Genomic DNA, 72,089 nt, shown 5'->3' with positions numbered 1-72,089 from the left:
AGAGATGAAGGGAGTGATATGGCTGGTTTAAGAAGATGAGGGGAGTAGTATGGCTGGTTTTAGATAAAACAAAAAATACGGCTTACCTACGGATCATCTTACATTTTTCATCCCCAATTTTATAATGAAGTTCTATAACGTGATATCAATACTTCTGTAAAGTAGTCCAGGTTAACAGTCAGTGTAACTCCTTTTTTAATGGAAATATCAATCATGTCGCTGTATAAATTATATTAAATACTTAAATACTAATACATATTGAGCGCCATTGACGAGGGGCTTGCTTTGGGCCAGTTTGTGATCTAGCATGAAAATGTTTGTTTTTGGTAGATGGTGTTTCTGTTGGAGCTGGCTCAAAAGCAATTCACGACTGAACCGATGAATTCATTTATCAAAGAAAGTATATTTCACTCATGTATCATGCATGTACATAAAAAAATCATTAGGCCTAAATGCATAGTAACATTATAGTATTTATTAAATAAAAAAGCTATCTTCCCTATATTTTATCAGTTAATAAAATATGGGCAGGAGTTCGGATGCGTAATAATTAAATCACGAGTGCGTAGCCGGTAGGTCGGATATAAAAGAAATCAGAAGTAAATACTTCATTCAATGTTTTTCTATGCAGTTTCTAAAAATAGTACACGTCACCTATGATGACACTGCAACATACACACCAGAACATTGCGGCATATAAACACGTAAACACTTGAGTCTGGATGATTGGAGCATGAATTATTATTTATTTACTGTCAAAGTAGAATCTAGTTGACATTTGTGGTGCCTACAGCGCAGAAATTGTAAAGTACGTACACGACCAGATATAGATTCACTGATGTTGAGGTACTGTCTAGACTGGCTGAAACATTTTCTTACGGTAAAAATATAAACAACCGATACTCTAAACAGTTATTGTGTTCTAAACCTGAAAGCGATCTCTCAACAGTTACTGTGCTCCCCAGCTAAAACCTATCTCGCAATAGTTATTGTGATCCCCAGCTGAAAGCAAACTTGCCTCAGTTATTGTGCCCCCAGCTGAAAGCAACTTTGCCTTAATTTCTGTGACCGATCTCGCAACAGTTATTGTGCTCCACATCTGAAATTAATACCCGTTATTATGCCTTCGCTTAACAGAAGTTATTAGCTTTAACAAAGCCGCATTTATTTTTCAAATAGTCTTTCAATAACGGTGATAGTATAGATTATAAGAAGATTTTATTTATCATTTCACGACACACTGTTCATTTTACCACAGTAACTTACAAATCAGTATGCTACAATGAAACCATCTTCAAAATAAAATAAAACTGCCTTCTATATTGTAACATGAATGAAGAACAAAATGGTCGATAGAATCTACAATGTCATGAAAACCCAAAACAAGGCGTTTCCTACATAACGGATTACTGACTGTCTATCTAAAGATGAATCAATTTCCGTGTCGGATTGCGGTTCTGCCTTCGGCATTCCTTCAGTATTCTTGTCCGTTGGAAGTTCGTCCAAGACTTCTGGGATGTCGGTGTTTCTTATCTTTTGGTAACTGTAGCACAAATGAGTATGCTACAATAAAACCATCGTCAAAATAAAATAAAAACTACCTTCTATATTGTAACATGAATGAAGAACAAAATGGTCGATAGTATGTACAATGTCATAAAAACCCAAAAACAAGGCGTTTCCTACATGACGGATTGTCCGTTGGAATTTCGCCCAAGACTTCTGGGATGTCGGTTTTTCTTATCTTTTGGTAACTGTAGCACATGGCATAGTTTTAAAGCGTGCCTTTGCCTTTGAGTAAGACATGTTCACCAACAAAATGTATAAATTGTGATAACCACGGCCATTCACATACAACTGAAGGTACGATATACGATTAGGTACCCTTGGCATTGATGCACTGTTCAAATTAAGCAACACAACGAAGGTCAGAAGCAAAGCAATACTGTAGCTTAAACATTCTCCACTAGACGCTGGTATCTTAAAACACAAGACCGTCATAAAACCCAAAAGAACCACCGGTAAGAAAACATTTAAAGTGTAGAACAGTGAGTGACGTGTCAGTGTTAATTCAATATCAAGGAACGTAATGTAGCCATAAAGCACTCTGGTCTTTACAACTGACCTTTTCAAATTCCATTCACTGTTTTCTTTGTATATTACAGTTGAAACGTTGTCGTTCGAAGCAGATATTATAACCTCACTATCTGGATCTGTTTTACTTAAAGAGGTCGTATTTTATCATCCGTATTTCCCTCAAGATGTTTGTATAGTACTTTATGTTCCCAAAATGTATTGTTTTTACCATATGCCGACAAAACCAGGACCACTTCAGCGATTGCAACATGCACTGCTCTCATTTTGGTTAAATCCTAATTTAAATGTAAATAATTCCAGGATTGTCCAACAGCATGTATCAATTTGTTTTTACACATAGTAGAAAAAGAACACAATAAGATATCTATAGCCTCCTCTTGAATGTTTTAGACAGTTTGAAGTGCATTGTTAATACTTTTTTTGTTCTGTGTTTAAATGTTATTAAAATGGAATAAATGCGCAATTAACATAGCCATTGGTAGTGATTAAAATCCTGTGTTACATAAAACAGCTTTAAAAGGCGGTCAGCATTTTGAGATAAACGCTATCCTAAATGAATTGTTATGCAGTTTGATTACATAATAAAATCTTACATGAAATTCCAAACAGTTAAGCATCAATCTATATCAAGAAACATTAACGCAAACCAAGTTTGACCACTGACAGCAATATACAAGTTTCAGAGAAGTAAGTATGCACTCATTAGGTAAAAGATACCAAGGTATACAATTACCTTGGTTTAAGCAGAGACGTGTCCTGAAATACAGAAGATATCAAATATAAATACAGAAGATATCAAATATAGCAAAACATATACTTCTATTAACATTTAAACAATATTGGAGTCAAGGATTTGTTGTGTATATGCGCTCTTGTTTCTTCTACTAGGTATTGTAATTGCTCTGATGTATTGTGGTTGTGATTTATTCGTTTAGATATTCCCTTCTTATGTATATCATTCTGAATTTTGTACAATTTGAAAAAAGCTTTGCTGTATAAAATTTCAGGTCTACAATATTTTATCATTCATTTAATATCTTTTGTTGAAATAATAAGAGTGAAATCCATTAAATGCCACTCTCTTTTCATTTGAAATATTAGCCATGTAAAGTACCGATATGATTTTTTTGTTCATGTACTTGAAAGTGAAGTATCGTAATGGGTTTTTATATTCTGTATCAGCATCGGACTATTGTTATAAAATGTTATAATGTATGCATAGTTCGTGTAAACAATGCTTGAAAAAGCTATTTCTTTTTCACTTAATGGAAATAACATTAGTTTACTTCCCGAAAGTGGCTTAACGTGCGTTCATGGATATTTTACTTTAAAATAACGACTATCCAGCTTAAGCGATGGCATTACTAAATGTTTCAAGACAGATTATTTTGTTTCAACACGTAAATCTGTCAATTATCGACAGGTGCTGTGCAAACATTTTTTATTTAATTTAGTCAAACGCTCTAATTCTATTCTTATAAATAAATTAATATTATTCAGTGACGAAACTGAACGATGAGTCTGCTTGTTTTGTAAACTTTAACACTTAAACTGGTTGTTGATTTTTATGATGTACCTTACCTGAATCTTTAAATAATTACATGAACATTCTCTTGATGTTGTCTGCTTTCGTCCTAAATTGAAAAATTTTCGCCAGTCAAATATTGTTTGCTTTTGCCCTCAGTCGAAGAATATGCTGCTAATTGCGTTCCCTTTTGCCGTCAGTCGCATAGAAAAACGTGCTTTAGAGTAATTTCAGAATTGTGTTCGCTTTTCACAGCTACATGTGTTTTGGTTAGTGTATATGAGTACACCTAATACAAAACTTAATATCTCCAAAACGGTATGATTGTTTTCATTAAAGCTTTGCAGGATTATAAAAGAGTTATTCATATATCATCCATGTAAAACACGAGTTTTTTGCATGGAAGCGTGTGATTGTCATTTTATTTAGCATATGTATATATTTTGATATTTATATTTATTCTAACGGAACGGACATTACAATTGTGATACTGTACCGTTACAGTTGTGAAGAACTGTGCCTATTTTCTTAGAACTGCACCAATGTTCTTTAAACGAATAAATAAAATACTATAAATACTTTTTACTTTCACATTTTGGTATAATTTCTTGTGTATGAACTGCCATTAACACATATTAATGCAAGGACTTGAGAAACGCTTGACACTGAGGGAAAATTTAGGTAACGTAAAGTCATCGCTGTCATGACTTCAGTCTCAATCTCAATCTTAAACCTTACAAATACGCGGCAAAATATAGTTTAGACATATTTTTAGAATATGATAGTGATCAAAAGCGGGGTCTATAGAAGCCCGGGGACTACATAGATCATACAAATAATTAAGTGGAACCTGAAACAAATGTCTCCAATACGTGTATGTGACTCTTTCTCTTATAACTGTGTCAGCAACCTATAAATCGACTTTCTTTAAATATCACAGAAAAATGGTTTAAGATAATTGATAAATTGGGCCAATGTTCTAGTTAGGAGTGGTTAAAAGACACGAATAGTTCACTGTGGGAAATTGTAGCTTACTTGTCTTGTTACTACAAAGTAATCTTTCATGCGTAATTGAAAAAGCATATTATGATGATATACTATATATTCATCAAAATACGTATGTTCTGTTCTGTTCTAATGTTAAACAGCTACTATAATATTGTAATACAAAGTAATACAGTTTGTATTTAAAAAAAAAAAAAAATGAAATATTTGAAAATAATTACGGAATTCACATACACGTACAAAGACTGCTATGGAACAAATCAATGCAAATGTTGTTGTTTGTCTTGACCTTTGGTACTGAACAACCACCCACAATAGTCAAGAGCACTATGGCATTAAACTTTGACATACATATTCTGCCCCTACACATTCATCATCATTAACCCAAGACACTTTTGCCTTGAACTTTGACGTACATATTCTGCTCCTATACATTCATCAACAATAACCCAAAACAATTTTGCCTTGAACTTTCACATATAAATTCTGCAAACGAACAATAACACAAAAGTGTTTTATCTCGGACTTGTAAGTTCATTCATTTCTAACATTCATCAATCAAAGTTTCAATCAAACCATACAGTTAATGTAATTACTACAGTTGCACGATGAATAAGCAGGGAAAAAATCATGCAAAACTGTAGCGCGAGTGTTTAACTATAACAATACATTAACAATGCTCTATTTTCTATACAAAAAAATGGGAATAAAGGTTTATTAGGTAGGATGTCGTCAGTTTAGACATGAACACCAAGATCTTTGCCAAGGACAGAAAAATGGCGTACAATTTCATTTACGTTTGGATTCAGATAAGGAAAAAGGCTCTTCCTGTTGTTTTTCAAGTGCATAAACGTAAACAAAAATAACCTACAGTTGTGCATTTTGGCATTAAAACGTACTGTTGTGTATTTTAGTACTTTGCAAAATACATACAGCATGAGCGATCGTTTGACTACAGATGCAGATATAATGATAAAAACACGAGTAGAAAAGTGGCACTAAACTTTGCAAGTTAACATGGAATGGCATTTACAAAACATTTTGCGATTTGTAGGTTGAAACCTTCAGGTTTTGGATTTAAATTTGTATTTCATATGCCTCTCAGTATAAACGTTCTATGAAAACCGAATTCTCTAACTTAGAATCTTTTAGGTCAACTTAACTGTTTCATTTAGTATGAAGCTCATTTCATTTGAATTTAGTAATATGGAATCTACGTAGAAAATTTTATTTAGGGTAAGCCATTCGGCGAATTATATTTTGAATTTGTATGTTGAATATAACCCTTTCACTCATTTTACGGAAAAATCATTACAATTCAATGGTTAGAGCGGATGCAGTGGTTTAGTGGTAACACTGTCTTTACTACGAAACCAGGAGTCGTGACATTGAGCCCCCGCTCCTCCAACTAAAACATAAATTACCAACACTGGGATAAGAGTCCTGTGCATGGGTGCTTTACACCTGGCATGCTAAAGAACCTAGGATGCTTCTTGAACTTGAGAGTATTCTGTATCTTGCACTATCCTCTTACTAATACTAACATTCTTCTGGAAGTGTCTCTCGTATGGATTACTATAGATAAACTCACATACATACAATGGTTCGTAGGGGCCTACGTTGCCGAGTGGTTAGGGTCGCTGACTTCAAGTCACTTGCCCCTCACCGATGTGGGTTCGAGCCTCACTCGGGGCGCTGAATTCTTCATGTGAGAAAGCCATCCAGCTGGCTTACGGAAGGTCGGTGGTTCTACCCAGGTTCCCGCTCGTGATGAAACAATGCACGGAGGGGCATCTGGGGTCTTCCTCCACCATCAAAGCTGGAAGGTTGCCATATGACCTATAATCGTGTCGGTGCGACGTTTAACCCAACAAAAACAATGGTTCGTTGAACGCTTGACTTACATAAATTATATATTCAGCCCTGGGCAATTTCTGAAATAATTCTGAACTGCAATGCTTTGTTGCACACTCGTATGTGGTCAAGAGAAGTTTTTTACATGTTTTGGCATCTGTGATCCTATTATGCAGCGTAACAAAGGAACAAAAAACGGTGTAATTTAATTAAGCAGTTCATCAAACCAACTTTGCATTCCTTATTCTGCTATTTCAGACAATGTGTGATTAACAGATTTGTAAGAGTTCATTAGACTACACTTGCTCAATTTTGCAACTATTTTAGCGGGTTTTGATGAACTGATCCGTGTAATTTTATGCTAGATTTCACTATCAGACTTAATTTGCATTCTTAAGCAACTGTTTAAGAAGGTTTGTAGAACCGATATGTCTAGTTTTGTAAAAGAGTTCATCACACCAAACTGTAGTTCTTCAGTCGGTGTTAACAAAATGTGTTCATCTTCGTTGAACAATGATAGACGGAACTTAACAAAGCTTATGACACTTTTGCACAGGTCTGGTCGGAGGGCATAGTTCTTTGTATAGAGAACGTAATACATCATGGTTATATGGTGTTTACTTTTAAGATCCTTTGAAAGAATAGTACGCAACCAGGCAAATTAATAGTGGACACGGTTCGATATAGTCTATTTAGATAGGTGTGATGGACTGTTCAACACCCTTCATTGCCTCTTACACCATCCTGTTTTATAAAACGTTGAATTATATTCTTGATTCCAGAAGAAATAAATAAAATTCTTGGAACATTTCAGTGATATGCGATAAAAAAGAGCGATCGTTTAGAAGTTTAAAAAAGTAGTGCAACAACAGCCAATAGTTCAAGTTTTCTAAGGCAACGCTCCCATAAATGATAGTTTCAAACAGAATTGTGTCATTGTGTAAAAGTTCTTATGGACATCATGGCGCCATCTGTTATTATGAACGTATTACAAAAATGTAATATCTGACTTGTCTTCAGGAACGATTAGTTGATTTTAACGAAGATCTTATTGTTTATTGTTCTTTTGTATGAAGATACATGTCGATATCTATTTCCGTTGCATTTTTATAACCTTTAGCAAGAGAGGTCAGTTCAAAATTATATCTTAAACAGCTATAGATTACACAACAATTTACTTTCGTTAACGAATGATAGACGTACCGCATTAAGCTTACGAGACTTTTCTGCAAGTTAGGTCGGAAAGCACTGTCCTGTGTAAATGGGAGATCATACGCTCAAGTTATTTAGTCTTCACATTATCTATGATTTGTTGCAAACCATCATTCACAGAGTACAGTATGAAAAGAAAAAAAATTATGAAACTGTTTAAAGGAATGATTCTTCATAGTTCTGTTGAAGAAAACAAGGACAGTAACAGAAAATAAACGTTTCTAAGATAACACTCTCTTGGGCATCTTTCACAAGTGCAAATCTGTCATTGTGTCTGTTTGTTATCAAAGTATTACAAGAAGTATTATGTCTGTCCTGTATTCAGGGACGAGCAATTGTTTTTTACGAGGATTTTACTGTTCTCGTTTAAGATGTTGCATGTCGATATCTACTTTTTTATGTTCGCCATGACCTTACGTAAAGCAAAAACATGGCATAGTTAGTAATTTGAACCTTAAACCAAATTTTCAAATCAGTACTCAGGGGTATTTACTCCAAACTGTAAAATATAGTATGTTTTTAAAATCTTAAATCAACAGCAATAACCCACATAATTATGTATGAGTATACATTTATTGAACAGTTAAACTTATAAGGTCCGAATTAGAAATAAATTTCTTTTTTCCCTCTCATTTTTTACATTAGCTATGCAGACCTGTATTGAACTATTTGCCGGTCAGTAGCACAAACTAAGAAACGACAGTTTATATAAGGAGTCATGTAATATTCATGCAGCTGAATGCCGTTCATGACACATCGCCGTGATTCAAACTGTACCCTTGAAGTATAGAACATTACTGTTTTGTCTTTCAGTAAACTAATAAGCAAGCAAATCTGACACTAAAAACAATCACTGCAATCAACGATTGCACTACTTAATCTAGGAAACTCTGGTAAGGAACAAATCTTAGTATTGTGGAACAGAGGGAACTGACAATTCACCAAAAGATTCGCGGATACTTAATATTATTTCAGGCTGGATGGTTTCCATGCGTGAACGAATTTTACATTCTGAACGAAGTTTTTGGACACAGAGATAAGGGGCAATTGATTCTAAGTCAGCAATCTTTACCAATCGGCCAAGTGTTTTGCCTTAACTATAATTAAAGAGATGTGAACAATATTGAGTAAATAAAGTCGACATTATGTACGTATATGTACATATGTATAATGTCATTTATATAGCACAAAGAAAAAACAAACATTCCTCTCCATAGATGTCACTCGTATAGTAGTGCTGCTGTTTCTTGTCACTGTGCATTTCAGTTAAAAGACTGAATTTGGTACGTCTACAAGCAGCGTTTGATGGTCTGTCTAAGATTGTTACTGTGTTCTACAGTATTTTACATTTTTTCAGTTAAAATATTCAAATCATATTGTTCTGGTACGATAAATGTATGCTAGTACTCATATCTTTCTGCTACGACTTGTATTAATCATCTTGTTCTGGTACGATAAATGTTGGTACTCATATCTTTCTGCTACGACTGCTCATGAACAGACTCAATCAAACCGAGTCTGCAATTTTCACTGTTTGCCTTGTTTTCGGTGCTTCCGAGGGATCTACTTTTCAGATTTTATTTGTATTAATCATCTTGTTCTGGTACGATAAATGTATGCTAGTATTCATATCTTTCTAGGACAGCTGTTTTTTTATTTCAAATACATGCTAGAGCTGATGTTTTCTGGTACGACTGCTGTTTCATTTCAACACAAGCTTAGTTTGATGTCTTTCTGGTAAAACTGTTATTTGTATTTCAAGAACAGGCCAGACGTTATCAGTGTCTGGTACGAACAAGCTAGTATATCGCACAAAAGACTGGTTTTTTTTTTTTTTATATTTCATACAAATAGTACTTGTATCTTTCTAGCACGTAAGACAGAAATTACATTTCAAATTGTATAAAGAGCTATATCAAATTGATATAATAATATAACCGCCGTACTTACAACTAAATCTTTATTTTCATGCACCGATATTACAATAATATTTCAGGTCCGAAAAATTATTGCTATGAAGACATGTCCAGGAACTATCAAGGTCAAATGACGATAACTGAGACTGGAAAAGAATGCCAGCGATAAGACTCGACTGACCCACACAAACACAGCTATGGAAGTATGGCCTCGAAATTTCCCGATAATTTGGTCAGTGATGACGCCAACTACTGCCGAGATCCAAGTTCGTCTGGTAGACCATGGTGTTACACAACAGACGCGGAGAAGACATGGGATTGGTGTGCCGTCTCGAAATGTTAAAGCAGCAGCGACATAAAAAAATGAGAATTATAGACACTCTCTGCAGTTTCTTGTATGAGAGATGGAGCAAAATATTCCCATTAATAGAATTTGTTCAAACGTTGTCTATGTACACAGTTTCATGTTAACAGTGAACATCCTACATCCTCTTATATGGTGTTTGCCTTGTAATAATCAAATCCATAAGATCCTTAAATTTGAAAGCATAGACCGCAACTAGTACACTCGGTTAAGTGTAGTCCATTTAGATAGATGTGATGAACTGTTCAACCAACTTCATGTCCCCTAACATCATACTATTCTATAAGATGTTGTATTAAATCCATGATTTAAAAAAAAAAAACAGAAATAAAAGCCACAGAACAATTCTAACTATTGCGACAAAAAGAGCGATTGTTCAGAAGTTTAAAAAAGTAGTGCAACAACAGCCAATAGTTCAAGTTTTCTAAGGCAACGCTCCCATAAATGACTTTTTTTCAAACAGAATTGTGTGCCATTGGGTAAAATTTCGGACATCGTGGGGTTATCTGTTATTATGATTTTGAACGTATTACAAAAATATAATAGCTGTCTTGCTTTGCGATTTATTGAAACGGAGATTTTATTGTTTTGTTGTATGAAGATACAATAGGGTTATTTTAATAGTAGCTTGATCAGGGATGCTGTATTCGGCTCAAGTGGATTTTGCCAGATCGGATCACATGAGGCGCACAAGCGCCGAATGTAATCCGACCTGGCAAAATCCACGAGAGCCAAATACAAAATCCCAGATCCAGCTACAATAATAATTACCCTTTTATTATACACCTCCACCTTTTTGTTTGTTGTATTGTTATTGAACAAAATCTTCAAAGTTTATAGATGTTAAGATAGAACTGAGTGTAGATTTTGTGCGCGCTATTAGTAGAATGTTGTCAGGTTATGCAAATTAAATGAAAATAGTCCGGCAATATACAAATCAAAATGTACAATACGGATTTTTTTCTGCCTGTTCGTATTTTTGTCAAGTACAAGCTGTATTGTTGACAGAATTTATATAGGTATATGATAAGTGTCGATATCTATTTCATGCAATGATACACGTTGCATTTTTATTACTTTAAACAAGAGATGGTCGATTCGAAGTTGTATTTAAACAATTATAGATGACAAAATACTTCACTTTCCTAAACGGATGGTAGAAGTACCGCATTAAGCTTACGAGACTTTCGTGCAAGTTAGATCGGAAAGCACAGTCCTACATGTATATAAATGGAACATCATACGCTTAAATAATAATATAGTTTTTATAATATCTATGACTTGTTACAAACCATGCTTTACAGAGTACAGTATGAAAAGAATAAGAGGACCCTGAAGGCCCTATATCTGACCTAATTCTAACCCCTGATAAGTTAGAATCTAAGTTGGCCTTGATTTTATAGAGACAAACATTTTGACAAAGTTTTATGAAGATCAAGTAGAAAATGTGACTTCTAGAGTTTTAGATATGGTCATAAATGTTTTCGTTGCTGTAACTTCAAAACAAGAAAGTAGGTCAGTAGGTCACGATTAAGGCTATTCAATATGAGTATTGAAATCCGTACCAAATATTATACATGTAATCCAAATTTTGTTGCTGTAACTTCAAAAAGAAAAAGTAGGTCAGTAAGTCACGATTAAGAATTACATAAATGTGGCCTCTAGAGTGTTAACTAGCGTTTCCTTTGATTTGACCTGGTGACCTAGTTTTTGACCCCACCTGACCCAGATTTGAACTTGACGTAAAGATCATCAAGATTAACATTCTGACCAAGTTTCATTAAGATATGGTTATAAATGTTCTCGTTGCTGTAACTTCAAAACAAGAAAGTAGGACAGTAGGTCATGATAAAGGCTATTCAATGTGAGTACTGAAATCCGTACCAAATATTACTAGTATACACGTAATCCAAATTTCGTTGCTGTAACTTCAAAAACAAAAAAAGTAGGTCAGTAAGTCACGATTAATAAATTCAAGGCTGAATCTTAAAAAACAAGAAAGTAGGTCAGTAGGTCACATTCATGGTCACTGAAAGTCAGTTATAAGATTGGTGTGCAAAATTGTACACGTCATCTAAATTTCAAGCCGAGTGACCTAGTTTTTGACTACAATATGACCAAGATTCAAACATGACGCAGAGATCATCAAGATAAACGTTCTGACCAAGATTCATGAAGATAGGATCATAAATGTGGCTTCTAGGCTGTTAACAAGCTTTTCCTGTGATTTCAGCATATGACCTAGTTTTTTTACCCCAAATTTTAACCCAAATTCGAATTTAACCTAAAGATCATCAAGAATAAATTTTAAACTTAAACTTAGGTCTCTAGAGTGTTAACAAGCTTTACCATTGATTTGATCTGGTGACTTAGTTTTAGACCCCACTTGACCCAGATTCGAACTTGACCTAAAGACCTTCAAGATTAACATTCTGACCAAGTTTCATGAAGATACAGTCATAAATGTGACCTCTAGAGTGTTAAGAAGCTTTTCCTTTGATTTGACCCGGTGACCTAGTTTTTTACCCCACATCACCCAGATTCGAGCTTGACCTAGAGGTCATCAAGACAAATATTCTGATCAATTCTCATGAGTTTCAAGCTTAAAATTAGGTCTCTAGAGTGTTAACAGGCTTTAGCTTTGATTTGACCTGGTTACCTAGTTTTAGACCCCACCTGACCCAGATTGAAACTTGACCTAAAGACCTTCAAGATTAACATTCTGACCAAGTTTCATTAAGATATGATCATAAATGTGGCCTCTAAGTGTTAACTAGCTTTTTCTTTGATTTGACCTGGTGACCTAGTTTTTGACCCCACATGACCCAGATTCAAACTTGACCTTAAGATCATCAAGGTTAAAAATCTGACCAAGTTTCATGAAGATACAATTATAAATATGGCCTCTAGTGTGTTAACAATCTTTTCCTTTGATTTTTGACCTAGTTTTTAACCCCACATGACCCAGGTTTGAACTTAACCTAAATATCATCAAGATTAACATTTTGACCAAGTTTCACAGAAATATTTTTATAAATGTGGCCTCTAGAGTGTTAAATAGCTTTTCCTTTGGGTTGACCTGGTGACCTAGTTTTTGACCCCAGATGACCCAATATTGAATTCGTTCAAGATTTTATTGAGAGTAACATTCTGACCAAGTTACATTAAGATTGGGCCAAAATTGTGACTTCTAGAGTGTTAAAAGTCAAATTGTTGACGACGGACGACGGACGACGACGGACACAGGGCGATTTGAGCACTTCGTGCTCAGGTGAGCTAAATATTTGATGACACTGTTTATATGAATGTTTCTTCATAATTCCGTTGAAGAAAACTAGGACAGCAAAAGACAATAAAAGTTTTAAAGGTAACACTCTCTTAGGCATCTTTTGCCAAGTGCAAATTTGTCATTGTGTCAAAGATCGTGACGTTTTGTTTAACATCAAAGTATTACAAAAGTATTATGTCTGTCCTGTATTCAGGGACGAGCAACTGATTTTACGAGGATTTTATTGTTCTCATCTAAGATGTTGCATGTCGATATCTAATTTTGTTGTATTATACAGATTCCAATTGCATACTTTGATGACAATACTTGTATTAGTTGTCTGAATTTTATGTTCACTTTGACCTTAATTAAAGCAAAACATATTCAGTAAACAAACCAAATGTTCAAAGCAGTACTTACAGGTATTTACTTCAAACTGTAAAATATATATGATGTTTGTTTGTTTCGGCGTTAGATCGAAATATCTTCAACGAGTGATCACCAGATGCAATATTTTCACGAGTGGCATAGCCACGAGAGAAAATGTAAGATATGGTGTTCACGAGCGAAATATATCTAAATTCTTACATGTAAAACAAACAGACATTCATTTTATTTCATGTTTTGACTAAATTTAATTATTTTATAGTTTCTTACCAGTTAAAAAATATATTTGATATATTTTACTACGAAAATACCAGATATATATCACTTTAATATTTCGATAATTCACTGAAAAACGTGTTATAAAGTCTGCTATTAAAATGTGGAACTTTACAACCTATGCCAATAACTTTGTTGTAATTACAAAAGTTTCCAGCAGACAACGATGCTCGCCGCAAAAGTTGAAAAGTTTAAAAAGAGAAAATTCCCGAAGGGATAGGTTGGATATCTTTGAGCATGTACTTACGGGACACTAAGATAATATATAAGGAGTATCAAGAAACTTTTCGGATGCGTGGGGAGGGGGTTAGGGTGTGCAGGCATAGGATAGTAAACAGACAACAGCAAGAATTGAATAGTAAGAAAAAAATCTTTTATTTTCGGAAGGAATGGCACGGAGGCAGTATCAAGAAATCAAACCTATTTTTTAAGCTTTCTGATGGAAGAGTGGGCAGTGACGGAATTCTTAAGACAATATGAAGAAACGCAAGAGACAAGATATTTCTTGTTTGTATGGGTTGGGGTGGGGTTAGAGGGCGGGGGGTTAGGATGAAGGTGAGTATGTTGGTCGGGGCGGATGATGGGATACTAAATTACAATATCAAGAAACCCAAGAAACCAAAATGAAATATGAAATAGAAACAAGAAACCGGTTTGCAATCTTACTTTTATGATAAATGTCTACGTATATAACGGGCGATACTTTTATAAAGCTTACTTAGATCATACTGTTCGAATAATGATGGCAAAGACAAGTCTAAAGTACCATTGACTTCTGATGTGTCATTATACCAGTACCTAGATCTTGGATGTTGCATTCGGCTCTCGTGAATTTTACCACGCCTGTGCGGCTCGAGTGGTCCGGTCCGGCAGAATCCACGAAACCGAATGCATCATTGCAGATCAATGTGCTGTTTTAATGGTCCTTTTGTTATCCCCCGCCGATGAAATCGGGAGGGGGGTATTGAAATGGCGTTGTCTTTTGTTGATTTAATGAAAAATACACGTCTGCAGCCATTTCTCAGTAATAAGTTTGTAGAATTTCATGAAACTTGAAATAAGTATGAACCAACATATTTTGATGATGCCCGTCATTTTCTTGTATGATCGGTCAATTTCATAGAGTTATTGCCCTTTAATTGTTTAAAAATCCACAGATTTGTACATAACAAACCAACCTATTGGAAGAATTTCATTAAACTTCTTTCATTCTTTTCCATGAACATTTATTATAAACACGTGAAGTTGTGTACCCACACCTGGTCGCCACCTTGCCTTGGTCACAACCCCCCCCCCCCCCCCCCTAATTTTGTTTCATTTGTTTTTTTTTTTCAAACCTCATTTATCAACATGCAAAGTTGTACCGTTCTCTCACCTCACTCCTCCACCCAGTCATGCTCACTACCCTGGTCATGTATTCCTCCACCCCCCTCCCACCACCCCCCATTTCTTTTTTTTTATTTTTAATTTTCATTCAATATTTATAGTCAACATATAAAGTTTTGTACCCTCCTCCCTTCACCCCCCCCCCCCCCCCCCCCCCCCCCCCCCCCCAAATAAACATTCATTTTCTGTTAATTTGATTTTGACTAATGAAATTATTTGCTTCTTTGTAACATTCTTAACTTTTTGCCAGATGTATTTTATTGCCGTTCCTCACCACAGATCCTTTCGGCGGGGGATACCAATTCATCGAATTTGCTTGTTACATATATGTTGACTGTTTTTTAGATAAATATGACTGAGGGGGCCTCCGTGGCCGAGTGGTTAAGGTCGCTGACTTCGAATCACTTGCCCCTCATCGATGTGGGTTCGAGCCTCACTCGGGGCGTTGAATTCTTCATGTGAGGAATTCATCCAGCTGGCTTACGGAAGGTCGGTGGTTCTACCCAGGTGCCCGTTCGTGACGAAATATTGCACGGAGGGCACCTGGGGTCTTCCTCCGCCATTAAAGCTGGAAAGTCCCCATATGACCTATCATGTGTCGGTGCGACGTTAAATCCAACAAAAAACAAGAGCTCGTCGAACACGAAATGCCCCCCTTGATGCATTCAGTAATTGCACAAGGAACAGAAATTATATGCTCACTGTAAAAAAAAAATCCACTTAGCCATTTCTGAATGTTCCAAATTTCAAGACTAGCTCAAGGTCAAAATCAAGGTCAAATTTAATTCTGGTACAAAACAATGTGTATGCGGTCCAAATTTGAAAGTTGTGGCTTGAGAAATGTGAAAGCAGGTCACTAGATCAATTTCAAGGTCAAAGTTCATTTTGGTAGACAGAACTATGCATGTGCTTCAGATTTGGAGGTTGTAGCTTGAGAAATGTGAAAGTAGGTAATAGGTAAAAATCAATGTCAAATTTCAATTTAGAACACAAAAATATGCATGCGGTCCAAATTCGAAGCCTGTAGCTTCAGAAATGTGAAAGTAGGTCACTAGGTCAATCGCAAGATCAAAGTTCATTTCAGTACACAAAACTATGAATGTGGTTCAAATTTGAAGGATGTAGCTTGAGAAATGTGAAAGTAGGTCAATAGGTCAAAATCAAGGTCAAATTTTATTTCAGAACACAAAACTATGCAAGTGGTCCAAATTTAAAGCCTGTACCTTCAGAAATGTGAAAGTAGGTCACTAGGTCAATCTCAAGATCAAAGTTCATTTCAGTACACAAAACTATGCTTGTGGTTCAAATTTGAAGGCTGTAGCTTGAGAAATGTGAAAGTAGGTCACTAGGTCAAAATCAAGGTCAAATTTTATTTTTGAACAAAAAACTATGCATGTGGTCCAAATTTGAAGCCTGTACCTTCAAAAATGTGAAAGTAGGTCACTAGGTCAATAACAAGGTCAAAGTTTTTTTCGGTACACAAACCTATGCATGTGGTCCAAATTTGAAGGCTGTAGCTACAGAAATGTGAAAGTAGGTCACTAGGTCAAGATCAAGGTCAACTCATGTCAAGGTTCATCTTGCCATTCAGAACTATACATGTGGTCCAAATTTGAATGATGTAAGTTATGGACATAAAGATTCTAAGTTTTTCCCTATATAAGTCTATATGAACCATATGACCCCTGGGGCGGGGTCATATTTGACCCTACAGGGATAATTTGAACAAACTTGTTAGAGAACCACTAAATGATGCTACATTACAAAATATCAAAGCCATAGTCTTTGTGGTTTGGACAAGAAGATTTTCAAAGTTTTTCCCTATATAAGTCTATATAAACCATGTGACCCCCGGGGTGGGGGGCATATCTGACCCCAGGGAAATAATCTGAACAATCCTAGTAGAGGACCACTAGATTTTGCTACATACCAAATATCAAAGCCCTAGGCCCTATGGTTTTGGACAAGAAGATCAGAAACCGTTTCACTCTTCCTGGCCAATGTGACCTTGACCTTTGACCTTATGACCTCAAAATCAATAGGGATCATCTGCTGGTCATGGCTAACCTAACTATCAATTTTCCTGACACTACACCCAAGCGTTCTTGAGTTATTGCCTGGAAACCATTTTACTGTTCCTGGTCACTGTGACCTTGACCTACTGACCTCAAAATCAATAGGGGTCATCTGCTGGTCATGACCAACCTCCCTATCAACTTTCGTGACCCTAGGCCTAAGCGTTCTTGAGTCATCATCCGGAAACAGTTTTACTATTCAGGGTCACTGTGACCTTGACCTTTAACATACTGACCTCAAAATCAATAGGGGTCATCTGCTGGTCATTACCAACCTTCCTATCAACTTTCATGATCCTAGGCCCAAGTGTTCTTGAGTTATCATCCGGAAACCGTTTTACTATTCAGGGTCACTGTGACCTTGACCTTTAACATACTGACCTCAAAATCAATAGGGGTCATCTACTGGTGATGAACAACCTCTCTATCAACTTTCATGATCCTAGGCCCAAGCGTTCTTGAGTTATCATCCGGAAACGGATTGGTCTACATTCCGACCAACCGACCTACCGACCGACAGACCGACCGACATCTGCAAAACGATATACCCCTCCTTCTTCGAAGGGGGGCATAAAAATATGACTGAAAACTCGTTTGAGACGGTGAACTTTTTGCTGTATTGAATGAACCTTGAGACGCCATCATTAGGTCACTGCTTATTAAATATTTTTCCGTCTCCGATAAGAGTTGAATACAGGATTTTGCATCCGTTCATAAAATACATGCAACAAGGAATTAACACGAAGAGACACCATTATGACCCAAAGGATATTCCTTAGTATAAACATCAGCGTAGGAAGTTTCTTGGCAAAATCGCATGAAATATTTGAAAAAGTTGTTGTTTTTTTTCAACGTTGTTTCTAAGATTTTAGATGGTGTAAGATGGTTGAACACACAATACTCGGATCAGCAAATGCTTCGTGGTGCTGGCAAATGAGTTGAACGTGGCTAGCAACATTTCAGATATGAAGCAGAGCAAAATAAACAGACGAAAAATATAAACTCGTAAAAAAATGCAGAATATGTCAGATACAAAGTGGAACACTGTAAGCTACGGTGGAGACAGAAGATACGGTGATAAGCTGAACGGTAACAAATATCTAAGATTTGGTGTTGTATGATCAGATACGCCGTGGAAGGTACAATACGGAACAGAAAATACAACAACGGTTCAACAGGTTCTTGAATCTCGATTAAAATGCTGACTAGAAATGATTCTATATCAGCATTACTGGGTTTGCATGTGTTTATAAATGTTTCAACACATACACGTAATTTAACTTTAATTTTCACTACTTACAACCTTCAGTCTTCAAAGAATGTTTAACAAGAGCACCGCCGTGCTGGTGCAGACGCTCATCTGATTTTTTTTGTCTCTGCATAATAGAAATATTGTCCTACCCATGATTTTCTATTTATTTATTTGGGTTTTACGGCGCACCAACACAGTATAGGTTATATGGCGCCAAACAGGACTACAAATTTTAGTTCCACATCTCATTTACATCGAAATACAAACATGAGGTATGGAATCAAAATCTACATACCTGCTGGAATCACAGAGTTACAGCAAACCATGTGTTAAGACCCTATTAGTCGTCTCTTACGATGCAGTGGTTCCAATTCTTTTCATACACAGATCGTCCCAGAACCACATGGGGCCCATGATTTTCTAAGTCCAAAGTCCAAAAGGGGCCATAATTCTTGCAAAAACAAATGTAGAGTTATGGTACTTGCTGTGCAGTCAGCTTTTAAGGGCAAATAACTGCTCCAAGTTTAAAAGCAATAGCTTTGACAGTTAAGGAGACGCAAAACTTGACCAAGAAATCTGATATTTTCTAAGTCCAAAAGGGGCCATAATTCTTGCAAAAAGCAGGATGGAGTTATGTTTCTTGCTGTACAGAGTCAGCTAATGATGGTGAACAAGTGTTGCAAGTTTTAAAGCAATAGCATTGATAGTTTAGGAGAAAAGCTGACCTCACACAAAACTTAACTAAGAAATCTGATTTTCTAAGTCCAAAAGGGGCTATAATTCTTGCAAAAAAACAATGTAGAATTATGGTACTTGCTGTGCAGAGTCAGCTTTTAATTGCAAATAACTGCTCCAAGTTTTAAGCAATAGCTTTGACCGTTAAGGAGAAAAGTTAACCTAAACGCAAAACTTAACTAAGGAATCTGATATTTTTTAAGTCCAAAAGGAGCCATAATTCTTGAAAAAAGCAGGATATAGTTATGTTTCTTGCTGTACAGAGTCAGCTAATGATGGTGAACAAGTGTTGCAAATTTTAAAGCAATAGCTTTGATAGTTTAGGAGAAAAGCTGACCTAAACATAAAACTTAGACAGGTAACGCCAACACAGAGGCCGACGCCAATCAAGTGATGACAATCTCCTATTTTTTTTCTCAAAAAATCAGATGAGCTAAAAATCGAAATAAATCAGCAGTTTTCATATCAAATCGTGTAATATGACTTAAAACATTCCAAAGTCTTGCTCTCCTACGCGGATTTTCATATTTTTCTTTACTAGGAGATGCCAATTAATCAACATCAACGCAGAGTTATTTCTTCACGCCCATACAGACAATTAAAAAAAAAAAACTTGATAACATTAACTTTACAAAGACAAACTAGCATGATTACGCTTCTGGTTCAAACCGCTAAATCATTAAGCTCAACTACATTTTGACAGCTATCCAAAGCTTCTGAATCAAATCAGCTAGCAAACTAGAGATGCTTTTGAGAAAAGCGCATGTCTCCCACAACTGCCCCTAAGAAAAATGTCTAGTTTCTCTAGATGGTTTAGACGAGTGGATCCAATTATATGGTCTGGACCAGTGGATCCAATGGGTAATTCAAGGGCCATAATTCAAAAGTGCCTGGGCAGATTTGGCTAGTTATTGAACTTGGCTGAGGTCTTATAGTCAAAGACATTTTTTTCAAATTTGGTGAAGATCGGATGAAAAATGTTCGACTTAGAGTGCGGACAAGAGTAAAAAGGCCGATTTTCTGTATTTCAAGGGCCATAACTCCAAAATCCCTGGACCAGTATGGCTAGTTATCGAACTTGGCCGAGGTCTCATAGTCAAACACATTTTGTTCAAGTTTGGTAAAGATCGCATGAGAAATGTTCAAGTTAAGAGTGCGGACAAGAGTTAAAAGGCAGATTTGTGGTAATTCAAGGGCCGTAACTCCAATATGCATGGACCTATTTGGCTAGTTATCGAACTCGGCCGAGGTCTCATGGTCAAACACATTTTGTTTAAGTTTAATGAAGATCAAATGAGAAATGTTCAACTTAAAAGTGCGGACAAGAGTAAAAAGGCCGATTTTTGGTAATTCAAGGGCCATAACTCCAAAATGCCTAGACCATTTTGGCTAATTATCGAACTTTGTCGAGGTCTCATGGTCAAACACATTTTGTTTAAGTTTGGTGAAGATCGGATGAGAAATGTTCGACTTGAGAGTGCGGACAAGAGTAAAAAGGCAGATTTTTGGTAATTCAAGGGCCATAACTCCAATATGCCTGGACCGATTTGGCTAGTTATCGAACTTGGCCGAGGTGTTATGGTCAAACATATTTTATTTAAGTTTGGTAAATATCGGATGAGAAATGTTCGACTTAAGAGTGCGGACAAGCTTTGTGACAGACAGACACACACACACACACACAGACTGGAGTAAATCAACATGTCTCCCACACCACTGTGTGGTGGGAGACATAATTAAACTTGCTGTTTTACCTTTGGATTTGACAGTAATCAAACTTGCATTCTTTGATTCCAGTGAGTTGTACTGAATATAACTAAACCGTCAATCTGTACTATTGTTTCAATTATATCCTTAATGGTGGGTAAAATACACAAAAACAAAATAATATGCAACAATACTTCAGATTTTGTTTATTTTTATCAGTAACAGATTCAACATCTCATGCCTCCACAAAACTATGGAACAAAGCAAGTTCTAATGAAATATTCCTTGGCTTCAATTTTACTAACCTTTTCCTGTTGTTGTTAAACCAACTCAAAATTTCTGACAAGAATTTCTATTAACCTTTAGCCTTCTGGCAGCTAGTGATTCTGCCTTTGCAATCAGTGCAGACCAAGACATGTGCTTGCTAATCATGGTCTGCACTGTTCACTATTCAGTCAGTCAATTTTCATTGAATACCCCCAATAATAAGTGGAACTGCTCAAAACTGAATGATGAACCAGTCCATTTTGGAAATTTAGCAGGGTAAAGTTTAAAAAACAAATGATACCAATGTCTCTTTTTCTGATTACATAAAACTATAACTACATACCAGTCATAATTGCTGTACAAGTCAAATGGACTTCCAGAACAGATTTTAACCACTAATCTAGTTGAAACTCGATATCTCAAACTTGCTTATCTCAAAATTCTGGCTATCTCCAAACATTTATGTCAAATTTCGGTTATCTCGAAGTAGAATATGTAAAATATTTCCTAGACATTTCGTTTTATTAACAATAAACTTAAATTTAAACAACCTGATTTTCACATGAATTTGTTTTTGGCAATATTTTAATATTAAGTTTACAATCACAAAATGTACGCACTGCCTGAAACAATAATGCAAAACGAACAACTTGGATTTCTAATATAACATAACAAAAACAACAGATAACAAATAAAAATTGCACATTAACCAAAAAAAAAATGCATTGTCTTTCTTATTATTTAACTTGTCCACTATAATATAATCAATAGCAGATTTTTACAAAGTCACAACAAAAGGTATAAAAGCTTTACTGCCCTTAGTAACATTCTTAGACTTCTACCCTGCTGATATTACTGACATTTTTCTGTATATACCTTTTCAATATTTAAATACTGACAACACAGTACAAAAATGCGTAATGACGAAACACTCGAGGCAAGTTCAAGTAATATTCACATTCTCTTCCCATTATTTCAAACATTTTAATTCAAGAAAACAGAATGGACCATCACTATAACCTTGCCCCCTATTTCTAACCCTTACCTATTTCTGACTTTAACAGCACTGCCAATGTTTCCAATATTTATCTTAATAATTCTTGATCACCACTCCTGAATAGTAATCGTTATTATACAAATGCTGATAAAAAATCCCTATTTTCATTAAGAAATATTCCGGCAAATAAAATAAATCATCAAACTACATTAGAAGCATATGTGTAGATATTTGTACAGTAGGAATTCTAGATATACTAATACTTGTAAGAATCAAAGATATTTTACACATATTTTCTATTCAAAGCAAGTTGTTCATAGCAGGGCTGAAAATATGAACTTGAAATAATATCCAGAGTCCCATATGACATAAAGAAATAACAAAGTATGTGAAAACTGGTATTCAAACAATTGTAAAAGCTCATCTAAAGTATTGATTTTTTGTTTTAACTAATTCAAAAGCTTCTAAGACCTTTCACTACTGTCAGAAAAATAACCTGGACACTTTGCAAAATATGACAATGAAGGAAGTTTCTTTAAGGGACAGTAGTGGAATATGCTTTTGCATAATGCTTTAAAAATGAGAAAACATCAGTTTTCCAAACATAAATGGTTTTGGAAATATCAAATGAAAATCTGGCAATAACTAACTAAGAGTCCAAGATTAGAGATACGACTTAATGCTTTTTACATTTTAGACTTTTAATAGCAAACTGATCAAGTAAAGGTCAAAAAAGTGGCATAATTTTGTAAAAATAGTATTTAAAACAAGGTTATGGAACCTTAACATTGAAAGTCAGATCATCACAGTGAATAAGTGCGTGAAATTTCAATCAATTCCCATTATTGGGTTGTAACATACAACTTTACATATAAAAACTTAACCAAAAATTCTGTATTGTAAAGGGACATAAGTTGGTAAAAGATCAAAATAGTTATGTAACCTTTGCAATGTAAGTCAATTCATCACTGTGAATAAGTATGTCAAGTTTCAATCCATTCCCAAAAAATGTTACAGAGATAGCAGCTTAGATATATCTTAACCAAACTGGGATGCCGACACAGATGCCAGCGAATGAATGAGTCCAATAGCTCTACCTATTCTTTAAATACTTGAGCTAAAAATCTTGTTATGATATGTAAACTAACAGCAGATGGAATACTAGGTGAACTTTAACAGCAAACCCAAATGTAAATGGAATGTTATGACTTCAAAACCCGCGGATATAAAATAAAATCTGTATAATATTTAGCTCCCTGTCTGGTCTGCCTGCAGTAGTATTTCTTAAGTCTCTATACAGAATAAAGAATTATTTTTCCATTTCACTAAACATGTACTATATCTTAACATAAAATAATACACTCAAATTCTATCAAAATGTAAGAGCCAAACTAAAAACAATGGTATTTCAAGTAAGTGTCAGTGATATTAAAACAATAAAACAACACATTACTACAAGACTATGATCTAATTTATCTATTCATAATTTCAACATGACATCAGGAATTCAAACTAACCAATCAGAGAGCTGTATTTTTAAGAACCTGCCAGTTCCCACTTAGGTAAAGCAAAGAATTTTACAATGAAACATATAGTGACTTCAGAGTAAATATCACACTATTTCAGAAATAAAGTTCAATTTTTTAATCGCGCATGCCTAGAGGATGCTTGAAATTACAAAACTTCAAAGTTTCTTTTGAATGGATTTAACACTTTGGTTTTAATTCATATTTTGAGATTGTACACAGGGAATCTATGATACAGTCCAAGTAAAATGTAACCATAAGGTGTTATTAGTACCATCTCGCAGTGATTCTGACATGTTTAAATTATGAATCTGCTGTTTCACAGAAATTTCACAATTAACATTGAAATATATAGAAACTTAAATGCAATTTCTGGAATGTGAAAGACAGTAAAGTACACAACATGAAAACAAATAAACAAGAAGATCACAGATCATCACAACAAAGATCATGTATGTATATATAAATTTCTACAAAACGGAATAATTTCAGATCCATATTTCATAAAGGGAGACAACCCAACATCAACAAAATAAATGTGAGATTTAAGAGTTATCAGAACAATGTGTAAAGTTAGCTTTTCCCAATACATCAATATTCTACGTTTAAAAGACCAGATTTTCGGTCTGCTCTCTCAGCACAGATTTTAGTCGAGCCATTGAACAAGTAACATTATAAAGGGATTCTGCCTGGACCCGATGACGAGTTCGAGTGAAGGGTGGTGTTCAAATTATCCGAGTTCAAGCCAATGAAGTTTGACTGTATTTCAATTGTATGAACAAATTATAAATCTTAACATCTAATCAGGGGTAACCTGATCATAAACAATCTATGTTCAGGTTTGCAAAGAAAATTAAATTTGTTCACTGCTTCAAACTGGTAGAACCGTTTTTTCCAGGAAGCGACTCAAGAGTGGTTCAAATAAGTTTGATCATCACAACCAAACTAAAATAAAATATAAATAGTACAAACTTAAACTAAACTAAACTTGCAGAAAACCATATGGCTATTTTATGCTGCAGCTGCTTACAGTGTCGATTAAAAGGATAAATACTGTATAAAAACTTTAACAGTACATCATGAGACAGTTTCATAATATGACTTATTAAAGCATCCAATCATACCTTGCTTCTGATATTGCAATGAACAGCATGTAAGCAACTGAAAACTACTAATAATTAAATAATATAATACTACACAAGTAACTCAGCACAATTTTCATGTTCCGTATTAACTCAATTTCCACATTAAGAATGACTCATAAGAAAACATTCATTCATCCACATTCTCTAAAAGACTTTTCTCTTCTAGTGTATTCTCTGTATGTTGAAATGACCTTTCTTGTAAAACATTTTTTTTTTATTTCAGAATTTCAATTTCACACTGTATCAGCTGGCATGATGAACTCGACACTAAATCACAGTTTTTTGGCATTACTTCTCTTAACTGTGACAACACTTTAGGTTATCAACCTGTGCATAGGAATATTGTCAAACAATTGTCACTGCCACATGACAATAATAAAACCATGTTATTGTACAATGGTGACACGATTGGCAATGCCTGGAGAATAAAACGTTTGCAATAATACACAGACAAATAGTCATTTATGCCACAACCTTTAAGAATCTGATGAAAATATTCAATGTTTTGCTGTGAGCAATTTGTCAATTTCTTTTAACTGTACTGAATATACTTTCAATTTCAGTGTTTACATTTTAATTGGTGTGAATCACAGCACCAGAAAAATAAGAAAATTTAGTATTTCTGAAAAAAAATTTCAGTTTTCTAATACTTAACTACTGAGATATAAAATTCGTACAACAAAATTCAACAAGAGGGCCATGATGGCCCTATATCGCTCACCTGTTATCATTGCACTTGAGGATAAGAAGGTCCTCAGAAAAGATATCTCAGTCCAAAGGACAGGAACAACAAAGGGAAGAAATTTAACCAAAAAGAAAAAACAAATTCTTACAAGGTATCGATATGTCAAAATACACCTAAAAATTGGAGGTATCATCCATGTTGTACCACAGAAAAGTGGTCTCGGTTTTTCCCTACGGCCAATAACAAAAAAGTTACTAAAAATAAGCTATTTATAGTAACGTAAAAGGGAAGTAACAAAAAAAAATATATTGTAAGTGAACAAAAGAAGGATCTGCCAAATAAATCTCTGACATAAATGAAATTTCAGATCAGTATCTTCATTAGTTACGGAGATATACCCATTTTAATTTGAAATAAAGGGAGGTAATTTGACATAAAATCAGTCCATAGTTATCTACCCTGATTGTCTCAGTCCAACTCATAACAATAATGAAATTTCAAATAAGTCCTATAAGTACTTACTGATATAAATCCATTTTGATTACAATCAGGGGAGGTAATCAGATATAAAATAACTCCGGAACCTACGATTGGTTCTGATTTGTCATGGAATCCAAGATTTATTGTTGCTGAAGATATTTTGGACGTTTGTATCAAATAAAACCATAAATGAAGTCTCTATATGGCTGCAAAAGCCAAAATAGCCAATTTTGGACCTTTAAGGGGCCATAACTCTGGAACCCATGATGGAATCTGGACAGTTCAAGAAAGGAAGCAAGATCTTGTGGTGATACAAGTTGTGTGCAAGATTGGTTAAAATCAAATCATAAATGAAGCTGCTATTGTGCAGACAAGGTCAAAATAGCTAATTTTGGCCCTTTCAGGAGCCATAACTCTGGAACCCATAACGGAATCTGGCCAGTTCAAGAAAAGAACCAAGATCTTACGGTGATACAAGTTGTGTGCCAGTTTGGTAAAAATCAAATCATAAATAAAGCTGCTATTGTGCAGACAAGGTCAAAATAGCTAATTTTGGCCCTTTCAGGGGCCATAACTCTAGAACCCATAATGGGATCTGGCCAGTTCAAGAAAGGAACCGTGATCTTATGGTGATACAAGTTGTGTGCAAGTTTGATTAAATTCAAATCATAAATAAAGCTGCTATTGTGCAGACAAGGTCAAAATAGCTAATTTTGGCCCTTTCAGGGGCCATAACTCTGGAACCCATAATGGGATCTGGCCAGTTCAAGAAAGGAACCGAGATCTTATGGTGATACAAGTTGTGTGCAAGTTTGGTTAAAATAAAATCATAAATGAAACCACTATCGTGCAGACAAGAAATTGTTGACGCACGGACGCACCGACTGACGACGGACGTAGGGTGATCACAAAAGCTCACCTTGTCACTATGTGACAGGTGAGCTAAAAATGAAAGAAGATACTAGGGCCTAATTCCAATTTATATATGGTGACAGTGTCTACTGTAGCAGTAAGGGGAAATAATGCTGTCTTGAAGTTTGTAAAGTTATATTTAGTAACAAGAGTACATAAAATTTGTCTTTTTTGCATCACGAGAGTAGATAAAGCTGGTCCCTGATTTTTTTTGCCATTTAAGTTGAAAACAGCAGAAAATATTTACCAGTAATATTTTAAAGGTTGTTCAAAGTGGTTTCATTTATACTTGAACAGTTTTAATAATCTATAACATTTTTACTCTTATGGTCAGTATAGCTATTGGACAGGCTAACAATCTGTCTTGGTTTATGGCAGCCTTTGTCCTGCACTTATGCTGGACACATGCCATCTTAAGCCATTCTAAATACTGCACAGGCAATGTTTTCATTATTTTAGTTAACATTGGAAGTTGCAATGTAGATGGGCGTCTGGGAGCACTCCTACTTAGAACTTTGATTTGCTTTTGGAAAGGTAGCTGGGGCTACATCCCACCATAGCACGGTGAAATATCCGCAACCCTCCTCTCCCTGGTCTGTAATGAAACCCCTGCATAGAACTTTGGGACATGTTGCACCCCAATCCAGGAGTTTAATTTGTCAATGTGTTGTAATACTACTGTATCACATATCTAATCATCAAACCACCCATAACCTTTAAAATCCATAGTACTATACACTTACTGAAAGGCTTGCTGGCCAGTAGTCAAAACTATTGTCTTGCTATCAAAAGTCAAAACTACTGCCTTGCTGTCTACAGTCAAAATTATTGCCCAGAGCCCAAAGGACTATTTGTTTTGAATATTGACCAGCAAGCCATTCAGTAAGTGTTTTATTACATGATATCAGAAATAAATTTTCATATTAAGTTTTTTTTAATTTTTGACTTATCAGGTCAGTAAACGTGTGCTGAATATAGACTGGTCATATAGCAAAAAACTATACCCCAGTTATTTACGTAAGGAGTCATGTAATAATAAGAACTATGTACTGGAAAAGTGCATATTTAGCTGCGTTCCTTTACAATAACAAATTAATTAACATTCCACATCCCGTGGTTCTTCAGGATTTACCAAGCTTTCATCCATAGAATTCCCCTGACTACCTAGTAATAGATGACCATCAGTAGTTGATTCTTGAGACAGATTTCCCTCAACTTTTCTGATATTTCTACATCTCACTGTGTCCTTAGATTCTCTGTCAACCTCTCTATCAACACTGTGTGTGTCTGTACCTCTCTCATTATTTTCTTGGTGGGAAATATTGCACATCTTTTTTGTCACGCTTTCAATCAGAAGTCCAACCTTTTCCGACGCTTCTGAATCATCATCATTATAAAACTCATCAAGTTCTTCATTTTCATCTACATCATCAACATCTTCAGCATTATTTTGAGAAAGATTTTCGGTTTTAATTTCATTTCTACCATTTGTAAACTTTATTTTTTCATCCTCATTTTCATGACCATCAACAGTTTCTTCTAATTTATCCTGATTGTATACATGAACACATTGTGGTACATCAGCTATTTCACCTGATAAATGTGAATTACGTTCTACATTTAGTGGAACATCATCTAGTTCACTTGGATCATTTACATGAACTGACAGAGAAGACATATTTTCTTCAACAACTCTGGTATGTATATGTTCTTCATCAATTCTTTCAACCGTATGTTTATCGTCTACTGTAAGTACTTCAGAATCAGTTTCTATAGCCAGCAGAATGTCCTTTACCTTGTTGATATTATGATCAGTTGAATGGGAGACAGCCTGTCTATCAATGGATGGCATTCCATATGTATCTGTGCATGGATACTGGAATACATCTGAAAACACAAAACATTGGTATGAAATACTTTTTTTTTCTTTTTTGTTGATCTGTCAAACCTCCACAAGTATGGTCATTTGGCAACTTTCTAGCTTTCATGGTGGAGGATGAACCAAGGTACACCTCTAAACATTTCATCAGGCAAGAGTCAAGTGGATAGTTTTGTCAAACATATTTTCATCTTCTATATTTTTCATTAAGTGAAGAGACGGTTCTGCTTCCCGAATTTCTGACCGGTACTTGTAACACTCGTAACTTGTTAAGGTATTGTGGAGACTGTGGTCAAATTCAGCTCTCATTAGGATTTGAACCTGGGACTTTCATATCCAGAGTTTCATGCTCTACCTCTGCACCACCTTGTATCCCTTCTCTGAATTGTACGTCTAAAGCAAAGTTTTAAAGCAAGTGATGAGCAGGTAATTTGAAGTCAGAGATCTTGACTACTTCGCTCCCAAGGCAGTTATACCCTCCTACACAAAAACTGAAAAGTTGAAAAATTACTATTTAAGTCTATTAAATTGATACTACTTGGAATATATCAGGCTATTAGGCTGATAGTGCATTTCGCTAGTAGCTGTAAAAATTGCATAATGATAATAAATGCCACTTTCTACTAAAAAAATGCCTTACCACGTTCTGCAGGTTTGGTAGGCACTTCCTTGGTGGGCAGCAGGTCAAGGTCAGTGTCAAGACCATTCAGTTCTGGATGACCAGCAGGCTGTCTGACAATGTGCTGAGGACTTGTCATTGGCGAGTTGTCAGTACTGGTAAATATACGAAACATGTTATCATTTCATATCATTCTAAATTTCAATTTTAATCAAAGCAAGGCAGAGGAAAGCCTTACTAAACCTTTATTTATTAATCTCAATTATCCTTCATATCTCTGAACAGCCCATGCCATGAAAACAAATCAAGCTAACATGTTCATTTGTTGTTTTGTGTTCAATATTGAAAACGTCTAGGAAAGAAACTTCAAATGCCTGCCCTATTACATTTTCTCTGTATCAGTAATATTCAAACCTTAATTTAAATAAAACACACATATCAATCCTCTTTCTTCACTTACAAATTAATTGAATCTCTTTACTTGGAACTGAACATTTTTAAATTTAATAAAAATATTAACCTATCAAGAGGTGTAACAGTTTCCAATTCACTTTCCCTATCACCCTCCGAGGGAGACAACCTTTCAGAGTCTGTATCGGAATGTTTCCGAGGGATCAACATCTTCATATCATCACAATCTTGTTTTAACTTCTCCAAACTGCTCGATACATTTGCTGCAGTAGAAAGAACACCTGATTAAAATTAACAGGAATAAATACCTACCAGGGAGTCCAACTTGAATCGGTCAGCTCAGCTAAATACCTAGGCGTGGATATCTCAAATGACCTATCATGGGACAATCACATAAATAGGTCAACCAAAAAAGCTAACCAAACCCTAGGGTTCTTACAAAGAAACATTAAGGTCAAATCCCAACCCACTAAGACCATTGCTTACCAGACTCTAGTCCGACCCCAGCTCGAATATGCCTCCGAGGTATGGTCGCCCCACACCCAAACCCAAGATCGACCAAATTGAAAGCATCCAAAGGAGAGCCGACCGTTGGATCAAGACTGACTACGGCCGTACTTCTAGTGTAACAGATATGCTACACTCCCTAAACCTTCGTCGACTGGATTTAAGGCGTATAGATTCTAGGTTATCACTCTTCTATAAGATTCATCATGATCTGGTTGCTATCCCAAATATAGATTACCTTACCCCAATGACCTGATGTGTCCGCTATGGCCATTCCCTAAGTTATAGGTTAATTACTGCAACCACGGACTATTACAAGTTTTCTTATTTTCCGAAAACTGTGTACCATTGGAACCAACTTCCTCCCAGTGTCGCCCACTTCCCTACCCTAGAGCAGTTCAGTGCCGCAGTTTGCAGCCTTGAACATGTCTCGCCCTAGTTATCCTGCAAACTCAAGTTTTAACCTTTTTATATCACCAAAGTTATTTTTTAGTTTCTTCCACTCTAAATTTCTATCACTATATTCTTTCTCTTTATGATTTTGACGCGCAAAACGTCTACGTTCCCGCAAGGGGTTTGACGTCTATGGAAGATAGATAGATGCTTGAATAATTCCCAAAATTTATTTCTTATTAACTTCACCTGCATGTAAATATCCGAATTCTGCCACCTGTACATACATGATGATTTTAGATAGAACCTACATATTTTTTTAATTTAAAAGATCCTTTTCTGTTAAATATTTTTACTCTATTTTCAAAGTTCCATAAGGCTTTTATATAAAGTACAGATAAATCCGCTGTCCAAATAGACAGTATGCATAATGATATGGTTAGAAAAACACTACTTTCAAGATTGCTCATGAACTTATATGATCAAAGGGAGGTAATCAAATATAGTAGATTCAATAAAACTTTCTATATGAGAAAACAGTTATCCAAAAGTATGAGTTAAAGTAAACAAAATCTGGAAAGTAGATGACATCTTAACCAAAACACAAAAGGCAAAGGTTTGAGTCTAGTTACAAACTTGAACTAAGTTGTAAATATTAATTAGAAGGCAGGAAAAAAACATTAAGCATAATCAATACTTCAAATCCCTTCAAGCTTCTTACACAAGTACATTTGTGTAGTTGTTTATTTTGGACTAATAAGCTCAAAGAATGATGAAACTGGGCTTGTTTCATACAGTCTTACCTGGTATGTTCCAAAGTCCAGCACATTCTAAAGTTTTTATTTTCTTTTCAAGTTCAGCTACCCTGTTACCAAGGATTCTATAATAAGAAAATAAAGAATAAGTAATTACCACTCACCCTTGAGGTAAACAACGTAAAAAAATTGCTCCCTACTTATTCTGTATGAGTACTTTATTCACAGAGTTCTAATATTCACACTTTCATAGGGTTCATGTGACTACACTAAATATAAATACACAAAAGCTAAGTGCCAAAGGTAGTTTTTGCCTGACACCATTTTACCAAGGCTTAACAAAATAAACATCAAATCTAAATTCTACTGTAAAGTACCAAAACTCTGTACTGCCAAAACAACTGCCTTACTATCAAACTTTAATTGATTAATTTGGATACTGTGTAATTGATAGATTTTGTGGTGGTGTTGCTCAAAATGGCAGTATTTATTCATCAATTTTAAATTATCAAGATAAAAGAATGGGACCTTTCTTTGTTCCTTGAAATTTAATTTTTGTGAATGATGCAACCATAAAATCTGCGAAAATAGTCCAGATTTCACAGTATCAACAGTTCTGGGTGTTGATATATGTGCAAAAGCATTTTCAGAATCATTGAATCATTCTCTGATATAACAAAGCTTTACTTTTATTACATCAAGTCAGATGAAAGCTATTTCATAAACTCTTACTTATTTGTCTTTCTCTGATGAGACAGCGCAAGGTTTTTATCATTCACAGAGTCCAGAAGAGCACCTGCTAGTGCCTGTAGATCAGACATAGCTTGTGGTGATGGTAATACTGACTGCTTCGATTCTAATACTTGTTGGACTGAAATAAAACAACAATCATAGGTCTTCCACTGACCACAGGCAATCATCCTATTAAGTTTGATCTACATAGGCCAAACTGCTTTCAAATTATTGATCAGAATCCAACTTGTCAACTAACAGACAGACTAACTGATTGACTGGCTAACCAATATATGTTCTCTTCCTCTAACGGGGGACATAAAATTAAATAAACATAAAGTTCATAAAGCATCTTTCTAACATACATGAAAGGCAAACATCCCAACACAATGTAAGACATGGTAGAACAAAACAAAGGGTTTCAACTACCTAACTTTCTCAAGTACTAAATGCTAGCACAACAAAACTTATACACCTTTAGATCAGAGTGTTACAAGGTATTACCTTGTTTCTGTGTAATGATCATTCCTCCACCTCTAGTCTGACCAAACTTCATGGAACTTTTAGATTTCTTCTTTTCTAGCAAACTCTGAAACAAAAAAAACTACCTGATAAACCAGGAAAGTTTGCCATTCTACAAGTCAAATTGCATAATCTCTTGATATGGGGTCTTCTTAATTCATATCATATAAAGATGGCATATAAAGCATATGTTTATATATAATGGCACAAATCAGATTGTACCCTACTGGTATATAGCACAACAAGAAGGCCAAGATGGCCCTAAGTCGCTCACCTGAGTAATAAGCAATAACAGTGTAAACATATTTTACCTAGTGATTTCATGGAGACAAATATTCTGACCAATTTTCATAAAGATTGGACCAAATAACGTGACCTCTTGAGTGTAAACAAGCTTATTCTTTGATTTGACCTGGTGACCTAGTTTTTGTCCCTACATGACCCAGATAAAAATTCATTTGATATTTCATGCACACAAACATTCTGACCAAGTTTCATGCACATCAAATGAACAGAAGTGTTAACAAGCTTTTCCTTTGATTTGACCAGGTGACCTAGTTTTTCACCCCATACGACCCACTTTCGAACTTAGCCTAGGAATCACCAAGATAAACATTCTGACCAAATTTCATGAAGATAGGGTCATAAATGTGGCCTCAAGAGTGTTAACAAGCTTTCCCTTTGATTTGACCAGGTGACCTAGTTTTTGATCCCATATGACCCAGTTTCGAATCTGGCCTAGAAATCATCAAGATAAACATTCTGACCAAGTTTCATGAAGATAGGGTCATAAATGTGGCCTCTAGGCTATTAACAAGCTTTTCCTTTGATTTGACCTGATGACCTAGTTTTTGACCCGAAATGACACAGTTTCGATCCAGGCCTAGAAATCATCATGATAATCATTCTGTGCAAGTTAAGTTTGTATCAAATCAAAGCATAAATGAAACCTCTCTATGGCTAAAAGGGCCAAACTAGAAAATTTTGCCCCTTTCAGGGGCAGTAACTCCAAAACCTATGATGGAATCCAGCCAGTTTTCGAAAGGAACTGAAATCTTATTGTGACTTAAGTTGTGTGTAAGTGTGGTTAAAATCAAACATAAAATGTCACTTCTATCATGTTCACAAGGTAAAAATTAACATATTTTGGCTCTTTCAGGGGTCAATCAGGGGCCGTAACTCGGGAACATATGATTGGATTTTGCAAATTTGTATCAAATCAAACCATAAATGATGTCTCTATATGGCTGCAAAAGCCATAACTCTGGAACCCATGAAGGGATCTGGCCACTTTTCGAAAGGAACTGAGATATTATGCCAATACAAGTTGTGTGCAAGTTTGATTAAAGTTGATTGCGAAATGTGGTCTCTATCATGTTCACAAGCCAAAAACAGCAAATTTTGGCCCTTTAAGGGCCCATAACTCTGGAACCCATGATGAGATCTGGCCAGTTTTCGAAAGGAATTGAGAAATTATGCCAACACAAGTTGTGTGCAAGTTTGATTAAAGTTGATTGCAAAATGTGGTCTCTATCGTGTTCACACGCCAAAAATCGCAAATTTTGGCCCTTTAAGGGCCCATAACTCTGGAACCCATGATGGGATCTGGCCAGTTTTCGAAAGGAACCGAGATATCTTGCCAATACAAGTTTAGTGCAAGTTTGATTAAAGTTGATTGCAAAATGTGGTCTCTATTGTCTTCACAAGCCAAAAATAGCAAAAATAGCAATAACTCTGAAACCCAGGATGGGATCTGGCCAGTTTTCGAAAGGAACCGAGATATTATGCCAATACAAGTTGTGTGTAAGTTTGATTAAAGTTGATTGCAAAATGTGGTCTCTATCGTGTTCACAAGAAATTGTGAACTGACGACGGATGGACGGACGACAGACAAAATGCGATCACAAAAGCTCACCCTGTCACTACGTGACAGTGAGCTAAAATAGTTAAGTATCTTCCTATGTTTAGAAAGCAAATTCATGATGTGTAATGTCATAGTACATTAATATGTATTTATCAGATCATTTTAACCTTTACCCTGCTGAATTTCTAAAATGGACCGGTCCATCATTCAATTTGGGCAGTACCTCTAATTATTCAAAGGGGTGTTCACTGAAAATTTACTGACTGAATAGCGAACAGTTCAGACCATGATCAGCCTGCACGAATGTGCATGCTGATCTTGGTCTGCACTGGTCGCAAAGGCAGAATCAATTGCTGCAAGCTTGCTAAAGGTTAATATGTATTTATCAAATCATTTTAACAACTAGAGCTGCTTTTGAGAAAAGCACATGTCTTCAACAACTGCCTAATCATTTTGTGATTCAAAGTGGTTTGGGTGTATGGTTGCGATCAGTAATTTTTTGGGAGGTCTGGTTGTTTGGATGAATGGTTCCGATCAGTAATTCAAGGGCCATAATTCAAAAGTGCCTGGGCCAATTTGGCTAGTTATCAAACTTGGCCGAGGTCTTATGGCCAAACACATTTCAAGTTTGGTGAAGATCGGATGAGAAATGTTTGACTTATTAGAGTGCGAACAAGATTTGTGACAGACAGAGACACACACATACATACATGCACAGACAGGAGTAAATCAATATGTCTCCCTCACCACTGTGTGGTGGGAGACATAATAACAACACATACCTTGTATTTGGACACAGCTGCCATTGCCATACTTTTCTCTTCTTCCATCTGCTTTAATCTATCCTGCAGATATCTATAAACAAACATAGTGTAATCAGATGAAGACAGTATTTTCTTTCTTTGACATGGTCTTTACTGTGAATTCATTTAATTTCGTGGGCATGAAATTTCGTGGTTTTAGTCAAAATGGCAATTTCGTTGGGAAATGAATTAGTGGATTTCAACTTTTGAACATAAAATGAATGGGAATTTTACTTAGTCTTTGGGATAAAATTTCGTGGATTGACTCAACCATGAAATCCACGGAAATTGGTCCCCCACCAATATTAATGATTTCACAGTATACCATCATTCAGCGCTATTTTTAACAATTAATTTTACAACAGCAATATCCATCAAGGCTTGAATATCTTAAAACCCGATTAAAACAATCTACAAACTTAACATGTATAAATAGTGAATTATATATGTGCATACTTAGAATCAGAGAGGACTTATCCAATACTGTTGGGAAGTGTGTTCTGCTATATGGTGGAACAATAGGCAATTCTGCTATCCTTAATGTAACTAAAAATGCATGTCACCTTTTGAAAATTTGAATGCCATAAATAATGACATTGCAATGCAACATTCAACGAACCTTTATAGAATCAACATTAAGAGACCACTCACTTGTTTTCCATAACAAGAGCGTCTATATCTACCACTCTGTTCTCGTCTCCTTTCAGTATGTAGTTCAACTCTTGATTAAGTCTCTCATATTTAGTCTTGTAAACATCTCTCTCAGTAACCAATTCCTCTTTCTCATCCAGCACTGTCTGAAGGTCTCTCTCTAGTTGCAAATACTGTATAAAAACAATTCATCAAAACTGTTTGCTTTTAACTTGATATACATGTTTCTTTCTTATATAATTTTGTTAAATCATCAATTTTCATGGGAGACTAATTTTAGTGAATTTCCTGGTCCAGGAAATGAAATCCCAACAAACAAGCTAATTTCACATTCATTTCATCTCCAAAATTTTAAATCCAGAAATTTTTATCCCCATGAAATAGCCAATGTGTGTCCAAACCCCCCAAAATTTGTTCTCACAAAATTACGTGATTTTACAATATATGGTAGTACATTTATTACACATCGGATTTTACTTTAATTTCAGAAAATATTCACAAAATACAATAAACTAAAAACAGATATAATTGTTCTATATACAAGTCCTATTTGCTGGATTCATTTAAAAATTTTGCACACATGTAACATTAAGCATGAATAATTAACCAAAGCTCTGTGATAGCAATCAATTTAACTAACAATAAACAATAAAAGTCTCTCAGTTGCAGAAATGTCACAGCAGGGGAGCATGACTTTTTTCACCAATCTTTTGTTGGGGGCAAGTGCATTGTGGATTATTACCTGTTTTACCAATATTGTTGTGTGATAGCATTGCATTTCTTTTTCTATTAAGGCAGTGGACCTGTTACAGTAATGACATTCAGCAATTTCATTGTGAGAATATATTCTCACTAGGCAATTCAACAATTTTGTGACTTAAAGTAGCTCAACAAGCACATGTCTTTCTGTAAAATCTGGAAAATACTAAAACCACATAGAGCAAAGCTGATCTATCTGTATATAGAAATAGGAGCAGATAAACCAGTTTCGCTCTAAGCCCTCTGCGGAAAGCATAATTTGCTGGGTGTCATTACTGGTCCTCTAACCTTGATACCTGACAGTTTAGCTTTACCTTTCTTGAATATTTACAGCCTAAGAAGATAAAATAAAGCATGATTAAATTTCTGCACGGAGCAAACAAATACTGAATAGAGAACAAACCTGTTCATTGGAAGACTCTAGTTTCTGTACAAGCTCCTCTCTTTCATGAGCGGGAAAATGTCTGGTACTCATTCCCTCATCTGTCGTCCCGACACGGGATCGTGCTATCTGCTCTCGTAGCAACTGAAACAACAGATGATGACATAGTAAAATGAAACAGAGATATAAGTTCTTGCATTTTTCATCTTCATAACAGAACAAGAGCTGTCTCCATAGGATGACACATGCCCCCGATGGCACTTTGAATGAATAGTTATGGCCGATGTTAGAGTTTAGGACCTTTGACCTACGGACCTGGGTCTTGCGCGCGACACTTCGTCTTACTGTGGTACACATTCATGCCCAATAAGTTTAAAATCCATGCATGAATGACAAAGAAATGGACCGGACACGCCCATCAATGCACTATCATGATATATGACCTTTAACGTCTAAGTGTGACCTTGACCTTTGAGCTATGGACCTGGGTCTTGCGCGCGACACGTCGTCTTACTGTGGTACACATTCATGCCAAGTTATTTGAAAATCCATCCATCGATGACAAAGATATGGACCGGACACGAATGCACTATCATGAAAAATGACCTTTAACGTCTAAGTGTGACCTTGACCTTTGAGCTACGGACCTGGGTCTTGCGCGCGACAGGTCATCTTACTGTGGTACTCATTCATGCCAAGTTATTTGAAAATCCATCCATTGATGACAAAGATATGGACCGGACACGAAAATTGCGGACAGACTGACAGACAGACGGTTCAAAAACTATATGCCTCCCTTCAGGGGCATAAAAAGACAAATCTTTCCGAAACTGAAGATTTAGATTTTATGTTTGTGTTCCAAACATGCAAAGATTGCTACTGGAGCACTTTTCCTAGATATTGTAAGCTGAATATTCCTAGTTGACCTGTTAGAAGGAATGATAATGTTATAACAAATACGTACAATGAAACCTTAAGAAGCCAGCCAGGACAGCAACACCACCTGTCTGCTTAAGGCAGGCTTGACAAGTCGAAATTTGAACAAAAGTTTTATTTGAGAAATAAGCTGACTGACTGCTTAAAGCATGTGGCTGCTTAATAAAGGTGATTGTTAAAGCTGGTTCAACTGTACTGCCCGTTAGGCACCAAGGTCATATGACCATTCTCTACCACCTTGCAACTGGTCAATTTCAATACTGTGATCAGAAACATCCAACTAGATAGTAGTTTGTAAGAATTAATAAATAATTTATAGCAAAAGAGTGTTTTAACAATATTTATGCACGATGGGCAGTTATACGTCGCACGTAATAATTTGTACGACGTATTACCGCCCGATGGTATAGACAGTGTTAAAACACGCTTTTGCTATGAATTATTTCAATTCTAATATGCCCTTTATCTAAAACAGTAGATAAAATATAGTAGCACTCTTTCTTGGTCGTAACAAAAACTCTGACATCACTGCACGTTAACGTGACGTCATTCTAGCATAACTGTCTTTTAACAGAGACAGGCATACATGTATTAGAATAGTCATTAATGTCAACTCTATATCCATTCACAAGAACAAATGCACAAAGCCATTATATATCTAACCAATGAAACATAATACAATGTCAAGAACATGTGACCAAGCTGTTACCTTGATATCTCCTTGAGCATCCTGTAGTTTCTGTTTCAAGTCGTCCACCTCAAACTGCAGGGACTTACTGCATTCTTTTGATTCATAAAGCAATCTTGCAAGGTTCTAAAATAAAAAACAACTTCCAATTCAGTATGTGTAAAACTGACAAAGTCAGCACAACATAGCAATTTTTTTTTCATTTTGTTTTTGTTGGGTTTAACATCACATCAACAAAAATTGTATGTCATAAGATGACTTTCAAGCTTTTCATGGCGGAGGAAGATCCAAGGTGCCCCTCAAGGCATTATAATATCATGGATGGGAACTTGGGAAGAACCATCAACCTTATATTATGCCTGCTGGATGGCTTCCTAAAATGAAATATTCTATGCCCCAAGAGAGGCTCAAACCCACATCAGTGAGTGGCAAGTGATTTTAAACACTCGGCCTGGGACAGAGGCCCCCCAAAAACCAATTACATACAATACCATCCTTTGGTCTAAATTTAGAATGTGTCTCTAACTTTATGCAGCAACATTAAATACATTTTGATGCACTTTCATTGCAATCAATTTATCCATTTAAAACATCTGCTTATATTCTGTATCTACATTATCAATACCTTTATCAACAAGAAGCAAGTTAAGGTACTGTACACCTAGAAATGATTTTGCGCTATAAGTGACTTTCACAGTTGGTGTGTTTCCACGAAGTTTTATAGGTAGAAACATTAGCAGCTACCTCCAAAAGGCGAAAGTTTGTAACTTTCATTAGTATGCATATTTCCTCCCTGATACATGTGTAATTATCAAAAAACAATGGTTTTCTTAGCTATGTTGCATAAATCCCATGACCTTTTCACAAGTGATCTTTGACAGTCACAGGGGTGAAATGGGAAACGACTTCACAGGTAAAAAGCAACCATTGGAAAGATGGTCACTCAGGTGTTGGCCAGGGTATCTTACTTACAACTGAAAAGTTACGCACCAGTACAAACATACAAAAAAGCAACTATATATACATATTTCTATGTAAAGGATGTGTATTCAAAATGCATATGTCCACTGGGTACACTAATATATGAAATAGTCAGTATCAATGTAAGTCTACAAGTATCGTCAATATTACAATCCGATACAGTGGCTTCAACTTTTAACACTTTGTTATTGAATACAAAACCATTTAAGCACAGCAAGTCTGATGAGTACCATCCATTTTTAATTGCTTCTGGTCTGGTTTGAACCTTCTCATATGCATTTGTCAGCCACTTGGCATAAACTGGTTTAATGTACAATTATAAATATCTGTCAATCCAGCTGATGTGCAGTTTTACTCGTAATTTTACTTGTCGACTGTTTATTATGTGCTTAAGCTACATGTAGTAAGTTTTCAACAATTTGCATCCATGTATTTCAGCGAATCTTTGTAGCCACTAAATCACTTGTCATTATAAAAATGCTAAATATGGTGTTTGCATACAATTCTAGGGTTACAGTAACTCGAACAGTGAGATATAAAATCTGTCTTGTACTATACCTGACTCTGTGCATCTGTATAATTCTTGTAAAGGCCTGTATCTGATGTACTCTGTTTGGGCTGAAATATTAAATTCAGGTAGAAAAAATTAATTCAATTATATATACCTCTTTGAATTTAAAGGGTTTGTGCAAACCTGTAGCTCATCCTTTTCAACATAAAATCAGTACAAAAGTATGCATAGGTGACATCAAAATTGCAAGTTCTACAATACTTCAGTATTTTCATACTGACCTGAAAGATTTGTGACAGACTGGCAAACTAATAGAATTTAAAACAAGAGCACTGCCTATACGTGCTGCTAGTGCTGGTCAGTATGCAAGGAAAGTGTTATAGTTCAGAATTTCTAAGTACAAAAAGGGCCATAATTCTGACAAAATGCAGGTTAGGGTTATGGTTCTCGGCTTACATAGTCATCTAATGATGATTAAGAAGTGTACAAAGTTTCAAAGCTGTAGATGACTATGTAAGCCGAGAACCATAACTCTAGTTTTTGAGAAAAGGTGGACCTAAACAAAAATTTTAATCAACGCCAACAATCAAGTGACGACAATACCTTGTAGATTTTTTTCAAAAATCAGACAAGCTAAAAAGTGTTGGGGACATAACTTTGTTTAAGAAAAGGTCCAGTAATTCATGGTGCTGCATAAACTCTGGAACAACAGTCTTAGACCATTTTGGGTTGTTTTTTTTTTAATTTTTGTTTTTACAAACGGTAAAATATAGGGTTTCAAGTCAACTCAACAAAATTAAGGTCATACACTGACAGGCATCTGGCTAGAAAAATCAACCTCTTGTAAGCAAGCTGGATGGCCTTTTTACATGCAAAAAAATCTACATCCCTTGGTTGGTTTTAAATCAAGCGGCAAGTGATTTGAAAATGACATTAACCACTTGGCCGCATAGGTACCCTGAAACATTTTGTACATTTAAACTTCAGAAAGATAATATCAAATTGTACATTTCTGCAGCAACATATGTTGAAAATATATATTTTGAATGCAAGACATTATGTTCAGCTGTTTCCACAATGTTATCAAAACTTAATTACCAGGCCTCATAAAACAACAATGCAATATTTAGTCTGTCAGCTGAAATCATACATCATATGGTACTTGGGACAAAAAACAAGGCATGATCAATAAAGCATCAAAATACCACAAAACTGTATAGAGTCAATGACAATTCATTTGTCCATTCATAAAAGAGGAAGGAATAGGCAAAAACTGTATAGAGAAAAGACCCATTTACGTAAATTATGACCTAAAAACTACACAGAATAGATCTATTTACATCAATTATGACCTCAAAACTACTGAGAAAAGACGCATTTACGTCAATTATGACCTCAAAGACAAACAGTAGCTTCAAGGACACTGAAATACAGATTATATTTATAGTTTCAACGTAAATTATTTTATGTATCACAAAGCTTCATGTGGACAAAATATCAGACAACTTTTTTTTCCTTTCCATTGTTTGCTACAAATGCTGCAACACATTTTCATAAAGACAATCAATGTTTAAACGAATATCAATTCATGCCTATAAAAGCTGCCTGAAATAAAAAATTACGAAACATTTATAAGGGAATTGCAATGCATTCATAGATTAACCACTGACTAAAATGTTATGAATGCAAATGTACTGTATAACATATACTTTTGACGTCAACTAGCATGCTGTTATACTGATATAATTAATAAATCGATGGCTTAGCGCAATACTGGTCCAACTCAATTTTCTAAAATTATTCAGGAGAGACAAAAAACTGATCCTATAAAAAGCTATTTGGAATGGAAAAATATAAATTTACATGTTGGCATAAAATGCCTTAAGAAATTATTGTTTAAATTTAGTTTTTGGCAAAAAGCAGTTAAAATAGTGTATTTGAGAGTTGGACCGATATTGCATTCAGTTTTACAGTGCAATAAAAGACCAACTTGAATTAGACCATTATCACATTGTATTTTTGCTGTTTCAGAGCTAATTAAAATGCAGTTGGACTTCTATTACACTGAAAAGAAAACATTTTTTTGTAATTACCGGTATACCCAAAATAATTATGTTTTTGAGAGAGGAGATGAAGATAAAAATTATTTTGTCTTGCCCATCCAAAACATTTTAGGCAAAACTAATCGGTTTTCAACTGGCCATTCCTATTGCAGCTATGTTTCTAGTGGCAAATTTGTGATATACCTTCAGATATTAAAGCCATAAAAAAGTAATCGTATTAATCCAGAAAAAAACAGGGAGCAGGTTAGCAGATCACCTCAGTACAACTGAAATAGGGAAAACAGCACCTCTGACTCAGTACAAATGAAATAGACAAAATAGGCACCTTAGTAGAACTGGAAACATCAGTACAACTAAAACAGGGAAATAGGCACCTAGGTACAACTGATATAGGGTTAAAATGCACCTCAGTACAACTGGAATAGGTTAAAATGCACCTCAGTACAACTGGAATTGGGTAAAATGCACCTCAGTACAACTGGAATAGGGAATTTAGGCATCTAGGTACAACCAAAATAGGGTAAAAATGCACTGCTGGAATAGGGAAATTTGGCACCTCAGTACAGCTGGAATAGGGAAAATAGGTACTTCAGTAAAATTAAAATAGGGGAAATGGGTGTTGCACATTAAACATACAGATAAGGATCCAAGTACTATTACTGTATTTCAGAGAAAGCAACAGAATCTTCCAATTTGTATGAAAACACAACCTAATAACATATCTTACAATTACCGGTAGTGCATTTTCAACCCTTAAATGTGGAATTCAACAACAGTAATTAAACTTAATATATAAAACTAAATTTGCAAATCAAAAAAAAATATTCATAACTACTTATTCATTAGGGAAATGGAGCTATCATCATTTCTGTGGTGAAGCTATGGAAAGATGTTAATTATGTGAGAAAAATATGCAACCAGACTGAAGCTTAAACTTGTGGCCTTGGAATACTGTTCCTATGCTCTATAGACTGAACAACCAGGCTGTTTACAAATTTTCTTCCAGATTTACATTACATTTTTCTCAACTATATTGAAATTCAGCCTCAATTTCAGTCATTATGTATTTATTAGGGAATCGATCCAACCGATTTTCGCTGCGAAGGGACGAAAATCTGGATCGATCCCTCTGCGGTAACATGCGATAAACTGGATATCGAATTAAAAAAAATGTGTCCTTCCAGCATGTGCACAGAGTGCCTGACTTTGGATTTTTTTGAAAATACGTTTTTTCCTTGTGCCTTATACGTGTCCATGTAATTTGTCCCAACCACAACACTTGGTGTTGTAACCAAGTCAAAGTGGTATGTTTGATACCATATGCTACAGGGTCGGATAAATGTGCAGAAGGACTTTTACTCAGACCCAGGGTTTTTGCTGACCAAATTACTTGGCCTCCTGCACATTTTCTTGCTAAGAATGAGTTGTTAAAACATGCAAAATATGGTAAAAATGAATTGTGAAAACATGCTGTTTTGAAATTTTGTAAAAAGTACTAATTTCTAAGAAAATTCGGCATAATGCAAGAAATTGTTTAATTAATGTCACTTAAGTGTGCATACTACCTATTTTTGAAAAAAAAAAAAAAGAGTCTTAGCAGAAATTATTTAGGAAAATTGGTAGATTGTAACTTGTAACTGGTAATTCTGACAAAATGCATATCAAACTTATGGTTCTTGACCTACATAGCCATCTAAAGATGATAAATATGTGTGCCAAGATTAAAGCATTTACAGATTTTGAGACAAGGTGGACCTAAACAAACATTTTAACCAAATTTTCTTACAAAAAGGACCACAATTTTGACAAAATGCTTATCAGGGTTATAGTTTTGGCCTACATGACAAACAAGTAAGCAAAGTTTTAAAGCTGTAGCTCTTATGGTTTTTGAGAAAAGGTGGACCTAAACAAAAATTTTAACCAACATCAACACAAATCGTCAAGTGATGACAATCAAAAATCAGATTAGCTAAAAATGACACTTAAATTTAGTCATAGCAATAGTGCTTGATAATGCTATGCCTCATGTTTCATTATGTTTTGCATAAATCTTTGTGTAGCTAAATGTTTATGCATCACAATCTTAATCTGATGTAATAAATCAAATCTATAAGAAGATCCTTTGATAGCAAATAATGCAACCAATCAAAATAGTTTTGATTAAATTGAGACAGTCAAATGTCCATGCCAGGAAAAATATTCTTAGCATCATTATTTGTTTCAACAATGGAACAAAAATATTTTAAATCCATTTACTGAAAATATATAGGTTAAAAAGTAAATGATACCCAGGTATTTACTACAAACTCAAGTTTTGCTATAGCACCCAAAAAATGTTGCTTTTAACGTTTAATTGGAATAACAAAAGTATAACAAGGGAAAACAGTGTGAGTTTGAATTTCCAACTTTGGTAGGGTAAAAATATAATTACACAAGTAAACGTATAGGCTCTTTTTCTCGTATCATATTTGTCTTGGCCACTTTCAGGCGCCAGGGAATCGATAACTTGGCAGTGGACTAACTTCAGCTTCTGTACAATTTTATAAGAGAGTTAAAAAGAAATTTTAGGTGGACTTGCCAGACCATTTGCCTGCTCCAAGTATTAAAAATTTTGGCTGTAATTCTTGATCAAAATGATCAAGCACTTCCTGCTCTTATTACATTACTTACCAATGCAGTACTTAATTTGAAAGAAATCACAACATTTTTGTTCATTGATAGGTTTAACTAAAGCATATTGGTAAAATCAAACAATTTTATCAGTGCAATATAAGACCAACTCAAATTAAACTTGTCATAAAACAAAATGTTCAATGCAATATAAGTCCAACTCAAGTTAGACTTTTATTGCAGTGATAAAAACCAACATTCTGAGATAGACCTATATGTTTCTGGAGGGTAAAAGTGGGTAAAAAAGGGTAAATTACTCTAATTTTTTCACAGACTGTGTATTTGACCTTAGTTTATAAAAATATGTAAAAAAGTGATTTTGTGAAAAAATGTCACTTGGACCAGTATTGCGCTAAGCCATCGAAATGCATGTTTTTTCTCATATTAGGATATTTATTAGGCTAAAAAAATTGTTTGTTTCCAGCAACATACTCAAATAAATTAGGGTAGGTAGATCGCTAATTTTTTTTTTTTTTATTATTTTTTTTTTTTTTTTTTTTGTTAAGTGGGACTATTCGGAAATTATTTTTGTGTCAAAAAATGAATACAAATAAGGGGCTTATGCCTTTAGAGCATCAGTAAGTTGATTTCTAACATCACTGACCATGTTTAAAGCATAAAAAGAGCAGTTTTTTAACTTTTTGTTAAAAATTTGACAAAAAATTCTCTAAGGCCATAAAAACATTTGGGGTCGGGCCAAAACTTTAGGGTAGGTCGGGATACCAGAAACAAACAGTGTTTTTTTACGCCTTATAGTAACTTATAAACAAGAGGACCATGATGGTCCTGAATCGCTCACCTCTTCCCACATGACCCAGTTTTGAGTATGACGTCGTTTTTTCTATTATCTGACATAGTGACCTAGTTTTTGAGCTCATGTGACCCAGTTTTGAACTTGACCTACCGGTAGATATTATCAAGATAAAAATTCTGACCAATTTTCATGAAGATCCATTGAAAAATATGGTCTCTACAGAGGTCACAAGGTTTTTCTATTATTTGACCTATTGACCTAGTTTTCGAAGGTACATGACCCTGTTTTGAACTTTACCTAGATATCATTAAGGTGAACATTCTCACTAATTTTCATGAAGATCTCATGAAAAATATGGCCTCTAGAGAGGTCACAAGGTTTTTCTATTTTTATACCTACTGGCCTAGTTTTTGACCGCACGTGACCCAGTTTCAAAACTGACCTAGATATCATCAAGGTGAACATTCAGATCAATTTTCATCAAGATCCATTGAAAAATATGGCCTCTAGAGAGGTCAAAAGATTTTAATAATTTTAAACCTACTGACCTAGTTTTTGACCGCAGTTGACCCAGTTTCAAACTTGATCTAGATATCATCAAGATGAACATTCAGACCAACTTTCATACAGGTCCCATGAAAAGTATGGCCTCTAGAAAGGTCACAAGGGTTTTTTATTATTTGACCTACTGACCTAGTTTTTTTAAGGCACATAGTTTTTGTCCGCACATGACCCTGTTTCGAAACTGACCTAGATATCATCAAGATGAACATTCAGACCAATTTTCATACAGATCCCATGAAAAATATGGCCTTTAGAGAGGTCACAAGGTTTTTCTATTATTTGACCTTCTGACCTAGTTTTTGATGGCACGTGATCCACTTTCGAACTTGACCTAGATATCATCAAGATGAACATTCAGGCCAACTTTCATACAGATCCCATGAAAAATATGGCCTCTAGAGAGGTCATAAGGTTTTTCTATTATTTGACCTACTGACCTAGTTTTTGAAGGCACGTGACCCACTTTCGAACTTGACCTAGATATAACCAAGATGAACATTCTGGCCAATTCTCATGAAGATCTCATGAAAAATATGGCCTCTAGAGAGGTCACAAGGTTTTTCTATTTTTAGACCTACTGACCTAGTTTTTGACGGCACGTGACCCAGTTCGAACTTGACCTAGATATCATCAAGGTGAACACTCTGACCAATTTTCATGAAGATCTTGTGAAATATATGGCCTTTAGAGAGGTCACAAGGTTTTTCTATTTTTAGACCTACTGACCTAGTTTTGGATGGCACATGACCCAGTTTCGAACTTGACCTAGATATCATCAAGGTGAACATTCTGACCAATTTTCATGAAGATCTTGTGAAATATATGGCCTCTAGAGAGGTCACAAATTTTTTCTATTTTTAGACCTACTGACCTAGTTTTTGATGGCACGTGACCCAGTTTCGAATTTGACCTAGGTATCATCAAGATGAATATTCTGACCAACTTTCATAAAGATCCCATGAAAAATGTGACCTCTAGAGTGGTCACAAGCAAAAGTTTACGGACGCACGCACGCACGGACGACGGACACCGCGTGATCACAAAAGCTCACCTCGTCACTTTGTGACAGATAGGCTAAAAAATCTACATCACTTATGTTGAACAATATAACGCATATATAATCTGTATTTGCTACAGTAAAGTTATCTGTATGTTTTGTTTAAACAAGAGGACCATGATGGTCTGGAATCGCTCACCTCTTCCCACATGACCCAGTTTTGAGTATGACGTCGTTTTTTCTATTATTTGACATAGTGACCTACTTTTTGAGCTGATGTGACCCAGTTTTGAACTTGACCTAGATATTATCAAGATAAAAATTCTGACCAATTTTCATGAAGATCCATTGAAAAATATGGTCTCTAAGAGAGGTCACAAGGTTTTTCTATTATTTGACCTAGTTTTCGAAGGTATGTGAGCCTGTTTTGAACTTTATCTAGATGTCATCAAGGTGAACATTCTCACTAATTTTCATGAAGATCTCATGAAAAATATGGCCTCTAGGGAGGTCACAAGGTTTTTCTATTTTTAAACCTACTGGCCTAGTTTTTGACTGCACGTGATCCAGTTTCGAAAATGACCTAGATATCATCAAGGTGAACATTCAGATCAATTTTCATGAAGATCCATTGAAACATATGGCCTCTAGAGAGGTCAAAAGATTTTAATAATTTTAGACCTACTGACCTAGTTTTTGAACGCAGTTGACCCAGTTTCAAATTTGACCTAGATATCATCAAGATGAACATTCAGACCAACTTTCATACAGATCCCATGAAAAGTATGGCCTCTAGAGAGGTCACAAGGTTTTTTTATTATTTGACCTACTGACCTAGTTTTTTAAGGCACATGACCCAGTTTCAAATTTGAACTAGATATCATCAAGGTGAACATTCTGACCAATTTTCATGAAGATCTATTTACGGGTATGGCCTCTAGAGAGGTCACAAGGTTTTTCTCTTTCAAGACCTACTGACCTAGATTTTGATTGCAGTTGACCCTGTTTCAAACTTGACCTATATATCATCAAGATAAACATTCAGACCAACATTCATACAGATCACATGAAAAATATGGCCTCTAGAGAGGTCACAATGTTTTTTCATTATTTGACCTACTGACCTACTTTTTGATGGCATGTGGCCCACTTTCGAACTTGACCTAGACATCACCAAGATGAACATTCTTACCAATTTTTATGGAGATCCATTCACAAGTATGGCCTCTAGAGAGGTCACAAGGTTTTTCTATTTTTAGACCTACTGACCTAGTTTTTGACCGTAAGTGACCCATGTTCGAACTTGACCTAGAAATCATCAATATGAACATTCAGACCAACTTTCAGACAGATCCCATGAAAAATATGACCTCTAGAGAGGTCACAAGGTTTTTCTATTATTTGACCTACTGACCTAGTTTTTGACGGCACATGACCCACTTTCGAACTTGCCCTAGATATCATCAAGGTGAACGTTCTGACCAATTTTCATGAAGATCTCATGAAACATATGGCCTCCAGAGAGGTCACAAGGTTTTTCTATTTTTAGACCTACTGACCTAGTATTTGACGGCACGTGACCCAGTTTCGAACTTGACCTAGATATCATCAAGATGAACATTCTGACCAACTTTCATAAAGATCCCACGAAAAATGTCACCTCTAGAGTGGTCACAAGCAAAAGTTTACGGACGGACTGACGCACGGACGACGGACGCTGGGTGATCACAAAAGCTCACCTTGTCACTATGTGACAGGTGAGCTAAAAATTATGTATTATGTGACTCAGCAACTTTTCTGCAATTCATGTCGGGTTCAGTTTAGTCAATAGGTTCTTGTTCTTTATTCATATACAGTTACAACAGTTTTGCACTTGTCCCTCCTATAATAAAATAAATATAACTAGAGCTATCACTAAAGGTGATTAATACACCAAGATGCCACTTTGACACGAGGTAAGTAAAATGTTGTGGTCATGACCTTTAGCCTTCAAGTGTGACCTTGACCTTCAACCTTCTGACCTGGACTGTGCACTCTGCATATCATTTTGATAATGTTAACACTAGTTTTATGAAAATTATTCCAGTAGTAGATTTGGAGGGAACACAAATTTAAGCTATCTGATCTTTGACATCTAAAAGTGATCTTGACCTGGAATGAGTGTTAGATGCATGTCATCTTGACAAAGTAAATATTTAATGCTAGTTTCACAAAAATCTTCAAAGCAGTTTAGAAGATACGGAGCAAACATTATTCTAAGATATCTAACCTTTGACCTCCAAGTATGACTCTGACCTTGGCCCAAGTGATCTGAATCATGAAGGAAAGAGACAGGAGGAAATCATAGAGAAGGGAATCAGAGAGGAATAATAGGAGAGGGAATCAGGGGAGAGAATCATAGAGGAATCATTGGAGAGGGAATCATAAAGGGAGGAATCTGAGAGGAATCATAGGGGAGGGAATCTGAGAGGAAATCATAGAGAACAGAATCAGAGAGGGAATCATAGAGAACTCATAGAAGAGGGAACCTGAGAGGAAATCAGAGGAGACAATCATAGAGGAATGATAGGTGATGGAATCTGAGAGGGAATCATAGTGGAACCATATGTGAGGGAATCTGAGAGGGATTCATAGAAAAGGGAATCTGAGAGGGAATCAATTTCATAGAGGAACTATAGGGGAGGGAATCTGAGGGGGAATCATAGGGGAGGGAATATGAGAAGGAACCATAGGTGATGGAATCTGAGAGGGAATCATAGAGGAACCATATGTGAGGGAATGTGAGAGGGAATCATAGGAGGGAATCTGAGAGGGATTCATAGAAGAGGGAATCTGAGAGGGAATCATAGAGGAACCATAGGGGAGAAATCTGAGAGGGAATCATAGAGGAATCATAGGGGAGGGAATATGAGAAGGAATCATAGAGGAATCATAGAGGAGGGAATATGAGAAGGAACCATAGGTGATGGAATCTGAGAGGAAATCATAGAGGAACCATATGTGAGGGAATGTGAGAGGGAATCATAGGAGGGAATCTGAGAGGGATTCATAGAAGAGGGAATCATAGAGGAACCATAGGGGAGGGAATCTGAGAGGGAATCATAGGAGGGAATCTGAGAGGGAATCATAGAGGAACCATAGGTGAGGGAATCTGAAAGATAGTAGGAAATCATAGATGAGGGAGAATGCAGCTATTGGGCTGCATTCTTTCAATTTCAATAAAATTTCATTTCCTCTCCAAGGACAGATTTTTAGATACACAGACTACTGAAAGATAGAGATTTTATGCATCAGATTTCTACAGATCAACAGGAAAGCTGCACTCCATATGTTATTTCTATAGCAACACAGCATGATCCACTTAGCTCTTTTTAACTACACCTATTAAAGTGTTCAATATTACTGTTTTTCAGATCTGTCACTAAATCCTACCCCATTACCTGTCATATCTTTAAAAGTTCATTGCTGATGTTAGGAACAGCAAATTATACTTAACTGGTTCTTTCAACTTCTGAATTTTTATACAAATTCAGTTTTACCTTCTGAATAAGACAAGCACTTATGGGATAGAGCACGCTTATAAAACAGCTAATGCTATACAGCCCAAAACTATTGAAACTGTATTTCAATGTCAAACTTCTATAGCCATAGTATTTGCATAGTTAAAATTGAGTTCAAAAATTTCTCAAGGCCTATATACAGCAAACACAAGCCTTCTTTATACAAATCTTGCCAGACATGCTTCTATTCAAAGTTTGACATCTCCTTCAGAGCTGCATAACCATCAGCTTGAACTCCTCCCTCTTACTGTGACACTGATCTCCTCTTACTATTGGTCTAACTGAGATAATGCTATAAAGTTTATACAAACCTTGCCTGACGTGCTTCTCTTCAAAGTCTGACATCTTTCTCGGAGCTGCTCGGCCATCAATTTGAACTGGTCCCTCTCGCTGCGACACTGGTCCAGCTCCTGGCTCAGTATCAACAAGGCCTCACATTTGCTGTCAAGTTTTCTCCTACATGCTGCAAACTGGAACAAAAATGTAATTATAGTCCAGTTAGTGTTACTGTAGCTGGTTACTATAAAAGTTGTCATTTATGTGTATACATGTTACCAATAAAAGAAATGACTAACATAAAAGGCATCCTTACTTACTGACTTCAATTTTGCCATATAATAGGACAGAGGTTAAGAAGAGAAACAATCAACATTAAGAAAATGAAGAGGAGAAAGCACAGGGACTAACTGCAGTTTGTAGATGTTTGGAGTTCTGATGCAAAGGAATTATATCACCAGGTCGCAGCCCGAGTGATATAATATTATGTATCTGAACGACAATAGTTAATCATGTATATGTATATATATCAAAGTAAAACCTATATACTGTAGTACCGAAACTGCTGCTTTGCAATAAATAATTTTTAAAGCAATATTAGTTAAAACAAAATTGCTTAGAAATCAGACTAGACTGATTTCCTATTAATTGCAATGCTCATATATTCTCTTTAAAAATGTTGAAGTTTGCTATTACACATGAACACTGTCATGTCTTGATGTTGAGCCGACATCATCAAAGTGTGCTGACGTCATGAAGTTAAATGCGACATTGCACTGGCTTAATGTGTAAATTGTTGTTAAAACCACTGAAAAAACATGAAATGAAAAGAAACTTTGCATGCGCAGATTCAGAAATCAGGGTTCTCACTAGCAATTTCAAGTTGCAGTCCGGGGACTCCCAAAGCTGAAAAAGTTGCAGTCCCAACTAGACTGACAGACAAACTTTTCGTCAAAACACAGGCCTCTATTGTACTGTCAAATTAAGTGTAGACCGACAAACATTTTGTAATCACCATTGAGATAAAAAGGTAAAGAGTAAATAGGTGAAAAATGCAATCAAAAATGAATGTAGGACAAAATCACCCCTGTGAAAATATCAAGTTTGACAATATCCCCTGTGATATTTTTTTTCTTCTTTACCTTTTTATTTCAGAATGGAAACGTATATAAACATACAGTGAAAAAAAATATATAAATTATTACTACTTTTATTTTAATACTTACTAAGAGCATAACATTAAAACATTTGGTCTAAAATACAACAAGAATGCACAGTATGTCTATGATCAATGTAATGCTTCTTCAATAACATCAGCAATTTTGCAGAAAAATAATCACGTTAAGACCACATCAACAGCATCTTAAAATCAGGGGTTCCATTTGACCCGGGACCCCGGGTCCGGACCCGGGAGATTTTCAAAAGACGCTCAAAGGACCCGGCAGAATACTTGCCTGTGCGTCCTTCGGGACCCGGGGGCATTTTCCTTTGATAATCCTTTCTCTTATCATTAATTTCCTTCAGTAAAACCATTTCCACGATAGACACGTGTATTCAAAATAAACACTCGCGGTCATGCTCTCCTGCCTTTGATCTCTGCTAAATCCCGCCCTTTCTCCTGTAGACATGCCTCGCTGATTTTTTTATCTGCAAGTTACGTCACGGCGAGTGCACATAGGTAACAAGAAATCAATGAAGTGTTAATTAATTGATAAAGCGAATCCTGTGTACTGTCAAAAAAGGCGCCAATTATTAAATTATCGTAAGCAGCTGATTACCGAGCATGTGAAAAGTGCCCTGCAAGATTTTTTCATGCCAACTTTAAATTAGACCATTGTTTAGTGATCATATCGTAATTTCAACAAGAAACTTCACAAATTTTGATGAATTTCGAAAGCAAAAATAAGTTTAGAATGTCCGTTCACGGTCTAATTACACCCGATGTCATATGCATATTTCCAAAATTCCTAAAAAAAAACCTGACTTCAGTGCAGATTTTTATGATAAGAGTAGCATCATTATTTCAGGAACTATCGCTGATTTAGCTTAGTTTGCCAAATAAACTGAGCAAAAACTACTTTCCGATGACATTCTGAAAGTGTAACAGTATTCGGATAGTACATTTTGGATACATTTTCTAGAGTGTTATAAGCACTGTTCTGTTATAAAAATGAAATGAAATATTGAAGAAAACCTAATTAAAATAACATGAATTTTGATAAATATTAGTTTACAATATGAGACTATATGACCTGAGACTGACATTTTTATTATGCTGTAACATGATCTTGGGTTTATTGTTTTCTTAGGTAAAAATCTACGTATTACTGAATAAAAAATATAGTAAATTATATTGACATGTTGGGATAGGACTCCTGTATTTTGGAAAAGGACCCTTCAAAATTTGGGCCCAAGGGTCCTGGGACTCTTGGGTTTTCGGGTCTAGTGGAACCCCTGTAAAATTACTCAGACATTCATAATTAAGCCTAATTATCACTTTTTCTAAGAAATTCTTTTTTTCTGCCAGGTAATTAGTACATGAGAAAACAATCATAGTTACTTCAAACGCAATTAGAGGTTGTTACCTATGCAATCACGCCGCAATCACATGTAACTGAGTTGATAATACATATGCCCCCAGTCTCACGGTGTAGTGGAAATGCGCAACGCTGACTGGCTATACACGGCTATCGGTGACAAGCGAGTAACTCCAACCACATTATTTTGCTCTCTAGTCAAACCTTGTGTATTCATAGGTTTATGTAATCAATTAATTTTTGTGGTTTTTGTTGGACCAATTATGCGTACAGGGACGCCGATTTCGGTGTTTCCGAGAACCCTGGAAATGTCTACTTAAGGTCAAGGTGACGGCAAAGGTGTGATCGTCAAGGTGCGTAGTGGAGGAATTTATGGAAGGATGTGTCCTCTATTGTTATGGGGGTTAGGAGGCCTTCCCCTTGGAAGTTTTGAATATAGTTATGCAAATGGTGACCTCTGTGCATTTTTGGGTCTAGATTCTGAGCAAAGCAATATCATTAATACATGTATCTTCAACTCATGAACACCATCTTGCATAATCATTCTAGCCCTAAGGTTATGTGCACTGAATTAAGGTACATAGAAAGACTTGTCTTTATTCCTAATTCATATCATGAGCTAAAACCAGGCTTTCTTCTGCCTATAAATAGTACCTGAGAAAATTTGGAATTTTCAAGTTGTAAAATTGGCCAAATTTGGAAAAACAAGAGGATCATGATGACCCTGGATCGCTCACCTGCGCTACATGTTTCAAATGTCAAACTGATGCTAAAATATTAAGAAAGTAGGTCAGTAGGTCACATTTGTGGTCACTGAACATCAGTTTTAAGATCGGTATGCAAAACGGTACATGTTATCCAGATTTCCAGACTGTATCTTAAGAAACAAGAAAGTAGGTCAGTAGGTCATATTCATGGTCACTGAAATTAAGTTTTAAGATCAGTCTGCAAAACTGTACATGTCATCCAAATTTCAAAGCTGTATCTTAAAAAACAAGAAAGTAGGTCAGTAGGTCACATTCATGGTCACTGAAAGTCAGTTTTGAGACCGGTGTGCTAAACTGTACATGTCATCCAAATTTCAAGGCTGTATCATAAAAAACAAGAAAGTAGATCAGTAGGTCACATTCCACATGATCCAGATTGAACTTAGCCTAAAGATCACCAAGATTAACATTCTGACCAAGTTTCATAGAGATATTATCATAAATGTGGCTTTTCCTTTGATTTGACCTGGTGACCTAGTTTTTGACTCCACCTGACCCAGATTTAAACCTGACTTAAAAGATCATTAAGATTAACATTCTGACAAAGTTTAATTAAGATATGGTCATAAATGCCGCCTCTAAAGTGTTAGCTAGCTTTTCCTTTGATCTGACCTGGTGACTTAGTTTTTGACCCCACATGACCCAGATTTGAATTTGGCCTAAATATCATCAAATTTAATATTCTGACCAAAGTCTAGTAAGATATGGTCATAAATGTGGCCTCTAGAGAGTGTTAAATAGCTTTTCCTTTGATTTGAACTGTTGACCTAGTTTTAGACCCCACATGACCCAGATTCCAACTTGACCTAAAGATCATCAAGAGAAACATTCTGACCAAGATTCAGGAAGATACAGTCATAAAGGTGGCCTCTAGAGTGTTAACAAGCTTTTCCTTTGATTTGACCTGGTGACCTAGTTTTTGACCCTACATGACCCAGGTTTAATCTTGACTTAAAGATCATCAAGATTAACATTCTGACCAACTTTCATTAAGATATGGTCATAAATGCTTCCTCTAGAGTGTTAGCTAGCTTTTCCTTTGATTTGACCTGGTGACCTGGTTTTTGACCCCACCTGATCCAGATTTGAATTGACCTAAATATCATCAAGATTAACATTCTGACCAAGGTTCATTAAGATATGGCCATAAATGTGGCCTCTGGAGTGATAACTAGCTTTTCCTTTGATCTGACCTATAGACTATAGATTCACTTGAAATAGTTAAATTTACATTTGGTGTCATCATACCTGTTACAGCGAATATCATACTTTGCAAAATTTATGGGAAACCGGTGTGACGGTGACGTGATTCGCTGCGTTCTCGTAATGGCTTTAGAATTTTTTTGTTTGTTTGCACTCCAGGCAGAAACTTGAGGGCCTTTACACTTCCTTACTGTTTAAAAAGTGTTTTTCAGTTGCATATACATTTTTCATTAAGAAAAAGAAATAAAAGAATCATGCTGTGACTGATTTGAGGTGCTCTGCGGACTGTATACCACTAGCTGCTATTTTCGCGTTACATCTGGTCTCGCGGTATTTGATTTTTGCGAGAACAACAATGTGCAGCGCTCTCTACAGTAAACACATTTGACCTTCTCTGAAAGCTGATTACGTTTCACACCCTATTTTTGTAAACGTAGGTCAATTATTTTTAAATGCTCTCTTCGATCATTTGACTAAGTAAAATCGGTAATGAATTGTGTGTTGTCCATATATTTGACGGAATTACCCTTCCACTGTGTTAATTTTACATTGCAATAATTTTTAATGTCTTACTCACGAAATTTATTTTGAAAATTTAGGGGTCCTATACATTTTACACTTTCACAGGAAGCGCTTTACTAAGTCGGATGCCGTACTGCGAAATTAGAATTAACTCCCTTGGCCAAAGTGAAAGTCATATGCACCCGAAACACGATGGGTTTAAAGTAAACAAGGACTAGAAAAATGATTTTCTACTTGAAATAATAGTGGAAAAGAAAAGCTTTAGGAAGTTAATAGGAAATTATAGCAACATAGTATTGTTTTTCTTTCCTTTACTCATTTATTCCCTTAGTTAGTACGCGAAAATAGCTGCAAACATGGTACATAAACCCAGGAAGGTCTAATACGGGGAGCAGAAACTCCGTATAAATCAATACATTTATCTGTATTATGCTGTCGTCCATACCTGTAAATATCGACCAGTCGTTAGCGATCGATATTTTGTTTTCGCCACTATCGATTAGCGTGTAATCTAGCATATTACCTCATGTTAATCATGGAGTTATAACACTTATTGTTCAAAGGGTTTACCAGTCACATGTTAAGTGGCGATAATTAGATGATCAGAAATTGATCTAAAGGGATTCTGAAGCAAAAACAGCATGCGACTGCATGTGGTGATATGCTTAATTATTATATGAATTAACTCGAGCTCACTTCCCTGAAGAAATATTTTACCACGCAACTTCAAACCTTTATCAAAGGGCCGATTTTTGTTGGATTTGAATAAAAACAAGAGCTGTCGGAGGACAGCAACGCTCGACTATTCAACAGCCTTGTCAATTGAATGAATACAAAAGTTGAAAAAGGGGCATAATTTTGTAAAATGCAAAGTAGAGGTATTGAACCTCTGTACTGCATGTCATATCATGACAGTGAACAAGTGTGTGAAGTTTCAATCCTTTCCAATTTGTGGATACTGAGATACCAGCTTACATACAAAAACTTAACAAAAAATGCTAAGTCAAAGGGGCATAATTTTGTAAAAATGCCAAGTAGAATTATGGGACCTTCACAGTGAAAATTTAGATCATGACAGTGAACAGTGTGTGAAGTTTCAATCCATTCAATTAGTGGATACTGAGATATCAATTACATACAAACATTTAACCAAAAACTGCTAAGTCGAAAAAGGGCATAATTTTGAAAAAAAGAGAGTAGAGTTATGGGACTTGCTTAGTGCATGTCAGATCATGATAGTGAACAAGTATGTGAAGTTTCAATCCATTCCATTAATAAGTACTGAGATACCAGCTTACTACAAAACCTTAACCAAAAATTTCTAAGTCGAAAGGGGCATAATTTTTGTAAAAAAGCAAAATAGAGTTATGGATCCTGTGCAATGTAGATCAGTTCATCACAGGAATAAGTGTGTGAAGTTTCAATCATTCCCACAAGTGGTTACTGAGTTACCAGCTTACATACAAAACCTTAACCAAAAATTCTAAGTCGAAAAGGGCATAATTTTGTAAAAAAGCAAAATAGAGTTATGGAACCTGTGCAATGTAGATCAGTTCATCACAGTGAATAAGTGTGTGAAGTTTCAATCCATTCCACAAGTGGTTACTGAGTTACCAGCTTACATACAAAACCTTAACCAAAAATTTCTAAGTCGAAAAAGGGGCATAATTTTGTAAAAAAGCAAAATAGAGTTATGGAACCTGTGCAGTGTAAGTCAGTTTGTCACAGTGAATAAGTGTGTGAAGTTTCAATCCATTCCCACAAGTGGTTACTGAGATACCAGCTTACATACAAAACCTTAACCAAAATCGGGACGCGGACGCCGACGCCGACGCATGGGCGAGTGCAATAGCTCACTATTCTATGAATAGTCGAGCTAAAAATGGAAAATAACAGAAAGCTGACACTTTTCTTAATCTTGTAGAGCCATAATTATAATTATTGTTTATAATGTCAGATTTCTACAAACAGAAACAAACATTCTTCTTGAACGTAGGGAATGTTTCAAATGAAATTGTTGTTTAAACTCCAAAAATTAGTTTAATAAATTTAATCTTAAAACTGATGTGTGAAAAATACAATGTATTTAAATTAAAACAACAATATTTTGTTTTAAAAAAAGGCCGACAACGAAGTTACATTTAGTATTCCGAACTTTTAGATAAAACTGCAGAAAATCATCTAGGTTTAACACGCATTTAAATGGTGAAGAACAGAGCAATTACATAAACAAATATTTTCAGGCAACAGTTTACAGTTTTGACTTGCTATTTTCATTAAAATATGTCCTAATTTTTTTGTTCTAAATACTCTGAATCAACAAGGCAAATATCATGTAAAAAACGACATCTTTCTCTCTGGGTAAGACAAGTCTAGATTTAGCCATTTTCACAGGGCGAAAAATAAGATTAATGTAGATATTTTCCATTTAAAAACAGATGCAGGCAATAATTTCATGGCAGAACTTTTGTTTTCAACAAAAAATTCAACAAATGCTTTCCCAGATTTTCACTGAAAGGACGAGTTAAACTGTACTGGTACTGATGATAAACCCGGACAGATGATAAAGTCGAACACCTTGGAAATATTCGATTGCAATCGGTTAATTATAAAATTGAACACACCATCTAATAGTTTCCACTTACAACATCAACTGGTGTAAACAAAAACAAAATTGGTAAATATTCTGTATAAATAAATGACTTACATAAATTTGTATAAAAAATATTTATCCAAAATTACTGGGGAAGAGGGTGTTTTTTTGCGCATGCTCACTGTCGAAACATGAAGGCCTGACATTTGTTAACTTTTCATTACTTGATCAGGAATGACTGTTGCAGCTTTTTGGGAAAAGTTTCAATATAATAATACCAAGAAAATTTTGTAAATGACAAAGTGTTCAGCAAAGGTTAAGCTTTATTTTGATACCGACCATTGATTTCAACTTGTAGAAATAAAAAAGTTACAGGTAAAAAACCTCATTTTCTGTTCGGGTTTATCATCAGTACCAGTAAGGCGTAAGTGTTTGAGTAATAGCAGAATAACCTACGGCATACGCTTTGATTGGACGACAGCATAAGATAAGCTAAATGCCGGTTTCCAGTCCCTGTATCAGTTGTTCCAGATAAACCGGAACCGGAAAACATCGAAAAAATTACCTAGTGTTTCCTGCAGACTCTTAAAGGGGCATGGTGCTTCCATTGAAAAAGGGCACTTTTAACGCGCGGTTTGGCATTGAAAGGGCACTTGTCGAAGAACGCTTGCCAGGGTCATTTTACAGGTGCCATTTTACATACTATTTTCACATTGCATTTAAGAAGCTTTCATATCTCAGATATGGGGTAGATATTTTGTATTATTCTTTAGGTTACCATGTTGTGAAAGAGCTTTCCTTTCTTTTGCTTAAAGATGACATTGATGATTCATACTTTCAAACATTCTTATTCTGTTACCCTCATGAAGTGTTGGCTTGCATTTACATATGTATAGCTAATATGAAATTAAGTGGCGACGACTTCTGCATCGGCGCGTCATGAATGTGCTTTGTATTACAAATCAAGACATCGGTCGATTTTAATGAATTTGGTGTCATTCTAAAGCTTAAACGTTTATATATATTTTTATAAATGATATCCGTGAAGGAATAAAATAAATCTTGTAGATAAAATCGATATAAAATATTTTGAGTCTGGTCAATTTTCATGGGTTGGTCGGCGATCGGCAAACCTTCAATATTTTATTTTTAAAGGCCTAATTAGCGCATCGAAAATGTGCGATAATCAATCTACATTTTAAATGATTACAACCTTTTAAAATAATTATCGTTTAATTGACCGTTTCAATCATATCTTCCGTAAAAAGGCTACGTGTTGCTTCACCGTCGACGTGCTAAAAACAAACAAATTTTCATCTACTGTTCCCAATTAAACTATCATAAAACAGTAATTGATTGCATAATCCTGTCAGTTCTTAATCAGGGTCATTCACGGTTGATGCACCCACGTGTCGACCTGTTGATCACAGCCGCTAATTGACGGTACAATACACGGAACATGGCCCACGGACATTGGCTTTCCAGACTGGTTTTGAAAGGGCACTTGTCAAGATAAATATACAAGCTTCATAGAATAAAAGGGCACGTGGCGCAAACGGGCGGTTTGAAGGGCAGCTTGGCAGCATTTCAAACGGGGCATGGCGCTGCGCCATGTTAAAAAGGCCTGCAGGAAACACTATTACCTCGGTATATGCCAACAACAAAGACGAATAACTATATACGGACGTTACCGTCTTTGGGATTTTCATCCCCTATAAACATCTATGATACAGAAAATTTATTTTTGGGTAATCAACAGTGATGAAATTATGATTATCTCAATCTGTCAAAATGTAATTTCAATTTTCATTCATGTATATTGTTTCTCTTGTCCGGATAATATTTTACCGGAAACGAAACGTTAGATTACCTCGTTTTTCAGCGCTTCAAGTTTATTTTCAAGTCGTGTGTATTCCTCATCAGATATTCTGACACTTGCAACATCTTGTCGTCTCCTGTTCATTTTTGCAACATCCTCAGCTTCCGCAACCTTTCATGGAAAGCTAGCCTTGTTATGAAAATGACCACTTCTACGAATTTTAGTTTTGATTGATTTATGATTTGACAAGGTAAAGAACATGTTCTACAAAATTTTACTTCTTTTTTTCTCGATACAACATCTATAGGATAAATACAAACAACTCTACATATGTATAGCTAATATGAAATTAAGTGTTAGCTATGACGCAGAAAAATCTGGAAATCTACATCTACATCTACATGATACTTCCAACAATCATTAACGATTATGACTGGAAGGCGCTTGTCTGGGCAGTGTTAAAAATGAGAAAACTCATTAGGTGCAAAGAATAAAAATTACTACAGGTGCTAAGTTAAAAACATAACTGGTCGGAGTTAGATGGTTATGGTCGACGCATACATGATTTGTTCGGATTTTGTAAAAATAGATGAGAGAAGATTGTATGCGCCGTTGTTCTAAAGCTTGCCAGTTTAGGGTGTTAATCATCTGGGTTACACTGCTTGTATAGTTATAGTCGTTAAAGATAAACCGTGCAGCTGATCTTTGCACTTTTTCGACTTTGTATGAGAGGGACTTTTGCCAGGGGTGCCAGATGGATGAGCAATACTCGAGTTGTGGACGGACATAGGTGTTATAGGCTTTCTCTTTGACCTTTCTGTTTGTTGTCTGAATTTAAGAGAGTTGTTTGCTTTAGAGGAAATAGTATTAATATGTTCAGACCAGTTTAAGTCTTTAGTTAGTGTAACACCTAAGTATTTAGCGGTATCGGTAGATTTCAGTTCCTTGTCATGCCTGGTGTAAGGAAACATGACAGGGTTTCGTTTGCGAGTAATTCTCAGCACCTCACACTTGTCTGGATTGAATTCCATTGACCATTCCCGTTCCCACTTTTCAAGGGCGTACAAATCTTTTTGTAGTGTTTGGGAATCAGATGAGGACTTGACTGTAAGGTATACTATGGTATCATCTGCAAACAGTCTTGCCTTACTTCTAATAGAATCTGGTAGGTCATTAATGTAAGCCAGAAAGAGACAGGGCCCTAGGACGGATCCCTGAGGGACACCGGACAGGACAGGCAGGGTGTCAGAAGTGCAGCCATCTACAACTACTCTTTGGGTTCGACCCTTCAGAAATGACTTTATCCACTGTGATACCCGAGGGTGGACACCCAGCTCATTAAGTTTAAATATCAATTTATTGTGATCAACCTTGTCGAATGCTTTACTAAAATCCATTACTATTACATCTGTTTGTTGACCTTGCTCAAGGTTGTCGTAAACTTCTTGTGTAAAGCTGATCAGTTGTGATTCACAGCTATGCTTAGATCTGAAGCCATGCTGGTACTGGCTTAAGAGGTCATTATTGTCAAAATGTGTCATGATGTTGGAGACTAGAATGTGTTCCAATAATTTGGAAGCTATGCAGGTGAGAGATATTGGCCTGTAGTTACTGGCCTTGGATTTCGGGCCTTTCTTATAAACAGGGGCGACAACTGCACTTCTCCAATCTGGCGGGACACAGCCAGTTTCCAGGGATGACCTAAATATAATTGTAAGGATGGGCGCTATCTCGTGGTGTAGCTCTTTTAGAACTCTTGGTGAGAGTTCATCTGGGCCAGAGGCTTTGTTTGGAGAGAGCCCCTGCAGGAGTTTATCAACACCCTCTTCTGTAACGGAGATCATGGGCATGTTGGGTGCTGAAGTGTTTGTAGTAACTTTTTTGCAGAGTTGCTTCAAACTGAGTGGTTGTGGTTTTGAGAAGACCGACTCAAATTGCCTATTTAGTATATTGGCCTTGGTGGCAGGGTCAGTATATGTTAGACCCTCATGCTTAAGAGGTGCTACACCACAATGTTCTGTTTTCTTATGTTTTATGAAGGAATAGAATTTCTTATTTTTACCTGGTTGTGAATCGTCCATGAATATGACTGATTCTAGGTAAGACCAGTATGAGTTCCTTAGCTGTTTTTGGATGCTATATTTAAGGGCTTTGAATCGTGCGCATTAAACATGTCTGTACTTTTCACAACCAAGCAATATAATACATCAATTTTGATGTAATCTGTTCATTTGTGCAACACGTCTCGCCCCCACCATATCTCCCCACTTAAGTGAAATACTTTTGTACTAGATTATTATCCCCCGCCGAAGGCTGTCACCCGTCAGGCGGATTTACTACTCATGCTTGGCATTAAAATAGGAACTGGAGAGTTAAATTATATGTTGTACTTGTCTAATGGTGTCTCATAAGGTGAGCTGTTATCTATAGGTTAACGTGGCAGCCTTTCAATCCAGTGGTCACTTGTTCGAGCCCACCGCACCTGGGGTTACGATCATGTCTTCTTATATGACACAAGTACTTGTTTTTCATGGAGTCAGACTTGAGAGTAATAAGCGGTAATCAAACAGATATTATTTTTACGTATTTTAATAAGGCATTCGACAAGGTTGGTCACAATAAGCTAACACACACGTTTGAACAGCTGGAAGTCCACCCTCTGGCATCGCAGTAGAATAAGTTCATTTCTTAAGGACCACACTCAACGAGTAGTAGTAGACGACTGCACTTCAGATAATTTACCTGTCTTATCTGGGGTTCCCAAACGCTCCGTTCTCGTCCCTTGTCTCTTCTTTACTGCTACATAAGTAATCTTCCTGAATCCATAAAAAGCATGATTTTGTATGATACTGTAGTATATCTGACAGTCAAACCCTCATCCGACTCCCAAACTCTTAAAATTGATCTTCATGTTCTTGAATAGTGGGAATAGGACTGGTCCATGGAATTGCGAATAAGTTCAGTTCAGTTATATAAGTTTAATTACGGTCCATCCGCCCTTTCAGACACAATGAAGCATATAAATGCCACGTAGAGTATAGACCGTGAACATGCCCCTTTTCATGTTCTTAAAGTATGTTTTGGTTCTAATGTAGGGGTATTGATTACCACTCTGCAATTCCCAGAGAGTTTCGGCCAGTAAGCATGAATTTAGTAACCAAATTGAGACTGTAAGTACAGCGGCCAATGAGACCTAAACGTACTCCAGTCAGGAATTGCGAATAACTAGGAAAAAGAACCTTTATATCCGCCCCCACCCCCACCCCTACATCCCATATGGCACCGATAAAAAGCACCTATGCCGCAACATATTTTGGTTTGACAATCTCTTAAAATCTGAAGCCCATGTCAACAATATTATATCAAAAGCAAGTAACTCTCTCAACTTTATAAAGAGAAATGTCAACACAAACATAAAAGGAAATTAAAAGAAAGGCTTATAACAACTATATCCGCCCCCAGTTAGAATATTGTTCAACTGTTTGACACCATTTGCAAAAGTCCTTAACTTGCAAAATTGAAATGATCAACAGGGCAGCAGCACGCTATGTCTGAAACATTTATTTATTTATTTGGGGTTTACGGCGCACCAACACAGTATAGGTTATATGGCGCCAAACAGGACTACAAATTTTGGTTTCACATCACATTTACATCGAAATAAAAACATGAGGTATAGAATCAAAATCTGCATACCTGCTGGAATCACAGAGTTACAGCAAAACCAAGTGTTAAGACCCTATCAGTCGCCTCTTACGATCATGCAAGGGTAAGGCAGTGGTTCCAATTCTTTTCATACATAGATTGTCCCAGAACCACATGGGGCTGAACCAACTATGACTACACAAGAAGTGTTTCCAAAATGATAAATACCCTAATTTGGCAACCCTGGAACAACGCCGACATCAAACCCTCTGAAAGTATTATACAAAATTAGATATAACCTAGTCCATGTTGATTATCATCACGTCACACCTGCCAGAAACCTAAACTATCTAATTCCACAATTAAGTTAACAATACTACTCGAATTATTTCCTTCAAAGAGCAATTTGTCATTGGAATATGCTCCTAAGTATTGTATAGTCCACCCAGCCTTCGTCTTTTTGCTGAACGCCTGGCTACTGTACCCCTTATCTAAAAAAACAACAAAGACAAATATCAAACAGCGAATGCCACGTACCAAAACCGCAGCCTCCCCTAAACGAAACCCACAGCACGCAGACGTGCACACCACACATACACAAACGCATGCACGCACGCACACACACACACACACACACGCGCGCGCGCGCGCGCACACAAAGCCAACACACGAGGACAAAACGAACAAACAAAGGAACACAGTGGGGCACCGCCTTGGAACGGTCACTGACAAAAACACGACTGGGGAGATTAAACCGATTTATGGTGCGCACCCAACCTCACTCTTACCCCTACCATGTTCCAAAGACACGGGACTGTGTAAATAAAAGCAGTCCCCTCCAGGTGAATCTCTAACACACGTAATGGAAACAAAAAGGCATGGCATGTAAAACACAAAAATGCTCGTGTATAAATATATAAAATACCTTAAGAACCAAAAACTTATGTACTAAATGTCTTTTCAGAAGACAGAGCAACACCCTTAAGGGCCCGACGAAACAGGCCAGAAGACAGATATCAAAACAGTTCAGTTCTGGTAGGATTTAAAAACTGCTTATCATAGAGTCCTCCCCCTCTTCCGTCAGACACAATCAAAGAGGGAAGCGAAGTGTCCAACTGTAAACGGGTTGAACACTAAACATGCGGTATGTCTCAAAACAGTTGGATCGTAACCTCTTTTAATAAAACGTTTTAAAATTTTACCAAATACAACTGGAAAATGACCATGACCCAAGATCTTACGAAGTGTGTAAATCACTTCCCCATAAAAACGGGTTTAGAAATACCTTCTCGCAGAAGTGTCTTTAAATTACTGTTGGATTTTAAAACCAAATCAGAATTACGATAGTAAAATTTAGCAAAATATTTACGCAATTTGTATTATTATAAACGGTAGCCTTGCTGAAGAAGTTTACTTGTAATATATTGATCTTTTTTTTTTGACATGACTACACGCTCTGGAAAACCGAATTAATTGGGAAATATATACCCCATACGATGTAGCCTGAGGTACATCCCCATTCAAATGGGGAAAATTTACAATACTAAAATTAAAATCATCCCTCTTGTCATATTTTTTGGTATGTATAATATTGTCATATACAGAGAGATGTAAATCTAAAAATGAAACATCAGTATCCGAATTGTTAGTTTTAATCAACTGAAGCTCCCTAGGATAAATAGTACCCACCAATTGATAAAAAACTGATTATCCATATTAAGAATATCATCCAGATAGCGTGATGTATACTTAACAGCAAAAGAAGCTATCCAGATGTATAACTTGGGTATTTTTTAATAAAGAACTTAAATTTATAAATCTGACTTGTTTTCTTCATACCACATTACACTTGAAAAACTTCACGTGTTAAATAAAAAAATCGATCAACCGTGAAGTAAGTACTCCCACAATAGCCGTTTTGCACAAAATTCAGGTGCACGTGTAACGATTATCTTTGTGAACTTTTATAGTCATTGGAAACAGTGATGATTGGCTCATTGGAAAAACAGCATAAAGTTAAACTAGAATGTGTCTGTAGGACACAGGGTGTGCCTCCCACTGGTACATTTGTCATAAATGAGGGCCAATAATTCAAATGTTTGCAGTCTTAATGGGGTATAGCCTCAACAATCATTTTATGAAAAGGATTCATTATCCTAGGCCTTTTACTTTTTGAGCTATGAGCATCACAAACAAAAAATCCACTATTTTGGTTATTTCACGGGCCATATCTCTGTAATAAGAGCTAAGATTCTCAAGAGGAATGCCAAGTGTGCAAGTTCACATCACGATAAAGACTCCAGCAAGATTTCCTGAATTTACATCTGATACTTTTTGAGCTAGGCACATAATTAGGTGAAAACGTGCATTGTTTTACTATTTCAGGGGCCATCACTTTAAAAATAGGAGGTGGAGCCAGCCAAAAAATTAGAGGTGTGCAAGTTTATATCATTATAAAGACTTATGCAAGTTTTCAACCATTTATATTAAAATACTTTTTGAGCTAGGTGCATCATAAGGTGAAAATGTGTATTTTTGACTATTTCAGGGGCCATAACTCTAAAAATAGGGTCGGGCCCAAATGAAAAATAGGAGATGCGCAAGTTCATATCATGATTAAGACTCATGCAAGTTTTCATGAATCTATATCAAATACTTTTTGAGCTAGGCATGTCACAAGGTGAAAATGTGCATTTTTGACTTTTTCAGGGGCCATAACTCTTAAAATAGGGGGCCGACCCAATGAAAAATAGAAGGTACACAATTTAATATCATGATTAAGACTCATGCAAGGTTTCATCAATTTATATCAAATACTTTTTCAGCTAGGCGTGTCTGTCACAAATTGACATACGGGCCTTATTTTATCTGTAGTGTAAATGCAGGTATTGCATCATCTTTTTGTAAATTTTTGAGTTATTGAGGTAAATGTCAGATTTCACGCATGAAATACCTCTCATATTTTTCTGTATTTCATAACTTAAATTTCCATGTAAATTTCATTAAATTCTATTCAGTAATAAGAAAGTTGATATTTTATAAACTTCAGTAATTTATGTTTTTATCCCCAAAACCACTATAATGGGCCTCAAATTGTCAATTTAAATTCGTGCCAAAGTTGTTAGATTCCCCGGCTATATCGTGAATCCCGTGAAAATGACAATAGTCGGAGTCCACGGCTTAGCCGTGAATCCTATGAAATTTAGTATTTGGCGGGACATTATCCTTTAAATAGACTGGACTAGATATGCCTTGCGCACACCACCTTACGACTTTATAGACGAATCTATGTCTGAATTATTTTCTTGCTAGAAATTTATGCTCGATCGAGGTAAGAAATTTATTTGTTAGATTTTTGTATGATTTTTGCATTACGATTTTTATTTGGTAAATTTTTGTTCATTCTACAGAATTTTGTAACATTTACTTTTCGGCATGTGATTTTGGCTAGTTTCGGTATATCAGGATAATTTATTAAATTTTTCAGACTTTTGTAAATTATTTCGAAAGAGGAATCTAAAATGTTTCATTTATATAAGATGTAAAATTTGTACTGAAATTTGTAACATGATATTTATAAAGTACTTTGTTTCAAAAACTTATGTCAAACATTTCGTTATTATGGAACGCCATTACTGCATTGTATTGTTATGTATAAATTTATATGGCAAGTCTAGTGCCATGTTTGTAATATATTATTGTAATTTGTAATTGTGTGCCAGTCTATAGCACATCTAATTAATGTCCGTTGTAGTGTATGGCATTAGATATTATATGGATGCCAACTCTCATATAACGTTTGATTTACATTGAATTTTGTTAATTTGTAGTTGTAAATAATAGCTGCAGTTTATCATGTCCGTATCTATAATGTTTCATCATATACTTTTCATATCTTTTTCATACTTTAACTTTAGTCTTTTAAGTAAGTAATTAATTTTGGTAATAATGGAAGTAATAAGTGACGTATTTTAATCATGTGACGTTTGAACTTAGTAGCACATATATTTTGTATAAGTAGCACGTATTATTTATGGGAGCCTACGGAGGTATGGTGTACCCAAAGGAGCAGTTTTATGCCCTGACTTTTTGTTTTGCTATGGTGCTTACCATATGTTATATATTTTAGCTTCTTCCGCCAGACGATTTTACCTGGTGATGTCATAACCCGGAAGTACAATGCCCGAGGTTCACTTGTCTTCACTCGCCTGGATGTGATATTCCCAGCGCAGAGCTTTCGTCCCATGGTTGTGCCGTAAACCGCAAAGACGATGATTTTTGTTATCCTCTGAAGTCAGCTCAGGGATGCAATCACCTACCACCATAGGGAGCCAATACGGAATCAACGTATTCACGGTTTAAAGGGACTGGATTTTGAGATATGTTTTGTTTGTGCTACTTAAAGTTCACAATTGAATTAAAGAACTGTGTCACGTCAGATTAGAATGGAATTATAAGAACTTTTGTATCTAGAGATACTGAACTTTCTTATTTTTTTCTTTCTTATAATCAGTTTTTTTTTTATTTCCTTCATATCCATTCATTGTTAATAATCATCTTATGTAAATAAATTTGTAAATATTGTAAAGGGTGTTGATTTGTTTTGATGGTTACTGTCGCCGGTACGGCCTTTCCTGTCACAGTGTCACAAGGTGAAAATGTGCATTTTTGACTATTTCAGGGGCCATAACTCTGAAAATAGGGGGCGGAGCCAGACGAAAAATAGGAGGTGCGCAAGTTCATATCATGATTAAGACCCATGCAAGTTTTTCATGAATCTATATCAAATAGTTTTTGAGCTAGGCATGTCACAAGGTGAAAATGTGCATTTTTGACTATTTCAGGGGCCATAACTCTAAAAATAGGAGGCAAAGCCAGATGAAAAATAGGAGGTGCGCGAGTTCATATCATAATCAAGTCTCATGCAAGGTTTCATGAATCTATATCAAATACTTTTTGAGCTAGGCATGTCACAAGGTGAAAATGTGCATTTTTGACTATTTCAGGGACCACAACTCTTAAAATAGGGGGCGGAGCCAGATGAAAAATAGGAGGTGCGCAAGTTCATATCATGATTAAGACTCATGCAAGGTTTCATCAATTTATATCGAATACTTTTTGAGCTAGGCGTGTCACAAGGTGAAAATGTGCATTTTTGACTATTTCAGGGGCCATAACTCTGAAAATAGGGGGCGGAGCCAGACGAAAAATAGGAGGTGCGCAAGTTCATATCATGATAAACACTCATGCAAGGTTTCATCAATTTGTATCGGCTACTTTTCGAGCTAGGCGCGTCACGAACTACGGACGGATGCACGGATGCACGGAAAAGACCAAATCTATATGCCCCCACCACTCATGGGGGTGGGGGGGCACAAAAAGTATTGTTGTTCGCATGACATCAAATTCAGCGCGGGCGCTCTATCAGGGTGTTACAATGCAACAGACGCGCAGAAAATATAGCCAGAATTTCGTGCAAAAATGGCTAGTGTTGGACTACTGACTTCACGGTTGATTATTTTCTTTTTTTAATTAAACACGTGAAGTTCTTCAAGTGTAGTGGAGTATGAAGAAAACAAGTAAAATTTATAAATTTAAGTTTTTTTTTATTAAAAATAATCCAGTTATACATCTGGATACTTAGTTTCTTTTGCTGTTCAGTATATTATTAAATGCAGTTATAATATCTGCATGCGTATCTGGAGAAAGGTTCAGGAAAAAACAAAGAGTTCATAACATTAGAGAGTTTGAGATTTCAACCTTCGCCTTTCACTTCAACGTATCTCATATATATTTGGGGTAACACGTCACCGATATGCGTGTATTTTATTTACAAATGTATTTCAGACGTTGCTACTAAAGTTTTCCATGTAATATCAAGTAAGCCTAAGACTTCTCTTTATTACTATGTGAAATAAAAGAACAAAAATCTGGAAAGTAGATCCCTCGGAAGCACTGAGAACAAAGCAAACAGTGAAAATTGCAGACTCGGTTTGATTGGGTCTGTTCATGAGCAGTAATGGAAAATGCAACCCTGCCCACGCCTTGTTTCAGGATTTCTGCTTATTAAGTTATTCGATTATCCATATGTATAATTAGACTAAATTTGATGCGAAACACTATCAATAAGTATTAAAATAATAGAGTTTTGTATGGCTAATAATTTTAACTAAATACATTGAATTGAACATGGAAGTATGAAGTTATCAACTGATTTTGAGAAGCATTGAGATTTTGTTCAAACTTTAACTTCTACGGCATAATTGTGTCCCCAGGTGGTATCGATTATACTAGATGGGCATTTTTGTCGTATGAAGTGAAGTTTTGAACGTCCGAAGATGTGATATCACGAAAATCAAAACTTCAGTCTTTTTTCTTCTACTCTGTCCACATACTCGGCATCAAAGACTGAAATCTGGATGGAGGCACATGGCAGGACAGTCATTTTACTTGAAAAATAAATAATTACGCGCGATTATCATTTGGCGGAACATAATAAGACAGAAAATTCTTCTGAAGTATCAGACAATTTCAGATCTGTGATAATTATCATGATGCGAGAAGGTTCCCGACAGCCGTATGTGAAAACTTCATTCTTTACATGCACGGACCCAGAGTCTGGCAGAGGGGCATTGTGGGTCAATCCCCCCTTTGATTCTTACATTTTACAAAAAAAAAATCGGTCTAGAGACTCGGTGTGACCTCCCCGCCTCTCCCCCCCCCCTCCCCCCACCCCAGGAAATGGGTGAGCCCCTCTTTAAAGTTGGTGTCCCCATAACCGAAATTCCTGGATCTGCACATACTTTACTTATAAAAAAGTATATTCAAACAAATACATGTATATGCCCGCATGTTATTTTGTGCGACAATTTCCGTCTCCACCTAACATTTCTTGACTGTTTCGCTAGACACATGGTGACTTGGCACGATAATATTGTGTTGTCTGAGAATTTGACATTATACAGAGTCATGCAGAGTGTCATGATGCCAAAACGTATGATATCACGAGAGTATCTTACATTTGTTTCAATTCTCTTGTTAAATGTATTCATAACTTGTGTATATTGGCTCATGTTATCAACATGTCTTTTAAAAGGTTAAATTTTCATCAGGTACATTGTTTATGAGTGTATACAAGTAAAACGCGTCATTTAAAGAATTCGATGTACAAAGTACCAATTCAAAGTGAAAAAACCTTTAAGAAAAACTATAAAATACTAGTCCACAGCATGGCGGATGAATTTGTCTTTTATATTTTATTGTCATGCCTTTTGTGTTTGCTTTATCGCATATATTTAACTTGATTTCATGGTATTTCGACACATGCATTTGTAATAGTTGGTGTTTCATGTTTTTGTTTGAAAAATATTAACTGCATCATCTTTCAAGAACACCATCAACAATAAAATACGTTGATATGATTATCATTTTTATAATGCACGAAAAAAAAAACGATCATAATTACGGATAAACTCAAAGGGCGGATTAAATGAAGTAAGGTTCATTCTAAAGTTTGAAATCTCAAGGAATTTTAATCGAACTTCAACTTCATAAGTTAACTTCGCAAGAGACGTTGAAGGGGAAGGCGAAGGTTGAAATCTCAAACTCTCTATTATAAAAACAAATCTGCGACACGGGGTGCACAATTTGTTCCC

The 72,089-nt window shown here is 35.8% G+C and overlaps 1 protein-coding gene across 1 annotated transcript; it reads right to left on the bottom strand.

Moving 5' to 3' along the window:
- Positions 1-21,242: 21,242 nt before the first annotated feature.
- LOC123547617 (GRIP and coiled-coil domain-containing protein 2-like) lies at positions 21,243-60,992 on the bottom strand. Its single transcript, XM_045334870.2, has 13 exons — positions 60,841-60,992; positions 51,384-51,542; positions 40,512-40,571; positions 38,994-39,098; positions 37,370-37,492; positions 36,208-36,380; positions 35,536-35,608; positions 32,872-32,956; positions 32,368-32,506; positions 31,684-31,760; positions 30,090-30,243; positions 29,591-29,724; positions 21,243-28,958 (listed from the first exon to the last, which is right to left on the bottom strand). The coding sequence occupies exons 1-13, from the start codon at positions 60,931-60,933 to the stop codon at positions 28,168-28,170; spliced, it is 2,166 nt and encodes a 721-aa protein (XP_045190805.2). The 5' UTR covers positions 60,934-60,992; the 3' UTR covers positions 21,243-28,167.
- Between the last annotated feature and the right edge of the window lie 11,097 nt (positions 60,993-72,089).

The sequence above is a fragment of the Mercenaria mercenaria genome, chromosome 9 (genome assembly GCF_021730395.1).
Source record: "Mercenaria mercenaria strain notata chromosome 9, MADL_Memer_1, whole genome shotgun sequence".
NCBI classification, from domain to species: Eukaryota; Metazoa; Mollusca; class Bivalvia; order Venerida; family Veneridae; genus Mercenaria; species Mercenaria mercenaria.
The sequence above is the reverse complement of the archived record's forward strand: the minus strand, read 5'-3'. Positions and strand labels throughout refer to the sequence as shown.

Bases quoted from the DNA above. Each gene is read 5' to 3' on its own strand.
- LOC123547617 (XM_045334870.2), bottom strand. From the start codon at position 60,933: ATGAACAGGAGACGACAAGATGTTGCAAGTGTCAGAATATCTGATGAG. The intron at 37,493-38,993 runs GTAACAGCTTGG...CTGTTGTTTCAG, and splicing joins ATGCTCAAGGAGATATCAAG to TTGCTACGAGAGCAGATAGC. The intron at 35,609-36,207 runs GTGAGTGGTCTC...GTTTGTTTATAG, and splicing joins GCTCTTGTTATGGAAAACAA to ATATCTGCAGGATAGATTAA.